Consider the following 72089-nt stretch of genomic DNA (forward strand, 5'->3'; position numbering starts at 1 on the left):
TTTTCTGCAGTTTTGATTATCCTCTGAAGTTTGTGTCTGTCTTGTTGGGTTGCAGAACATATTTATAGAGTCATAGTGGTCCAGATGACAATGATTCCTCTGTAGAATTGTATCAGCAGCTTCTTGGGCAGTTTGAGCTTCCTAAATTGGTGCAAAAAGAACATTCTTTGTTGTGCTTTTTTGATTAGCATTTTGATGTTAGGTGACCATTTTAGGTCTTGAGATATGATAGAGCCTAGAAATTTGAAGGTTTCTACTGTTCTACTGTTCCTACTGTGTTGTTTAGTATTGTAAATGTTGTATAGGTTAATATTGAATGGGTTCTGTAGTGCATTCGTTTAGGGTGCAGTTAAGTTGAGGTCACCAAGGAAGATAAGAGGCTATGGGCAGGAGGCTGCCCACATTAGTAGTGAGGTTAATTTGTTTGCATGAGTGATGTCATAGTCAGGGGCTCTGTAACAAAGTAGGGAGGGAAGTGTGGCATTTAGGGATAGATCACAGATTATGGTTTCAGGCAGTGAAGAGCTACCAAAATTTTTACTACCACACCATGGGTGTGGCTTGTGCATTTTATTTCAACATCTTTCAGTGCAAATTGGGTGCTCTGGAGTGGAGCTCCAAATTTTGCAACCGGAAATGCGTTCCTGACCGTTCCCGTAGGAGCCCATCACTGGTTTCAGGGAGGGTAACATCATGTGCAACTTGGATGTTTTTAGGTTTAGTGACTTTTTGTAGAATATAACTACTCCACCTCCTCTGTGGAATTCACAATTGGATAAGAAGACAAGATCGTTTTTTGATGTGATGATGGAGTCAGGATAGGATACATTTCGCCATGTTTCTCAGACAAAAATAATGTTGAAGGTGTCAGTGTTTAGTAGTAGTAGGAATTCAGACATCTTGTTAACTATGCTTCTTGCATTGATTAGTTTGTATTTGAGATTGGATTTGTATTCGAGATTGGTTTTGGATTGAATTGAGGAAGTAAGGGGCTTCACTGCATATTTCCCTCCATGTAGCTGCAGTTCCATTAAGGACTACATGTTGTGTACAGCCACATTCCGATAACTTCTGTGGCATAGTTGGAACCAATTGTATTGTCTTTGCCATTCCTTTAGATTATTTCAATGATATGAAGAGGAGGGATCTGCTGCTTGGGTAACAGTCTTTCCTCCACAGTAACCTACTTAACCTACTTAACCTACTTAAACTCGTGCTCTGTAGAGTAACCTACTTAACCTACAGTAACCTACTTAAACTCGTGCTCTGTAGAGGATACTCCAGCTTTGCATACAGCATTTTAGGAACTCTTTCCAGAGCACGATACCATAGTCTTTTGAGACTGAAGGATGCCAATGATACCATGATGCCTCAGAATGCCTGTTATGTATTTTTAAAATTCCAAATACCCAGATGGAAAATTCAAATTGGGTCCAAAATGTTTGAAACCTTTGGCCTAGCTTTGTAGTCTAATCATGAAGAATTTTTGGACATCAGGTGGGGCAATTTGCAAGCACAAAAGGTGGCCCCTGATGCCATGATAACAGCAAAAAATTCCAGCTGGTGGAAAACTTTTAAAAAAAATTAAGCATGCTAAAACCCAATAGAATTGCAGTGCAATAAGTGCCATTGGGGTGAATATCTATTATTTCTATTATATCCTTTAAAAAGTAGGAAATGGGAATGGAATCCTAACTCTTCCTGAAATCTTTATGTTACTTTCCTTTGCCTTGTGACCCACAGTTGCCCTCCTCCAGGCGGGGGTTCCACTTACCAGTCACTACCAGTATGCTGTCTGGGATAGCTGTGGGGATGCACAATCTGGTGGATGCATCCACACCCATCAGCTCAAGATTTGGCTTCTGCACATGCACAGCAAGTGAAATCTCATCCGAGGACACTCTCATGCACGAGATTGTGCAGAGGCAAAAAAAAAAAAACCCTGCTGAAAATCAGCAAAATCTCATTTGCTCACCTCATCCTTGCATGATATTTCACTAGCTGTGCATGTACAGAAGCCAAATCCCATGTGTACATGCATGTGCATGCATCGGGGGCATAGAGATGCGTGTGTATCTCAATTTCCGCTACTGGAACCCTGATCCCAGCCATACCAGCTGCAACACATTACTGCCCTTCTCCCCTCCGAAAAGGAAAAAGAAAACTTGATCCTTTGACCAAATATATACAACTTAAAGTTAATGCCAATGAGTTTGCAGGTGTTAGTCCCTTCATTTCTGCCCATATACAAAACGTTCAGAGTTCAGGTGTCAGAGAGACCTAAACAGTGTTCTGTATAATAGATAATGTTTTAATGCATGACTTCTTATCTGCAGCTGCTTTCATTTCTGTTGGCTTTATCTCTTTTCGTGATATCATTTTACAAAAAATTATTTTTGGAAAAAGGAGTTTGGATATTGACTTACGCTGTCATTTCAGGAGTCTGATTCATTTCAAGAGGCAGCTGTAAATCTCTCCAAAGACCAGCAGGCCGTGTCAGGTGCCAAACAAAGGCTCCCTGCCAAGGAAGTCAAGAAATATGATAATAGGAAAACAAGCTTGTTAGGTAAGCCTTTAATTTGCAAGTGGTGATAGTCTTATTCTATTCAGCTCAGTGTAAGTCATATCATCAGGCCCTTATTCTAGATTGCAATATTCTGAAAAGGGGCTATGAAAATGATGGAAGTCAGGCCAGCTTCACTCTTGAGGTGTCTCTTTCATACTTTGGATAGGCCTTTTCATAAAATTTCACTCTCAAAACATTTTGAAATTACATTTTGAAAATTCCTAGCTGTATTTCAAAAGAAAAGGAGGAGAAGGAGCCATTCAGAATCAAATGATCAAAGATGAGGAGACACATAGTACTCTCAAAAAGGAGAAACCCTACCATTGTATGATTGTGATAAATGTTTTGTGATGCTATCAAACTTAACATATCATGGCAAATTACTTCCAAAAACTAAATCTTATGGCATCTCTAGTCCCCTTCATGCCTGGATAACTGCATTCTTGTCAAACAGACAACAAATGGTTAAAATAGGGAGTGCCCTACCAAATTTTATTTAATTAATTAATTAATTAATTAATTCAATTTCTATGCTGCACAATCCTGAAGGACTCAGGGCAACCTACAATAACAATATAAATACAGAAACAGCTAAAGGAAATCAAATATAATATCTAAAACTATAAAACCCTCATTTTTTAAAAACAACAACACCATAATTGAACAATCATGATCACATGCATGCCATACCATTCATACAATTTGGTCATGTCAGTTGTTAGTTCATGGCCCCCATGCCTGCCGGCATAATTAGGTCTTCATGGCCTTAGGGAAGGCCAGTAAGGTTGGAGCAGTAGCAACATGGGGGGGGGGGTTGATTCCATAGAGCTGAGGTGACAAAAGAGAAGGCCCTGCCCATGGCCCTGCCAACCTGCATTGCTTAGTCGATGGGACCTGGAGGAGGCCAACTCTGTGTGCTGTTATTGGTTTCTGTGAGGTATGCAGCAGAAGGGGGTCCCATAAATTGTTGCATATATTCTTGTTCAGCCTGCAGATTTTTCAGATTCCGAAGTGGAAAGCAATTATGAATTGATAGGAGGGCCTGATTTGCAGACAGAAAGGGAGGAGGCAGGTGACGTGCAGATGCATTCCAATTCTAGCGAAGAAGATGTCAGGTTGGTTAACCCTTTGGTGGGACCCATGGGAAGAGCCTTCTCTGTGGCGGCCCCGACCCTTTGGACCCAACTCCCCGCAGATATCAGAGTTGCCCCCACCCTCCTTGCCTTTCGTAAGCTCTTTAAAACCCATCTCTATCATCAGGCATGGGGGAATTGAGACTTTCCCTCCCCCTAGGCTTATAAAATTTATGCATGGTATGTCAGTATGTATGATTGGTTCTAAATTGGGGTTTTAAATTAACTTAAATATTAGATTTGTTTACATTGTATTATTATTGCTGTGAGCCGCCCCGAGTCTGCGGAGAGGGGCGGCATACAAATCTGATTAATAAATAAATAAATAAATAAATAAATAATAAACCCTTACTTCAGACGCTTGCAGAGAAGAGAACAAGTGCTAGGGAAAAATATTAGAAGGGGGGGAAACTGTTAATTAATTTCCTTATATCTGGTTGTGAGCAGAAGAGAAAGCTGAGTTGTCAATCTTGCCGTTTCAAAATGGGGGCTTCTCTAACCAGCTCCGAGTATAAGCTATACATTGTGTGAATTTATTCCCTGCTTTTATGACTCTGGATTAATACTGATTAGCCCATAAATTTTAGAATGGCGTGGGGTTTTTTATATGAATTTCAAGTTACTTTACTTTAATGCTAAAACTAGAGATGAGAAAAGAAGGTGTTGCGTGTGCAAAAATGATTGAGAGGAAGAAGAGGAAAGAATAAAGTTGTTGTTGTGTTTTATAAATATATGCATTTAGCAATCCTTTATTTCAACTATTAGTTGCTTTAGCCTGAAACCAGAACAATAAATAGTCTGACCTTCAGCTATGTAGGGCTTTATAGGTAATAACCAACACCTTGAATTGTGTCCAGAGACTAATAGGAAGCCAGTGCAGCTCGCGGAGCGCAGGTGTTATATGGGTGTACTGAGGTACACCCATGACAGCTCTCACGGCTACATTCTGGACTATTTGCAGTCTCCGCACACTCTTCAAAGGTAGCCCCATGTAGAACATGTTGCAATAATCAAGATGGGAGGTGATGAGGGCCTGAGTGACTATGCATAAAGCCTCCTGGTCCAGATAGGGCCGCAATTGGTAAACTGGGTGAACCTAGGCAAAGGTCCCCCTGTTCACAGCTGAGAGATGGTGGTCAAGGCTCAGCTGTGGGTCCAGGAGGAACACCCAAGTTGCAGACCCTATTTGAGGGAGTCAGTGATTTCATCCCAGTACAATGAATGGACAGATAGAGAATACTTTGGGAGGAAATGCCCACACCTTGGTCTTGTCTGGGTTGAGCTTGAGCTTGTTGCCCCCCATCCAGAACCTTACAGCTTCCAGGCACTGGCACATCACATCCACCGCTTCACTGAATTGGCATGGGATGGAGATATATAACTGGGTATCATCAGCGTACTGATGATACCTCACCCCATGCCATCAGATGATCTTACCCAGCAGCTTCGTGTAAATGTTAAATAGTAGGGGGGAGAGGACAGATGCCTGTGGCACCCCACAAAAGAGAGGCCAAGGGATGGACACCTGTGGCGCGGAGAGAACAGAACAAGCTATGTGGTTAGAGTTCAGGGCCGCATAGCCTCCTCCCCATGCTGAATGCCATCTTCCTCCCCGCGCCGCATGCAAGCACTGGAGAGAAAGATAAGGCAGGCAGCCTGCAGGGAAGTGTTTGGGACGCTCATGGCAGACCTGCTGCACATGGCAGGGGAGGCGGCTAGCAGAAAAGTGCTCAGGCCACGAGCAGCAGACCAGCCACTCGCAGCAAGGGAGGCAATCGGCAGGCAAATGGGCAGGGCAGCAGCAAGGGATTACTTAACTGCTTTTCCCTTTTTTTGGCTTTTTGGCTTTTGCGCATACATGGAAGCAAAAAGCCAGAAACTGCGTGTCCTCATGTAAGATTCTGCTTCTATGTATGCACAGAAGCTGAATCCTGTGCCACCAGTGTGCGTGCTCCTGGCCCCATTCCAGTAGCGCCGGGAATTGTGACCCGTCACTGAGTCTGAGATTTAACAGGTTTAAAATTCATTAGATTTGGTAGTGAATACATAATTTCCTAATTTATATATACATAGATGATAAATTTGAAAAACTTTCTAGACCTATTGTGAAAATAATCTACTTTCTTTTCCATATCTGAGTCACAAAGTTTTTTCCAAAATAGATGAAAATGTTATTTTTGTAAAATGAAGAACTCCTTTCCTCGTTTCTGGCTCCGGTGGTTGCATCTGTTCCCTCCTGGTATTCACCCCTCCCAAATTCAGTTCTTTTATAGATAGTATGCAAGCCATTAATTTATCACCAACTTCTGTAGCAGCTTGACAATAGTTGGAATTCATGCATTTGTATTTGACTTGGCTTGACTAAAAACAGAGATGGGATTCAGCTGGTTCAGACTAGTGCTAATTCCACAAATTTCTGGCCCAGCCTCATCCATTTTTCAGCCTGAAGTCCACAAATCTTAAAAGTTTCCAAGGTTAATACCCCTGAGCTAGATGTTCTGATAAATCAAATGTTTTTCAAATTTGGCAACTTTTAATACATGGAGACTTCAACTTCTAAAATACTGTCTGTGCAATTCTGGAACTCCACACATATTTTAGGATCACAAGTTTGAAAAACCTTGTCAAAAATGGGCAAATTAAGATTTTAAAAAATTATAGATTATCCTGTGCTGCATATCTGTGAAGGAAGATTATAATAGAAACATGCTATATTCATAAAAAGTCATAGAAAGACTTTAAGAATCAATAATCTCCCCACCTTCATGGACCATAATTTATGAGAAATTCGCAATAATCTCAACAGAAGTTTTCCATACTCTGCTTTGGCTGAATATGTAATATCTATGCTCTGTCGTTGAGCTGTGATCATTCTGGCTCTAAAAATTGACACAAAGTTCTCTCAATCACAAAAATTGTCTTCCATTCTCTTTATTTGTCTGTCTGTCTGTCTGTCTGTCTGTCTGTCTGTCTGTCTGTCTGTCTGTCTGTCTGTCTGTCTATCTATCTATCTATCTATCTATCTATCTATCTATCTATCTATCTATCTATCTATGCCACTCCTCTCCAATGATTTGGAGTATGGACTCTAAAATAAACACAATCATCAAACGGTCCTCTGTCTTTATTTTTATATTCTCGAATAATCAGATAATGAGGAAAAGCTGAGCAGGAGAGATACATGGATAGACATTATTATTAATCTGATTTAACCTAGAACTGTTATTACTGGAAAAGGGGACTTTTACAATGATACTTAAGATTCTTTCCCTACCCCATCTCATTACTTTTCAGGGGAGAATTGGTTTTCCTCCCTTCTTTCCTTGATTAGTTTCCAAATAGTCTGCTTGTTGCTCAACTAAATGTGCCAGGGACAAATGTGTATTTTACAGCACAACCTGTTTTGCAAAGAGATGTGCTGATATGAGGAAAAGGTCCAAGTGGGTGGAAGGATTTTTGACCCCCTTTCAAGCTTATTTTCTCAGAATTGGTTCTAAAACTGGACATAAAGTTTATTAGTACAGAAATTGTAATTGGAGTAAAGAAGGAAGCAGGGGTCCTTAGGAAGACAACATTATAGCAATTCAAGTTTTTGATGATTTTTCGTATTTTGGCTTGAAGTCAATCCAAATACCTTACATTTGTTCAACATAATCTATATATAGAATATGGGAACTTAAATCAATCTTTTTTCACAAAGGTTTTCTATATTCCAGGTTTTACTGTGCTTAGTAGTGCGATTTTATACTATCTTATTGATTATGTAATAATCCAAATTTGGAAGGGGGAATATGTGATGAAGGCTCACTTTGCGTTTGCCAGCATATGTTTTTAAAAATTGTGCAGTAGGGCAGAAAAAAGCACAATGGATATGAGATATTTAGAGTCTAAAATGTGTGCCCACACAAGTTATGAATTCCCCTTCCCCTTTTAATTCCAGGTTGTTGTAAAGCTTCAAGAGAATTGAATATTTGAAACCTTCATTTTGGGGCTGTTTTAGGGCATTTTCAGGCCAGTTTTCAGGCTGTTTTCTGGGCCATTTTCAGCCATTTTGTGGCCCATTTGTTTGGCTGTTTTCAGGCCATTTGGGGGCTAGTTTTGGGGAATAATAATAATAATAATAATAATAATAGTTTGTTGATCAAACAAGCGACTTGAATTGGCAGAACAATGACAGATAATTTTAGAGGCTTATGAATGCTTGTAGCAAGACATAGAAATTATTCTAAGGGAAGTCTGCTGCCCTGCAAGGAAGATTTATAATATGGAAAGGTATCAGGCACTTTGGTACCAAGAGACTAAGAACCAGATATATAAACTGATCTTATAGTAATTCTTAACCACTTTCAGAAAGCTGGTCCATAGAAGAGAGTTTCCTGCTATGTCTGAAAGAAGGCAAGAGACCACAGCATATTTATGCCAGTTTGCCACAATTCTGAAAATTTCAGCAGCAAAGGAACATGGTAATGAGAAGTGATGCCTTCTCGTTAGAAATTCCATGCTCTTACATACCAGCAAGCCTCACTCAATGTTTATCTTAAGCCTGATATGTAAATTTTGGAGGACAGAGCATCAGGGGAATACTCTAGTGAAGAGAGTGGAAATGGAAAATCCTGGCTGCCTCTTATGCACTTCAATTCAGACAGAATTTTCTTAAGCCATTTTAGAACCAGTCAGCATTAAGTTAGGACAGAAACTTTTATCTATCGTTTTGACTATGGTCACTAAATGAAACAAACCAATATGATATAGATGCTACAAGTAATAAACCCTACAGGAAGTTACATGGATGCCTCTAATCTTTTTTTTTTTTAGCAAGCTTGTTTGCTAGCTACAAAGATAATAATTAACAGCTCTAAAAGATTTTCAGTGAACAATACTGTTGAACTTTTCTGTATTGATCCTAGATTCGTAATCTTATTTTTTCTGTGTTTTGAAATGCATTCTCTGAAATGTTTTGAAATGCGCTCTCTAAAATGAGTATAGCAATCAGCATCATCCTTACCCTCACTCATTTGGGGTATTTTTGAAGCAAATGAAATCCTAATGTTTTAAAACTATTTGATGTTTGGAATCTACACTTCCGTGATGTCTTAAATATAATCTGTTAAAAATTAAATAAATTTAGAAGCCATAGAAGTGGGGCTTTGTTATATCAAAGTTGCCATCTTGAATTTTGTACTCTGCCTCTCAATCCTTTGATACTTTAAGAATCAAATGATTAAGAGAAAAAGATGGAGGTTGGAGAAATACTCAGGAATTTAGTTTGAATGGGTTACATTTTACAAATTGGAACAGCACTTTATCCATAGTAGGTGGAGCTAGCCTCCAAGGATGGGAATGACACCGACCATAGCCAATCAGGACTAAGTTTGAAAACTATAAATTTGGCCCCCATGCCAGATCCTCCTCTTTTGACTCAGATCTTAGCTTTAGAATGTGTGCATTACACCCATTCTTCCAGGCTAGCCAGTTCTGAGGTGATTTTTCCTTCAAACATACCATTTGTGAGTACCAGTAAAATCAGTAACATCTGCCTCCCCACTGCTGTTCAACACACCAGGGTTGAGGCTGGCAGGGAGCCTGCGGCCCATGAATGTGCAGCATAAGTGGTGATTGGCAGCAGTCTGATCACGGGGCAGTCACTATTTGGTCCATCTCTTGATCCTATCATCATTGAAACCAAGGACAAATGCAAGGTCCTCCCTTCTTTCTTTCTTTCTTTCTTTCTTTCTTTCTTTCTTTCTTTCTTTCTTTCTTTCTTTCTAACTTATTTGACTTCTATGCCGCTCAATCCCAAAGAACGCACCTTACAATAATAATACAAATACAAATACAAATAGATACAGAGCAATAAAACTCTTGCACTTGCAAGGCAGTAACCAGGACCACTTCCTTCCCTAGAAGGGGTACGTCAACAGGCAGGGGGGTTACCATCTCTAAATGACTTGTGTCTGTGGCCAAAACTTTGGACTCTGGGCAGAGAAACATCTGCTTTCCATCTCTGCAGAACAGGGTAGCCAACATGACGTTGGACTGGTTGAGCCATTATGATGTGGATCAGGTGGAGTGGTGTCTCCATCCTTACTTTTTCCAACAATTAGTGGACCAGTATGGCCAGCCAGTCATGGACCTTTTTGCTACACCAGAGAATGCCCAACTTCCTAGATTTCTGTCCTGTTACTGGACCTCTGGGGCAGAAGGAATGGACACTCTCTGTTACGTATGGCCTCACAGTCTTCTTTACCCATTCCCCTCCCTTCCTCTCCTGCCCAGAGAATTCCTGACCTGAAGACAGAGGTGATTCTGCTGGTCCCCCCAATGGCTGAGGAGAGTCTGGGTTCTGGACCTCAAGTCCCTGATGGTCTCTCCATCCTGGAGGATCCTGCCAACAGATTGGTCGCTTGCCCATGGGTCAGTGCAGCATCATGACCCACATTGGCTTCAGCTGACCACCTGGTGCTTGAGTGGCTCACTCTAAAGCATTGCCAGGTTCTAGATGACATCATCAAGGTCATGTTGGCTTCTTGTTGCCCTTTCACAGAGCATATCTAGTCGGCGACATGGCATATTTTCCAGTCATGGTGTCTCAAAGAGGGCTGCTCCCCTGTTGATCTGTCTGTTATTCAGGTTCTCAGATTCCTGCAACAGGGTTTAGCTAAAGGGCTTTCACCAACACCCTCCATCACCAGGTGGCAGCCCTTTCCATGGTTCTTCCATGTCACTTGAGGGGTTCAGTGTCTCACCATCCACTTGTCAGTAGATTCCTCAAGGGAGTGATCAACCTCTGTCCTGCTGTGATGCTCAGGTACCTCTCTTGGGACTTGGCCACTGTACTTAATGCTCTCACACTGTCTCCATTTGAGCAGCTGGAAGAGGTTTCTCTTTATACCATCTAACTGTAAAAGTGGTCTTCCTGGTGGCAATTATTTCTGCCAGATGCATATCTGAGCTGGCAGCTCTTTCTGTACATGGAGACTTGTGCAGGTTCTATGATGATAGGGTTGTTCTAAGGTTAAAGACTTCCCTTACCACCAAGGTAAATACTCCCTTTCACAAGGTGCAGAAGCTTGTTCTCTCAGACTTCTGTGCCCACCCCACTAATGACCAGGAGACTCTGTGGAGTACTATTGATGTTTGACACACCTTAGATACTTACTACTTGTAGCACTACCACTACTACTGCAGCCTGGTCAGTGCATGCTTCAATTGCCGAGATGTGCAGGGCGACGACTTGGGTGTCTCCCACTCTGTTTATATGGCATTATAAAGTGGACCAATTTGCTTCTGCCGAGGAATTATTTGGTCAGAAGGTGCTTCAACAGGTGGTGTATGCCTCAGACTTTCTCTGCCTTTATAAGTGCCCTCCCTAGGGACAAGGGCTTTGGTATGTCCCATCTTTGGAAGCTACCTCCACCTACTATGGAGAAAGGATGTTGAACCTACCTGATACACCCTTTATCGTAGGGTGGAACTAACCCCCGAGTCCCTCCCTTATATTGTATTATTTTTTCCCTGGCTGTCTGTTCTTCCATTTATCTTGTAAATTGTTTTTTTTCTTGAGGGCTTTTTGTCCTTTGCACAAAAGAGGGGGATCTAGGCCTGGGGCCCAAATGTATAGTTTTCAGACTCAGACCTGATTGGCTATGGCCGCTGTCATTTCCATCCTTGGAGACTGGCTCCACCCCATGAGAAAGGTTGTATCAGGTAGGTCCAATGCCCCTTTCAGTACATTAAAGAGTAATTCAGTTGCATATTTGGAGAGGCCACAGTCAAATTTTTGGGACCATTAGCTGTACACCATTTTTTAAAGACAAACTTTTTGATTGTTGAAGGGATTTCATCAGCTACATTGCATCTTAATTATAGCTTTTTCATATTATAAAAGTAATTACAAGTTAGCCAGTTAATTTTAAATTAAAATTCCTATTTTTCATGATTGTGTTGTGTTCTTTAAATAGACAGAAGGAACGTGTCCACTTCTTCCCTTCAAACCTGCACCCCATGGTTTTTTTGTGGATTGAAATCTTTCTATTCACACACCTGCCTTCTTAACCAGGATATCAATGGCTTATTGATGGAGAGCTCTACCTTTTAATTTGATTTGATGTTTATTAATTTCCTCCAATAGTGTATTTTTAATACAACAAAAATTCTTGGTTATACAGATTGCTCCTAATTAAAAATGCTCAGAATGAAATTACATAACAAATATCTATGTAGTTTAGCTTTAAATGTAAAATTCAATCTATCTATATTACCATAAGCATCTACACCATTTCCTCCATTAGACCAAAGGTTAAAATAGGCAAAATTACAAATGGGAGTGAAGTTTCAGATAGACATACAGGGGTCGGAAAATAAATTCTGTACAGATTTTAAAGGGTATAAAGGGTATATTATTTGTAAAAATGGCCTCTGGTGAAGCCTGAAAATATTTGTCTTTTTCTGTCTTATCCCTTGAAAATGCACAAAAAGGAGAGTATTTGGAAATAGCATATTCAAAAAGGCCCATTTTGAGAGAACAAAAATACAGTCTCCCTGAAAATGAGCTTGGCTTCTGATGAAAACATGGACATGTCCATGCTGGTTTTTTTAAATAGTAATACTGAGATGGTTTCTTATTGATGTCTTCAGGGATTAGCTTACATAATTAAGATTCCCTGGTAGATTTTCATGACTGATATTAACCTTAGATTTTTGAGATCAAATAAGGTTAGTAGATTCTATCACTAAGATAGCTGATGTACTTGGAGCAGATGTATATAAAAAAATTGCAGATGCTATAATTTAGACAAAATGTACCCAAATAAAAACTAAAAAAGGGATTTTTAAAAAAAATTTAAATATTAAATGTGTCTTGTACAGCATTAAAAAATACAAAGAAAAATTTGATGAAAAGTAAATAAGTCTTGCACACCTCTGACTCCAAGATGGATCCATTTCAGTTTGACCTGTTTATCCTAATATGCTTTAAGGACTGTCTAAACCTTAAAGCTCAGTTAGTTCAACTCTGCTTACATTTTGATGTGCATTTGCAGGAAAGTTGATTCAAATGTGTGATATAGGATTTGTTTACACCTTGTACAAAATCTGTACTGTCTAATAGTTTTCACACTGAGAGGTACTTCATCCTGTTTGTATATTGGCTTTTTATTATTGCATTAGGGATTGGAAGTATAATTTCCGGATCTAACTTTTTAATATGTACCAAGTGTGATCTGTAATGGTTCTAGTGGGGATAAATCAAATGTTTTTGCTTATAATGAACAATAATGAAAATGAAGAGTTTGAGAACAATTTCCCAAAGCCTCATCTTGTAAGAATGCTAATAACACAGATATCTCTAAGTACATCAGTGTTGTCTTCAATCCTTATCTAATTACTTCAATTTCTGGGATAGTGAGGATAATTGTATGATCAATCCAACGGATGCCAGCAAAAGTCTCTAAACATTCATGCTAATAACATGAGAACTGGTGACAGGTTATGACATCCTGTGGGTGGATCACAGAATGATCTATTTCTTTCTGTTGCTTCTGTTTTTCTAGCACTTAAGCTTTTGTCCCTTTCCAGTCTATCAGTCAGTGCTGCTTGCTGAAGGATCAGATGGGTCTTTCACAAGACAGATGGTATCACCTTCAGGGTCTCCTTCAGAGGTGATTTGTTCTCTTCCCCGACTATACATTTCTCGAAGGCCATTGACCATATTTGACCCAACACTGATGTTTTCCATGAAGGGCTCTGCAAGAACAACAACAACAAAATGTTACACCCAGCTTCTATTTCAATTGGATCTTCTTTTCTTCTATTTGTTTCTTCACACCTTTTAATACTGAACCATTTGAAGCATCCCCTGGTCATGTGGCCATAATTTACAACATTTCTGTTGGAAACTGGTGTTTACTTCCAGTTTCAGCAAAAAAAAACCCAAAACCACAAAACCCCAACACAATAACCCATAGAAATTAGTGGTTTTCTTTATTGACCACAACATTAATAACCATGGCATTTGTTTCATGGCAACTGCAAAAAAAGTTATACAATGTGATGTAGTCACATGGTGACCTAGAATCAAGTTCAGACATACTAGAGAAAAGAAACAGATACCATCTTCTGAAACTGTGAATGTTAGAGCAGTTTGTCACATAGGGAAAGATGGATGCTCTTGGAATGAGCTTTTTTCTAATCCAGATGATTCAGCAATCCAAGATGTTGGAAAACATGTAGTCCCTAGCTCATGTTTACAAAGCCTTTTACCCTAGAATTTCTTTGATCACATTGTAGAGTTCAGAAATAAAGAAGAATGGGGAAATTCTAAGATGTTGGGTTCAAATGGGAAGTAAATAACCATCAGAAGATAATGGCCACTTGCTTCTATATTGCTTCAAAGAAAACCTAATGTAATCACCAGATATATGTGTGTAAATAAAGTAGATAGGTAAGGATCCAATTAACTATTTTTATAGAGAAAATATATGCTTGTGGTAGTTAATAATAATGTGGATTACAATTTGGATTTAAGGCCATGTAGAATTTTTGTGCCAATAATTATTTGAAGTATTATGGAGACAACACAAGAATGCTAGTGAATGTTTTATCAGATAGCAATTTGAATCTAAAATATTGTGTTCAAATCAAGAGGAAATGAATCAATTGAAATAGCACATTATTATTTTGAATTAGAAATTATTATTATTAGAAACTATGCATATATGCTTCCATTTCCCACCCCTTTACATTTTCATATTAGAGAGTTTTGTGATTGTTATTGGCCTGGGCTGCATCCTATGTGCCATCGGATTGCCTTTCCTTACAGACCCTGGGATGGGGTTTGTATAGCTTTAGATGTTATATTAACTAGTGAATAGGAGACTCTAAGTGACCAGATTCATTCTTACTGAGACTCTTCAGTCATGTATTCTCCAAATCCTGTGGGTTCAAATCTCATTAAAGGGTTGAATAAAAAACATCTACTTTGCAGGATACCAACACCAGAAGATTTCCAAGAATGACAAAACATATAGTGCTGGGCTGTCAAACTCTTGGCCCATGAGCCAGATGCATCATGTACTGGTCACGTCCATATCCAGTTTAGCAAAGTGGGGGGAGTCCTGATATGTCATATGATGCCACTGTGATGATGTGATTCTGACACCCCTGATACTATGCCTTCTACTGGTCACTAGCTAATATAACATCTAAAGGAGCAGATTTTGTCAGCTATTCTGCAAATAGTGAATTTGTGCACATTAGCAAATAAAATCTGGGGTACACTACCAAGTGGTCAAGTATTGAAAACCTATTTTCTTACCTCGTCTCTGAGTGAAAGGATTCAGCGCAGATAATTTCACTCCCTTTTTCCACAGATAAAACAATAAACCCCCAATGAGTACAATAATAGCTAGCAAGCTTAAAATGACTGCAGCAGTTCTGCCTGAGCCTGGAAAGTGGAGAAGAAAAGTCAAGAGTAAGAGAGCTATATTATTGTTTCCTTCCTGATCATAATTCCTAAAATTTGGACAGGATATATATACCTGACTCTCCTTCACATACAGCTCCAGCGTAAGAGCCACAGATGCACTTCTTGGAACCTGTGGTTGCGGCTTGGCAATCAGTAAGGGATGATTCTGTTCCTTTACATTTCATATTATCCAGAAAAGCAGGGCCAGAACGCAGGCCATATTCATTGCCCTTGGGCACAGATAATGCTGAACCACAGCCCAATTGTCGACATACCACTGTGGCTTCATTAATACTCCAATCTGTATCCCCAATAAAGTGCCAGGAGCCATTATACTTCACCTCTACTTGTCCAGTACAGGCATTGGGACCATTTACTAATCGTACATCCAGGGGACCTAGAAAACAAAATAGAGTTAACTTGATCTTCCCAACAGATATGGTGCTCAATTTGAGATCATTTCAGCTACAGTTAAGAATTTGGAAATACTTGTTATCTCCTCTAGCATTCTAAGTGTGGATTTAACAGAATAATACAGTTGGAAGGGGCCTTGGAGATCTTTTAGTCCAAAACCCTGCTCATTCAGAAAAACATACCATTTGAAATTCAAAATTTTCTCCTACTGGTTCTTCTATTGGTGGGCATAGCAGGGAAAGGATACTGCAAAATCTCCATTCCCACTCCACTTCAGAAGGATACTGCAAAATCTCTATTCCTTCCCTACTCCTGGGGAAGGATATTGCAAAATCTCTATTCCCTTCTAACTCTGGGGCCAGCCAGAGGCGGTGTTTGCCGGTTCTCTGAACTACTTAACATTTCTGCTACCAGTTCTCCAGAACCTGTCAGAACCTGCTGAGTTTCATCCCATTTGATTCTTCTTCAATTAACTCCTTCAATTAACAACCCTATAGGAGGCATAGGGAATTGTTTTAAAGTAAAGAAGAAAAAGCTGCTACCAACATGATAAGCAGGAAAATAGGACTTAACCGTGGGCCAAGAAAATAACTTGAGAAAATGTCTCAGATAATCCACTCCCTAGTTCATCCAAAGAAGGAGGGGAGAAGCAGATCCAGACTTACAGATTCTGCTACAAAAGCTTTACTATAAATATTTTTGTATTGAATTAAGAACTAAAGGGAGACTAGTATAGAGCTATTTCAAGCTGTTTAGCTCTCATCAGCTAGCCATACCCATCTAGGATTCAAACCCAGGTTACTTGCATATTAGGTAGATGTATTAACCTCTAAATCACATGTTCACCTCACTATGTGAGCTATACTAGGGGGAAAATTACATTTTAAAAACAATCTGGCAACCTGGTCTACCCAATTATGGGACATATATAGTTCTGATTTATATGACATTGTTTCTTAGTCTGATCTACTTTGTATAGATGATAAACTTTGCCACTCAAGGGCTGTTGAATTTTTAAATTTTATTATATAATATAAACAAAAATGCTTCTTCCATGATTGGAACAGTTGTGTAAGGAAAGGCTTTCATATAAATTCACTTGATTTATTATTCAATTCCAAATTCCAAATTAATATTAAAAACATTTAATCAAGCAACAAAACATATCAGGCAGCATATACACTTTCTTAGAGTTCATTTAAAATCTAAGTTGGAAGATGTTAGTAAAATAATTTATGTTTTTGCACTATGTTTAGAGCAAGTTATTAAGTGACAAATTGGAGAAAGGGAAGAAAACTTTATATAATGTTTCAGAACGTTAGTGCAAAACGTTTTGGGCAAATAATCAGATTGGAATAGAACAAAACTCATTAAATTGCATTTTAATTAACTTGAACTACATGATGACTAGGATAGTAGTAATTTACACAATCCATTTAATTAGGCCCTTCAATCACACAAATAATTACAGTTCAGTAATAACTTTAGAGAGATGCAACTAAGGCATAAAGATTTCACTTTGGGCAAGACTTTGTATCCATTCTAATGTATTTAATAGGAAAGTATAGATTTTTGATTTATGCTTGGTTCAGACCAAAAGAGGGAAATCGGGAGCTTTAAAGTAATCACAGTTCCCTGCTAATCTAAACTTGGAAAGTATGATTTGTTGAAATTGACCAAAACCCAAAACTGCAGTTTGCTCCAGCTTACTTTTTTGCAAACTAGTTTAAAGGTGAGAGGAAGGGGAGATCTGTTAGGCTATGTCTAGCGCACTGATCAAAAGGAATAAAATGAATTGTCTTTGGTACGTTTGCTTTTCTGAACATACCTACTAAGTCTTTAAGAGAAGACTAAAGGATGAGGGCACCTATCTCAGATTTGCTTTAAGTTTAAGTTTAAGTTTAATCAGATTTGTATGCCGCCCCTCTCCGCAGACTCGGGGCAGCTCAGAGTGCTCCATTTATGTCCTTGTGGGGAAATTTATAACTGCACAGACTTTTGTACATAATGGAAAATCTGTAGTTACATTTAAATTGGTTTAAATTTCTGGACAGGCATATTAATGCAGAAAAAATTCTGCCTTCTTTCATGAAGGATATGCAAAAACAAACAGAAAAGCTGTTGGAAACAAAGATGTGTATGTTGTTTTGCCTCTAATTCATCTGCCTTCCATATTGTTTTGCATTCTCCATATTTTCAATTTTGCGCATTTGAGGATAAATACAATCGTGGAATATTTAAAGGATTTTGAGCCTTCCTTTATTCCAAACTAAAGTTATGCTTGCATGCGTGCATACACCCAAAAACACACCCAAAAACACACACACACACACACACACACACACACACACACACACACACACTATTAAACTTTAAGCTACAAGCATTTGTATTTAATTTGCAGTTTCTTCCACTTGTAAGTTACCTGAGCAAATTACACCAGCATCTTCTGAATGATCACAGTCATGCTCTCCTACGGAACGTCCTCGGCAATCTTTAATTGACATTTCTGTCCCAGTGCAGTTGACATCATCCAGAAAAATAGGGCCAGAACCTCTTCCAAAGTGTGCCCCAGACAGGGATTCCAAAGCAATGCCACACTTTAACTGCCTACACACCACAGCTATATCTTGAGAGCCCCATCCATCATCACACACAGTTCCCCATTGCTGTTGGTGATAGACTTCAACCCGGCCTGCACAAGAGTGTGGACCATCTTCCAGTCTTATCTTTGCAACATTGAGGGTGAACGTGTCTACAAAATAAACAGATTTCATATAATTTAAACAATGTGTCAAGCAGAGATAGAATTCACATAATTTACCTATCGGTTCACCCAGTCCTGAAAATTTAAGCACACAAAGAAATGGCCTGAAAATCCCAAATAAAACTATGCCATCCGGACTGGATATCATGTCCCTCCAAAGCAAGTAGTCTGGTATTTTCAAGTTGTATCCACTCTTTAACCCATGTTAGCGCTGCTGCTCGGTAGTAAAGTTTGAAGTCGGGTAGGCCAAGTCCCCCTTGCTTTGGATTATCTTGTGTCCATTTAAGTCTGATTCTTGGTCTTTTCTTTTGCCATATAAACTTAGATATTAATTTGTCTAGTTTTTTAAAAAAGGTGCCTTCTAATTTTATTGGGATTGTTTGGAAGTAATATAAGAATTTGTGTAATATTGTCATTTTTATTGTGGCGATTCTTCCTAATAATGAGATTGGTAATTTAGTCCATGTATCCAATTGTGATTCTGTTTTTTTTAGTAGTGTATCATAGTTATCTTTTTTTAGTGTTATACATCTAGCTGATAGATTTATTCCTAGATATTTAATTCTTTCTGTAATCTCCAGTTTTAATTTATTAGTCAAAGTTTGTTTGTCTTTTGCTGTTATGTTTTTAACTATAATTTTAGTTTTGGTTTTATTGATTTTTAGTCCTGCTACTTGTCCATAATTTGGCTAAATAAAAGAACTCACCTTTATAGTGCTGCGTGACAAGGAAGTAATTTAAATACATAAAAACCCAACTAAAACAAACATATAACTTAAATCGCTGGGTTAAACATCGCCGGAAACTTAAGAACAAAACGAAGATAGGACGCTGTCAACAGTCTCTATTAAATATATCTCTTGCCTTGTTTTTTCTGTATTTTTTTTCTTTTTTTTAATGTAAATGTATTGTCTGTTGTTGTTGTCTTATATATATGTAAATAAAAATTATTTAAAAAAAAAAGAAGAAATGGCCTGAAAAGCAGCCAAAAAACAGGCATACATGAACCGGCCAACTGGTCTTGTGTTTCCAGTGCTCTGGCGCACGCACACGCATGTACATTCTGGTTTGGGCATTCAGTGCCAAAAAGGTTTGCCACTCCAGGAAATGGCAGGAAATGGCTGGGAGGCTAAGCTCAGGGTTTTTTTCCTCCCTTTTCCTGCTTGAGTTTTGGGACTCTTTTGTGGAAACCCTGTCCCTGGTTATGGATAAAGTAACCAGGAAGATGCAGGAAGTGAGAGGAAACACAGGTGGTGCTCAGCAGCCCAAATTTGGCTTTGCTACCAATTCAGGAGCTCTTCTCCTTCTTGTCACTTGGAGGTCTGGCAGAAAGGGAAGGGGAGGCAGCAGTCAGCCTGAAAATGGAGCCAGAGCCATGCCACCATCACCTCCCTCCAGAGCTGCCTCTGCCCAGTAGGAGGGAGCCTTAAAGCTGAGTCACTAGCCAGGCTCCCTCCCAAGGTGAGGAGATATGCTGTTGAAGACCATCATGGCTACCAAGGTGAGGAGATCACCGTGGCTGGCCTCTTCATTCGCCGTCCCAGGTTATGGGGATGCTGGCTTGATTGCTCCTGCCCACTTGTGTTTTGTTTGTGTTTTGAAATGAGTCGGGCTCATGCACGTGTCGAAGCAGCAGCAGCAGCAAAGATGGATAAGAAGAAGATGGGAAGCATGGGAGCAGGGTAAGGTGCATCTCAGCTGTCTGGTAGCTCTTGCTTCCCTCCTGTAGCTTCTGCTGCTTTTCTGGAGTGGCAGGGCTGCATAGGAGCCAGCTCAGGTGCACAGCCAGCTCAGGTGCAGAGGGCAGCATTTGCTGGCTGGGTGGCCACCAGCCCTGCCCTCTGCTCTTTCCCCAGCATGGCTCGGCTAGTGACTGGCGGCAGGCATGGCGAGGGTCAGGTGGGCTATGTGTGGTTGACTTTGCACCTCCACAATTTTTGTCAAGCAAATTCTGAATGGTGTGCATGCACATTGCGTGCATAAGCAAGGGGTTGTGCACCCATGTGGGGGCATGTTGCATTATGGATGCTAGCATGTGCACATATGATAGTGCACGCATATTGCCATTTTTGTTATTCAACAACAAAAAGGTTAGCCATCACTGTGCCAGTATCTGCTGATTGGACACTATAAAGGAGTACACTATACAGTGTTCCCTTGATTTTCGCAGGTCTGAACTTCAGAAAAGTCTATACCATGGTTTTTCAAAAATATTAATTAAAAAATACTTCACAGTTTTTTTCCCTATACCATGGTTTTTCTTGCCTGCTGACATCATATGTCATCGCCAAACTTTTGTCCACCTTTAATAAATATGTTTTTAATAAACTTTAATAAATAAACATGGTGAGTAATAATCTAAATGGTTGCTAATGGAATGGGAAATTGTAATTTAGGGTTTAAAGTGTTAAGGGAAGGCTTGTGATACTGTTCATAGCTAAAAATAATATTTACTTCCGCATCTCTACTTCATGGAAATTTGACTTTCGCGGACAGTCTTGCAACGCATCCCCTGCAAAAGTCAAGGGAACACTGTAAAGGATGACTATAGTGGACCTATAAGACAGAGGGGCATGAAGAAAACTAATCCATAGAGTAACCAAAGGTCAGACATGACTGAATTGCTCACAACAATGACAGTCAGATTTTTTTCTGAATTATGCTGTAAATAATATTTCTAAAACAATGCCACAATTAAGCTGCTTATATATACAGCAGTTAGGGTGTATCTGGAAATTCCTATTTGTCATCTCACACAATCTCCATTGCTATTGGTTTATCTCTTTTTAATACATTTAATAAAACTATGTGTTATGAAGACTTAGTCACTAATGCAAAAATATCACAAGTCACAACTTTGCTATCATGAATTACCTGAACAAATGACACTTGCATCCTGATCATGAACACAGTTGTTTGTCCCTTGGGTATTTGCTTGGCATTCTTGAAGAGAATTTTCTGTGCCTTCACAATTGACATTATCCATCCAGATGCGGCCTGATCCACGCCCAAAATGAGCTCCTTTTGGAGCCGATCCAGCAGCTCCACAGCCCAATTGCCTGCACACAACGTCTACCTCTTTTAAGTCCCAAGTCCGGTCACAAACTGTCCCCCACTCATCACTCCCGGGTGTTCGAATCTCCACTCTTCCACTGCAACGAGTTGTGCCATTGACTAGCCTGAGATTCTCTGAAGATAAAGCAATCAAAGGGGTAAATGGATTAGCCTCCTATAGAATGTGTTTGGAAAGATCAGAATGTGAATAAATGTTTTCCAAAGAGACAAGAAGCATGTTTCAAACTCAGCTGTTCTTCAGAGAAACCAGCAAGAACAGAACAATTGAGAGAGAAGATTTGCTTTATAAGCATATGGTTTGGTTCAGATTATAGAGATGAACCAGTATTATTTTTACTAAATTCCCTCTATCTTTGACCAATTGTAATTATGACAGAATATATTAATATGTTTCCAGTGTGTACCTGACTCTCCTTTAGTTCTCTTGTTGGAATTGATTATATTTGCAATGCAGCACATGATCAAATACCACTCTTTCTAGAAATTAGAATTACCCTTAGGTCGATGGCCAATAAATTTTATGAATAAATAAACAAAATAAATAATATATTTTTCCTGAAAAAGGAATCATTATCAGCTGGCAAAATATGAGAAGAAACTGGACTGGATAAAATCAAATACCAATATCTAGTCAATATCCCATTTTACACGATAGTGAAACAGATGCACCCATGAAATCCACAAGTAGAACATCAACGCAATACTCCTTTTGGGCCTTAGTCAGAAGACTTTGGTGGAAAGAACATGAGACAATTTACAAAGTAGTTCAAACTAAAAACTTCTCTGAAGATCAAGAAGCAGCCTGATTATCTGTCCTTGTGTTGCTTTCTCCTAACATAGAATATATGTTCAATTACCTGAACATACAACACCAGCATCCTCCCCGTGGTTACAGTCATTTGTTCCCCAAGGCTTGGCCTTGCAAGAACTGAGGGAAGGTTCCGTTCCTGTGCATTCAAGTTCATCCAGCCAGATAGCATCATTTCCTCGACCAAAACGAGCTGAACGAGGGGCAGAAATTGCTGATCCACAGTCAAGGTATCGACACACAACAACAGCTTCATTCAAGTCCCAGTTGTCATCACAAACAGTCCCATACCGCTGGAGATGAAATACTTCTACCCTCCCAGTACATCGGTGTGAGCCATTGACTAGTTTGAGCTCCACTGGATCTGAAAAGTTAGAATATATTATCAGGAGACCATTGACATTGAGGAAATTCCCTCCAAATTGATGTGAACATTTTTACAACTTTTATAAGTTTTGACAACGTTTCCCCAACAATCCTTGTTTCCATTAATATTTTTTTGGGGGGTGGGGGTGGAGAAATGTGTGAAGGAAGTCTGCTATAGGTTGGGGATAAGCACAATTTATTCTGACAAACTTTCATTTTTCAAATCTTGCTTACCTGCAAGCACACAAGGTAGAAATTCTCATTATTAAAAAAATCAGCAGATATGTTTGGAGGTGCTCATTCTATTTTGAACCTGGTAATTATCTCTCCAAATATATCCTGGATTGCTTTAAATTATATTTTCCTAATCTAATTAGATAATAATTAATTATATTTTCTACTCATCTTTGGAATGTATTGCATCATGAAATATGCTTGGCATAATTCTTGTTTGTTTTTAATGAAAAGACGGACTAGGGATGGCTTGATAGCAGTGTTTTAATATCTAAAGAGATGCCACAAGGAATAGGATCAACCTATTCTTCAAAGCACCTGAAGGCAGGACAAGAAACAATGGATATAATCTAATAAAGGAAAGAAACAACCTAGAAACAAGGGGAAATTTCCCGACATTTAGAACAATTAATCAATAGAACCGGTTGCCTCCAGAAGTTGTGAGTGCTCCAACAATGAAGGCCTTTAAGAAGAGATTGGACAACCATTTGTCTGAAGTGGTATAGGCCGGTGATGGTGAACTTTTTCAGCACCAAGTGCTGAAAAGGTCATGTGGAAATGCCATATGTGTGCGCTTGTCAGTGCTACATTACAAAAAAGCCAAACTTCCAGGTTCTAGCATTCATGTACCCCCAACAAACAGCTGACCAGTGCATATGGGCACACTGATTTTCAGCACTGCCATGCACACGAAGAGATCGCACTCCGTAAAAGCCAAACTTCTGGGTTCTATTGCACCACCTGTTTGTTGGACCTTTCTCCCTCCTGGCTGGTCTCAGCCAGCAGGGAGGTGACACGGAGCTGGTCATTGTCAGCACTTCCTTGAGGGAGGGGTCCTTTCTGGCTCACTACAAGGAGGCAGTTGTGTGCCCCCTCCTCAAGAAGCCTTCCCTGGATGCAGCTGTACTTAACAACTATCATCCTGCCTCCAACTTTCCCGTTCTAGGGAAGGTTGTTGAGAAGGTGATGTCGCTTCAGCTCCAATGGTCTTTGGATGAAGCCAATTATCTGGGCCCTCAACAGTCAGGATTCAGACCTGGCTACAGTATGGAAACTGCTTTGGTCACACTGACAGATGATCTCTGGCATGCTCTATCCTGGTGCTTCTTGACCTCTCAGCAGCTTTTGATACAATTGACCATAGTATCCTTCTGTGCTGGCTAAGGGGTTAGGAGTGGAAGGCACCATTTACGGTGGTTCACCTCCTACCTCTCTGGTCAGTTGTAGTCGGTGTTAATGGGGGATAAGAGGTCGACTTCTATCTCCCTCCCATGTGGAATTCCTCAAGGGTCGGTCATCTCCACCCTGCTGTTTAATATTTACTAGAAACCACTGGATGCGATCATCCGTAAGCATCAGATGAGTTATTATCAGTATGCTGATGACACTCAGCTGTACATCTCCACCCCATGTCCACTCATAGAAACAAAGAAACATAGAAGTCTGACGGCAGAAAAAGACCTCATGGTCCATCTAGTTTGCCCTTATACTATTTTCTGTATTTTATCTTAGGATGGATATATGTGTATCCCAGGCATGTTTAAATTCAGTTACTGTGGATTTATCTACCACGTCTGCTGGAACTTTGTTCCAAGGATCTACTACTCTTTCAGTAAAATAATATTTTCTCATGTTGCTTTTGATCTTTCCCCCAACAGTGAAGAAATGGAAGTAATGTGCTGGTGTCTGGAGACTGTTAGGGTTTGAATGGGTGTTAACAAGCTCAGACTCAACCCCAACAAGACAGGGTGGCTGGGGGTTCTACCTCCCAAGGACACTTCCATCCATCACTCGGGTGGACTTTTGACCCCCTCAGAGAAGGTCCCCAATTTGGGCATCCTCCTCGACCCACAGCTGACATTGCGACATCATCTTTTAGCTGTGGTGAGGGGGGATTTGCTCAGGTTTACCTTGTACACCAGTTGTGGCCCTATTTGGACAGGGAATCTCTACTCACAGTCACTCAGGCCCTTATCACCTCAAGGTTCGACTATTGCAATGCTCTCTACATGAGACTACCTTTGAAGAGTGTTTGGAAAATGTAAATCATGCAAAATGCAGCCGCATGAGAGGTCATGGGCCTTTCTAGGCATGGCCATGTTTTTCCAGCACTCCGTGGACTGCATTGGCTGCTGATTGGTTTCCAAATGCAATTCAAAGTGTTAGTCATGACCTATAAAGCCCTATATGGCATCGGACCAGATTACTTATGGGACCGCCTCCTGCCACATGAGTCCCAGTGACTGATTTGGTCAGCCTTCTCCAGATCCAGTCAACTAGGCAATATTGTTTGGCAGGGCCCTCTGGAATCTATTGTCTGTAGAGGCTCTGGGCCTCTGGAATCAGCTTTTCCAAGAGATCAGTACTGCCCTCACCCTCCTTGCCTTCCGTAAGAGCTCGAAGACTTTTCTATGTCACCAGGCTTGGGGTTATTAAAATCTAGCCCCCTGACCGATGAATGCTATGTATGTTTGTGGTCTGAATGGGAATGCCTGACTTTTAATAATGGTTTTTTTTTTTGGTGAATTGGAATTAGGACATTGTATTATATTGTTTTCTTTTATATGCTGTAAGCTACCCCGAGTCCTCGAAGAGGGGTGGCCTATAAATCAATCAATCAAACAAACAAACAAATGAATGTCTTTTCATTATAGATCTATAAAGATTAGAATTTATATCCCAATATTCAGCCATAATAAATATCCCCAAAGCAATTGGAATGAATAAAATAAAAATCCCAGTTCCTAAAACTAACCTGCACACTCCACCCCAGCATCTTCTCCGTGGTGGCAGTTATTTGTTCCCCAAGGGCTTGCTGTGCATTGACTGAGGTTGTTTTCTGTTCCTTGGCAGTTCACATCATCTAGCCAAATTGGCCCTGTTCCCTTTCCAAAATATGCCTTTCTTCGGGCTCTCAAAGCAACACCACAGCCCATTTCCCTGCAGATCACCTCAGCATGCTTGATATCCCAGCGGTCATCACACACAGTCCCCCACTGCTGGTCATGGAAGATCTCCACTCTTCCTGAACAGCGGCTTGAGCCGTTCGTCAGTCGGAGTTCTGATGGAAATAAAAGGTTGAAAAACCATAACATCATAAAACAAACTGTTGGCAAGGTTCTTGAATATCTAACCATTTCACCCAAAGGGAAGGAATCTATATACTGTATTTTTTTTTAAAAAACAGCTGCTTCATCATCATCATTTTTAATTTTCTCTATAAGGATAAGTTTTTGACCCCTTTTGCTTCCAGAAATCTTGGTTCCTGATATTTACAGAAGATCAATTTTTAATAAGCAAATTACTTACTGAAAAAACAACTTTTTAACCTCCTTATAGAAGAAAGAGAAGTAGCAGGAGATGAGAAGGAATGAATAGTAATTGAATAGGCACTTAAAACATCTTCAACTAAACAGGTACACCCATATATAGGGCTATTGTATGTAGGCAGCCAAAATTTAAATGAGCAGTAGATGCAGAGCAAAGAAAAACAATGCTTATTACTTGGGTCGATGTCCAAAACCACTATATATTACCCCTCCTTAAGTGCACACCTGAACATACGGCACCAGCATCCTCTCCATGGTTGCAGTTGTGTTCTCCCCAAGATTTCAGACGACAGTCACGGAGAGCAGCTTCTGTTCCTTTACATTTGACATCATCCAGCCAAATGGGATCATTTCCTCTTCCAAACTTTGCTCCTCGTGGGGCTGCTAAAGCTACTCCACAGCCCAGTTCTCTGCATACAACTTGTGCATTGGTGAGCTCCCAGCCATCATCACAGACTGTTCCCCACTGTTGGTTGTGCAGCACTTCAACTCTCCCAGAGCAACGACTTGTACCATTCACCAATCTGACTTCATTGGGGTCTGAAATGGTTAGAATCACTGTTATTTTCCTACTTCTCACAACAGCCTACATGAAAACTAGATAGAGTCAACACAGGAGTTTGAACCTTTATCTGTCTTCGTGTGTCACACTAAGTCATAACATGCCTTGATTGATTGTGGTTTGTAAATGGTCAAGAATTAAACCATGATTTATTCTAACATAGTAACTCATGATTTGGCATTGTTGATTTCAACTGTTGCTTAGCATCAGTTTCAACAGAAATATGTAGTTTGTTTATCATTTCTTGATTTATTCCTGTTCAGTTTTATATCCCACTCAATATTTTAATGAAGCCTAAAGGACAAGACAACAAGACTGCTAAAATGGAAGGAATTAGTAACTGGCCAAGCAAAATATTACTTTCTTGATCTACAAGATCATTTTCTTTTGTCTGGGTGTGATCTTGAAAAAAGCAATTTTTTTAAAAGGGATGCTTGAAAGCATATGTTTTAAAACAATTTCCAAGCTCATAATTAGTGGCATCCATGGTGTGGAGTGGGCAGATTATTGAAAGAGAGGGGAAATGGCGCACCAATCCAAGACTGCTCATTAGGTATAGTATGTGTGTTGATATGCACAGAGGACACAGGTTGTACAGTAATGCTGCAACTGTAGCTTTGGTTGTTGTGGCAACTTTTATGTTTTCCCCTCATTTTGCAGCTGATTATAAGATTTTCTACTCTTTTTTTCCACCAGGATTAAACAGCTCAAGCAATCTTTGATTGATTATGTGATATGTAGTCATTGTTGACTTTAAATGGCAGATGGTTGTTAGATAATTGCTTGTTCACATACCATTTTGGATCCCACCCACCCACCCTCCCTCTCTTTTCTTTCTTTCTTTCTTTCTTTTTTCTTCCTTCCTTCCTTTCTTTCTTTCTTCCTTTCTTTCTTTCTTTCCAGAGGAGTCTAACAAGAAACCAGTTAGCTATAGTACTGTTAGTACTACTGACCCAACTTTAAATGCTGCTATAATCTACCTGCATGTCTAGCAAATGTTTCTAACTAATTTCAAGAAATCATTCCTTACATTCAGCTAAGCTAAGCCATGTCAATTTTATCCTGAAACCATACCATGGCTGAACAACTGTAAACTAACCAGGAGTCTGATTTTTATCTGGGTTACTGATCCAACATAACTGATCAAATTACCTGAGCATTCCACACTGGCATCACTGCTGTGGTCACAGCTATGCTCTCCCCAAGGTCGTTTTGGGCATTCTTTCAGAAAAGATTCTTTCCCTGTACAGTTCACTCTGTCTAGCCAAATGGTTCCAGATCCTTGGCCAAACCCTGCTGCCTTAATGGCCTTTACAGCAGTTCCACATTCCAGTTCTCTGCACACCACGTTCGCATCATTTAAATCCCAGTCTGCATCACACACAGTCCCCCATTGCTTGTTGTGGTACACCTCAAGCCTTCCTGAACAACGAGTAGGTCCATCTACTAGTCGAAGTTCTGATGGGACAAAAGAAATAAGCAAAGTGGTATATCTTCCAAATACAATTTCCACAAATTTGAGGGGAAACATATTTACCAGGGGAAAGCAAAAATATGATGCAAACTTCATACATATTAAAAATATAATCAGAAGTCAGATAGCAGAAAGGACCCTGTGAGCAAAATCACATCTGATTGTTTCTGATATGTCCAAGCGAGCCCATTCAAAGTCCCCCAGGGTTTTTGCCATTACCAATATCAGCACTCTATGTGACAATCTGAAAGGCTTCAATCTACAGTCTTTTGGACCAGTCTTTGCTACATCACTTAATCTGAAGTTTTTATTTTCTGTCTAAGAGAAGCTCCACTAGGTAGCAAGACCTTGGTTGATCTTAAAAAGTCAAGCAGCCTGGATCTATTTAGTGCTTGAATGGGAGAACACCTGGATATAGTTTGAACTGGTGTGTTAACAGAACAAATAACATGCCGAAAATAAATTCCCTTCTGAAAGAAAGCGATGGCTAGCAAGTCCTATATTGCTTCAAAAAAGCAATGATACATACATGCAATCAGTTGGAATTGAGGCTTATTGCACATTTCTTCATCTTTCTACCCTGACAGGAAAACAAAAGTGTTATTTTGCCATGATTCCACCCCCCCTTCTCTTGACAAAAGTATTTATCAAGAGACGGGAAATACTGCCGTAATTTATTATATCCTTTTCTCACAAGCTTTCCTGAAAGCTTCTCTGAAATAAGAGGTGACTTGTTTATGTGCAAGTTATGTTTCAGAAATGTTTGTATTTGGTATATCACAACAAGCCTCTGATAGCTGGGTCTATTTTATTGCACTGGAATACAATATTTATTATTTATTTTGGCATGTGCTTCCAGGCTTTCTTTCCTCTAAATAAGGAAACAACTTGAAGGGCTTCTCAAAACTACACACCAGTTTTAGCCACTTCTGTTTTCCTATTATTTTTTTCACTTATTTCTTTAGCATTCTTTTCCTACATTAAAACCATTTTGGGCTTACCTTTAAAGGAAAAATGTTAAAATAGATGCAAATGTAAAACAAAGAAATGTATAAATAGAAACAACAAAAGAATGAACAAATAAATGTGTAATTATTAAATAGTCTATGTAAACTGAATTTATGAGATGTTTTCAGAAAAACTGATCCAACACCCCCCTACACACACACACACACACACACACACACACACAGCTTCACCCTGAGTTTTCAGAAGTACTTCTTACCTGCACATACCACACCAGCGTCTTCTGAATGAGTGCAATCATGTTCCCCCCATGCTTTTGCTGGACATTTGCTGATAGCTGTCTCGGACCCTGTGCAGTTCACACCATCCAGCCATATAGGACCAGCTCCAGCTCCATAACGAGAACCACGTGGGGCTGACAGTGGATTCCCACAGCCTAAATACTGGCATACAACCTTGGCATCATCAATATCCCAGTCGTCATCACAAATAGTTCCCCAGAGTTTTTCATGCAAGATTTCAACTCTCCCTGAACAATGGTTGGGACCATTTGATAATCTTATCTCAGGTGGTTCTGAAGAGAGAAATGTTGATAAGGGATGAATATTTCTGGAGATAGTTTATTGCACAATTGGTTTTCTACAATTTACTAAGACCTTTTTTTAACACTGCAGCCCTCATTGTAACTAAGCCCTTATTTAACACTGCAGTCTTGCAAATAAATATATTTTAATATCACATTCTAAGATCGCTCCATTCTTATTGTTAAGATTTACTTTCTCCTATGCCTTTTTATATTAAATAATAATTGTTTTCTAATTTCATTAATGACTGTTTTTATTTTATTGATTTATTACTTGTATACTACCCTGAATATGTTTTTGTGAGATGGATAACTATTTAAATCTGATAAATAAATAAAGTTTGCATTGTGATTTTGGAAAAGGGCTCTAGCCTATGTTTGATTCAAAAAGAGGAACTTTTCCTTCTAATGGTCTAAACCAGTGGCATTATCCCTCTCTCATGAACTATTCTGATAGTTTTGCAACCATTGTAAAGTTTCGTAACAACGCTAATATATTATTTTAAAGTATTAGACAAATTGCATCATGCTTCATGCTTTTCTTTGCCAGTCCAAATGATCATTTATATATCATTGATCATTTGTTTATCATTATAAGATCAATTGCTTATAATTCCATAATTCTGTAGTAATTATGACCATAAAGTACAAATATTTCTTCTTTTTATTTCCAGGTACAGATGCCCAGATATATGAAGGCAGACATATATGTATAAAAATAAAAGGACTGATTGAGTGGTATTTCTTGCAAAATGCAGCTGCGAGAGCAGTCATGGGCCTACCTAGGTATGCCCATGTTTCACCATCACTCCGCAGTCTGCATTGGTTGCCGATCAATTTCCGGTCACAATTCAAAGTGTTGGTTATGACCTTTAAAGCCCTTCATGGCATCGGACCAGAATATCTCCGAGACCGCCTCCTGCCGCACGAATCCCAGCGACCGATTAGGTCCCACAGAGTGGGCCTTCTCCGGGTCCCGTCAACTAAACAATGTCGGTTGGTGGGCCCCAGGGGAAGAGCCTTCTCTGTGGCGGCCCCGGCCCTCTGGAACCAACTCCCCCCGGAGATTAGAACTGCCCCTACTCTTCCTGCCTTCCGTAAACTCCTTAAAACCCACCTTTGCCGTCAGGCATGGGGGAACTGAAACATCTCCCCCTGGGCACGTTTAATTTATGCATGGTATGTCTGTGTGTGTGACTGTTAGCATATGGGGTTTTTTAAATATTTAAATATTTTAAATTTGTCTGATTGCTTATGATTTGTTTTTTACATGTTGTGAGCCGCCCCGAGTCTTCAGAGAGGGGCGGCATACAAATCTAAGTAATAAATAAATAAATAAAATAAATTTCTGAAAAAAAGGACCTCTATGTTGCTATGTGTCAGAAAAAGTAAATTAAATTTTATTTTTCATTAAAAGATAAGTTTTAGACTTTTCCTTCTCTGCCAATCAAATATTCTCTTCCTCCTATAGGATCTTAGGGTATCACAGAACTTTGCTTCAAAGGTATAGTAGGGAATAAATAATGAATTTTCATAAGAAGATTTAGAGAATCTTAACCTAGGCAACATTGAGGTAAACTATAGAGAAATGAAGAGATAACAGTTAAACAGTACATCTGCCCTATCTTAATTTCTAGAAGACAGCAGCTCCTCACAGAGGATTTTTTAATTTCATCCTTGTGATTGATTGATGACATTTTCAGAAAAAAAGAAATTTAGTGGATAATTTCTCTGTTTCAAGGAAACTTGGATAAATTTCCTATTAGTTCTCTTCTCCATGACAATAATTGTGATTTCTTTCTTTTTGGATTTTTTGTTGTTGTTTGTGTAAGATCCTTCACTATAACTGCCTTACCACTTTGAAGTACAAAAACTGAATGGGGAATACTCTTCAAAAGTGACTTTCATTATCAATATGCCAAACTAATACAATTTGGTGCTGCAATTGATTTTACATATCTAGAATTAATCGCCACCCCGTTGCAGATCAACAGAGTAGCCCACAAATAAGGACATCATATACAATATTTCCTCTAATATTTTATGATTATTACCTGCACACTCCACTCCAGCATCCTTACTGTGGCTACAACTGTGTTCTTTCATGCTTTTTGGTGGACATTTTCTTAGACTGTCTTCCTCCCCTGTGCAGTTTACCTGATCCATCCAGATCGGACCAGTTCCTTGTCCAAATTTAGCTGCACCTGCTGCAGCCAATGCACTTCCGCAGCCTACTTCCCGGCACACCACATTGGCATCAGCTAAATCCCAGCCATTGTCACATATTGTTCCCCATCTTTGGTTAAACAACAGCTCAACCCTACCAGTGCAAAGGGTAGAACCACCTGCCAGTCTCATCTCTGTGTAGAAAGAAAAAGAGAGATTGGAAAACTAATTTAGTGCAGGGGATTCTAATGTGGCAGCCTTCCAGAGCAGCCATTCCTAGATTAAAAAACGAACAAAGAACATGTTTATAACCTTCAGACAAAAGCTTTCATAACCCCAGCATCCTCTGTTTTTGGCAGTAGTGTGTGGGATCACCATCAACATACACTAACAAAATGAATCATTTATTCCAAGCTCATAGATATTTACCAGATTTATTTTATTTTTAATAGCTGTAAATTGCTCTACCTTCTGGGAATCAGCTGGATTTTTAAAGAAACATATACATGGCAAAATGATAAATAAGTTGATGGTGGAAGGAATTGTTTTGTTATGAGCAGATACTGGGAGATTTTAAGTTAGTTATGAAAATTTCCCTTTTCCCATCTTTTATCTGCTATCTTTCCAGAACCTGATTCCATCTGAGGCTAGATCTTTTGGGTTTTGTTACTGAGTATCATTCCATTTCCTTCCTCATGGAAGAATATCCTTTGTGAAAAATTAATATATTCTTCTTGAAGATAGTTTCACTGTTTGTAATTTCTGATAGGGACCTGACAAAGAAGATTGGAGTTCCTGCTGCACAGAAAGTAGCCATATTTTCTTTTATCAATGCTCCCCTTCTTAAATACTCAAGTTTGGCCAGTCTCAGAAGCTAAGTAGAATTAGACCCAGTTAGTATTTGGGCAGGGGACCGACCGTATGGCAATCCAAAACTGTTAGATGGATTGAAATAACAAAAAACCCATCTCAGATTTAAAAAAACCCACACCAATGATCAATTATCTCTATAATAATGTCAGACAAACTACAAACACTAGAATCAAACTTAATTAGAGGATATCTTTACAATTTTAAACTCTCATATTGGTGTATAAGTTTTTCTGGTACAGAAAGAGTTTAATGAGGTTAATTCCAATGGATAGTTAAACTGTCTTCTTATAATCTTCTGGAGCTATTCTATGTACATGCCTCTCCTTTGTTATGGTAATTATTCCATTATTATTATCATCCTAAGGTTACCATTCCAAAGATGCTGTCCATCTACCTATTTTGTTATGCATGTGGAGATTTAACAGTTGGTTGGTGCTCAAATATTAATGGGTTACATTAATTCCATGCTGTGAAACTCTTCATTTGTTGAAACCTTCATATCAATTAGCCATGCCAAATATAACACAATTCTTAGGTGATAAACTTACCTGAACACACAACACCAGCATCTTCTCCATGATGGCAATCATTGTCTCCCAAAGGTCTTGATGGACATTGACTGAGGTTACTTTCTGTTCCTATACATCGAACTTCATCCATCCAGATGCGACCAGTTCCTCGGCCAAAATGGGATTCCCTTGGTGCTGATATTGCACTTGCACAGCCCAGCTGCCGGCAGACAACACGGGCATCTTCTAGGCCCCAGTTATCATCACAAATAGTACCCCACAAACCATTGTGGAGTACTTCCACTCTCCCTACACAGCGACTTGAACCATTCATCAAGCGAATATCTATTGATTGTGTAGCAGTTGGTTGGATAGTCATAGTTAAACCTATAAAAGTCAAATTCACAGATTGGATTAATAAGGACAGGAGAGCATGGATAAAAGAAAAGTTTCCTTTATATAACTGCTTTGAAAACATAGCAACAGGATAGAAAGAAGAACACATGGCAAAGATTTGAGAAGCATTTGCTGAATTAGAAGAATATTGTTCTTTTCTTTCCTTCAGTTAAGTCCAATTCTCAAAGAGTACCTGGACAACTCTCAATAGTTCTCTGGGCAATGTTTTTCCCACAGGTCGCTTGCAATTGTCTTTTCCATAAGGGCAACAGAAAGTGACTGGCCCAGGGGTATCCAGATGACTTTGTGCCTAAGGTGACACCAAAACCTCTTCTACCAACTTTGGTTGAATACAAATCTTACTACTTATGCTCTCAATCTCTCAATCACCCAATTTAGCAAATGAGAAAAAAGTCCCAATATATCATGTGCTCAAACCCATAGAAAACTGTTGTCCTGCAGTCTCCTCCTGAGCTTCAGAGGTCTTAAGCACATCTGGGTTATTTCTTGCCCTATGCAGAGAAGTAGCAAAGATTTGGTTTATTCCTTGGTTTCTCAGCTTTTGCGGCAATCCAAGGCCTCTAACTCCACATTTATTTCTCAGATGCTATTTGGAGTGTTACACTTTGCTTCTGTCGTGTTTGCTTTCATAGAACCATAGTTCTATTTTTAATTTTATTTTAATCTTTTATGGAGCCTTCCATATTATAATAGGTTCTGGGCAGTATATTAAATCCAATATAATAAATACAAAATCATCCTGCTCTGATTAAACAATAATTACCAAAAATAAACCATATCATTAATGATGCTTACCTAACTGGCCCAAAAGCTTGGGAGAAATGTGTTACAGAATATTCCTTTGATTAGTTTGGTTCAGTTAAATAATCTGTTATATCTGCCTGACGACCGGCAGCAGGCAAAGCCGCGGGGATTGGCGCCTTCTCCAAGGTGCTGATTGGCCGCGCTTACTAAGTAACAATGCAGGCGGGAGATTCTGCTGTTCTGTATTGGTTGGCTCCTCAGCCTGTCTGCTGTATAAAATGTTATGCTTGTGCTGAAACCTTTCATGTGTGTATCTGCCTGCTCTGGCATGAGTTGTTAAAATAAACGGCCTGAATTATACGTGAGTTCCAGTCATTACATTTGGCGACGAGGATTCCTACTATTGTGGGTAAATATACTTACCACAATGTCTACCCACGTATCTTTTCCCCCCTTTGATCCACAAGGGGAGACCTGGGACTCATACGTGGCCAGGTTTGACTGTTTTCTAATTGCGAATGGATTTTCAGAGATTTCTGGTGACCGCAAAAGGGCTTATTTCCTCGGATTTTGCGGCACGGAAATGTTCGAGACAGCTCGAGCGTTGTTTGCCCCGGTTTCCATAAACAATGTGCCCTGGGACGAGTTTCTAAAAACTCTTCAAGATCATTATGCCCCGGCTCCCTCCCGTTGTGCTCGACGGTATAAATTCTATCAGAGGAATCAAGGTGAGGGGGAATCGATAAATGACTATGTAGCTGCCTTACGCAGAGCAGCTCTTTATTGTGAGTTTTTGGATTTGAACGATTACCTCCTTGATAGACTGGTATTTGGCATAAGAGATGGTCGCCTCAAACGGCGTTTATTGGCCATCCAGGATTTGTCATTTCACACGGCTTTGTCAGAGGCCAGGGCATTTGAATTGTCCACTCAATCTGTGGCTGCCATGGACTCTTCAGTCAATGTCACCTTGCCAAGTAGCCCTTCCCCAGATAAGCCAGGGGTTCCTGCAGATGCGGACGGGGCAGCGGCGCCTACTGAGGAGGAAGTTTGTCGGTTGACTGCGAGTCGTGGACGGGAGCAGCCACCCAACCGGCCCCGGGCTCCACTGTCTCCTTGCCGAGGGTGCGGAGGGGGACACCTCAGAGTAAATTGCTCTTTCCGTGGTGCTTCTTGCTGGCGCTGTGGTGCAAAAGGGCACATTGCTAAGGTTTGCCGGTCCCGTAGATCTCCTCCGCCGGCTCAAAGGGATCAAAAAGACTATTCTAACTCAGGCTCTCGGTGGCAGAGACGGTCCTCGTATTCTCGCCGGGAAGACTGCAATGCTATTTTCACTTCTCCGCGTTCAACTACAGCGTACGTGCGAAAGACGTCCTCCGCGGTAGACAAGATTTCTGTGTGTGTGCGCCTGGGCCACACTGTTTGCCCGATGCAAGTCGACACTGGATCCGCCCGGTCCCTGGTGTCCTGGTCAACGGCAAAACGATGTTTTCCTGCGCTACGGAAGTCTCAGCTTCGGCCGTGTCAGCTCAACCTCAAGGACTATCAGGGAACTCTCATTCCTCTTGTGGGGGAGGGTACCTTTACAGTTCAATTTAAGGCTTTTTCTGGCAAACTACCTTTAATTATTGTGAATGGGCCTTTTGCCAATTTGTTGGGGCTGGACTGGTTTACTGCTTTGGGGTTATCTGTGACGGGAGTGAATACTGTAAGGGAGGAGACGGGTTTTGACAGGTGGGCCAAAGAATTTCCCTCAGTGTTTGACTCCAGCCTGGGCTGTTACAAGGGCTCTTTGATTTCTTTTAGCTTAGACCCTAGTGTCCCAGCTGTCCGACTTAAACCCCGCCGTGTACCCATTCCTCTGAGGCCCAAAGTGGACGAAGAATTAGATAGATTAATTAGCCAAGGGGTTTTGGAGCCTATTGACCAGGCAAAATGGGAAACCCCAGTAGTAATCGCGGTCAAGGGGGATGGGGGAATTCGCTTGTGTGGCGATTATAAATGTTCTATCAACCGGGCGCTTGCACATCATTCCTACCCCCTGCCAGTGGTGCAGCAGCTGCTCCACTCACTTGGGAAGGGCAGGTTGTTCGCGAGGCTGGATTTAACGCAAGCGTACCAGCAGTTACCTGTAGACCCCCAAACTGCTGAGGCGCAATCGATAATTACTCACCGGGGGGTGTTTAAGTGCAACCGACTTCAATTCGGGGTGTCTATTGCCCCTGGAATTTTCCAGGGGCTCATGGAGCGGTTGCTCTACGGAATTGGGGGAACCGTCCCCTATTTCGATGATGTATTGGTTTCTGGGGGGACGGTGGAGGAGTTGGAAATGAGAACGAGACAGGTACTGTCCAAGTTTAGAGACGCTGGCCTTAAGTTAAAGGCAAAAAAGTGTGTTTATGGGGTCCCGAGTGTGGAATTTTTAGGTTTCACAGTAGATGCTGAGGGAATCCACCCCACAGGGGACAAGACGAGAGCAATTAAGGAGGCGCCGAGGCCACAGTCAAAGCAAGAGCTGCAAGCTTTTTTAGGTTTATTAAATTTTTATGCCGTATTTTTGCCTCACAAGGCATCGGTCGCTGAGCCGCTCCATAGGCTGCTCGATAAGGAAGCTGTTTGGCATTGGGGGCGGCGGGAAGAGTCCGCATTTTTGGCGGTAAAAGAAATTCTGACTTCCAACAGTGTACTTGCCCAGTACTCCCCAACGTTGCCTTTAATTCTTACATGCGACGCTTCACAGTTCGGCGTGGGGGCGGTGCTGAGCCATAAGTTGCCAGATGGGAAGGAGGCTCCATTGGCATTCTTCTCCCGCACTCTAGCTAAGGCAGAACGGAATTATGGGCATATCGATAAAGAGGCTTTGGCTCTGATTGCGGGGGTGCGAAAATTCCACAACTATCTGTATGGCCGGCATTTCGAGCTCGTCACGGACCATCAGCCTCTGTTAGGGTTACTAGCTGGGAACAGGCAGAGTCCGATTGTGTTGTCTCCGCGCATGTCGCGCTGGATAATATTTTTAGCCAATTATTGTTATACGTTGACTTACCGGCCTGGCCGTCACATTGCTCACGCAGATGCCCTGAGTAGATGTCCCCTTACTGAGCTCCTGTCAGATCCTGCTCCAGCCAGCACGGTTTTGGCCATTGGGGATGAGCCTGTTTTATTGGCAGCTCCGGAGGTAGCCAGGGAGACGGGGAATGATTTAATTTTGTCCAGGGTTAAGCAGTGGATTCTCCGAGGCTGGCCTGCCTCTTCTCCTGGGGAAGAATTTGCCCTATATTTCCGTAGCAAGATAGAGCTGTCAGTGGAAAGGGGTTGTGTGCTCCGTGGGAGTAGAGTAGTAATTCCCCCCAAGCAACGTGCACATGTTCTGTCTGTATTACACAAAGGACATCCCGGCATTGTCCGTATGAAAGGGCTAGCTAGGGACTATGTGTGGTGGCCTGGCATGGATAAGGAGATAGAACAGCGGGTGGCAGCTTGCCAGGTGTGCCAAGAGAGTAGGTCTCTTCCCCCCCGAGCAGAAGCGTTGAGTTGGGAGCCACCTGCGGGGCCATGGGCAAGGCTACACATTGATCTGGCCGGTCCTTTTTTGGGCGAGAATTTTTTAATAGTGGTGGATGCCCACTCTAAGTGGCTGGAGGTGGCCCGCTTGAGGTCTACTCAGTCTATGGCTATTGTGGCAGTTTTGGAAACGCTGTTCGCGTCTCATGGGTTCCCTGACATACTTGTCTCGGACAATGGCCCTCAATTCACTTCTGTGGCTTTTGAGTCGTTTTTAGCAGCTGTGGGCATCAGACATGCCCTGGCATCTCCTTGGCATCCCGCCGGAAATGGGCAGGCGGAACGCATGGTACGCTCTGCCAAGGATGCCCTCAAACGGATGCCACATGGGTCGTGGCACCAGAGAGTCACGGAGTTGCTAATGGCCCAGCACTCCACGCCATGTGTGGCAACGGGTAAGACTCCGGCCGAATTGTTAATGGGCAGGAAGCTGAGGATTACCCTGGACAGGTTACATCCCTTATATGCCCCTGCTGCACAGTGGCCAGAGCCAGCGGGAAGGAGAATAGAGGTAGGTGACAGGGTGTATGTGCGGGCATACGCAGGGGGGCAGAACTGGAAGCGGGCAACCATAAGTAGAGCATTAGGGCCTCGTTCCTTTGAAGCAATATTAAGGGATGGCCGGGTTTGGAAAAGGCATTTAGACCAAATCAGGGTGGACCGGGCAAGAGATCAGGAGGGCACAGAGAGAGGGGAAGGCTTGCTGGAAAGAGAGGTGTTTCCATTACCACCCCAAGTTAGGGACTTAGGAAGTCCTGCCCCTGACATCTGTACAGGAGTGGCTTCTCCGCACAGGGAAAGAGTGACAGAGGGGGAGGCCCAGCCGGCGTGTCAGGAAGGACTCAGACGCTCCAGCAGGATTTCAAAAAGACCCGCCTATTTGAAGGATTACGTTTGCTCCATCCAAGAAGAAAGGAGTGTTATATCTGCCTGACGACCGGCAGCAGGCAAAGCCGCGGGGATTGGCGCCTTCTCCAAGGTGCTGATTGGCCGCGCTTACTAAGTAACAATGCAGGCGGGAGATTCTGCTGTTCTGTATTGGTTGGCTCCTCAGCCTGTCTGCTGTATAAAATGTTATGCTTGTGCTGAAACCTTTCATGTGTGTATCTGCCTGCTCTGGCATGAGTTGTTAAAATAAACGGCCTGAATTATACGTGAGTTCCAGTCATTACATAATCCATGGAATATAAATATCTTAAATAATCATAAAGCATAGGGTGTACTAAATGTGTTAGAGCAGTGGTTCCCAATTTTTTTAGTCCACCGCCCCCTTGGTGCTACAACTCACCCTCAATGCCCCCTCAGGAGGGCATAGTTTGGTGGTCAGGTGATCAGGTGGGCATGGCCAACTTGTAACATGTGCTGAAACTCACTTAACAATGGTCTTGCTTGGCAACCAAAATGTTAGGCTTCTTTGTGGTCATAAGCAGTGTTCCCTCTAATTTTTTGGGGGGGTGGGCGGAAAAGTATAGTGTCTGAGCGGCAGTCCCTTCGGGACTGGGTGGCACAGAAATAATTAATAAACAAACAAACAAACAAACAAACAAACAAACAAATAAAAAACCCACCCTGTTTTGCCTCAGATAATTTCAAAATAAAATACTGTACTGTGTGTCTATAACAGTGAGCTCATAATAGGGCAACTCCATCAATATCAAAATGCCACTTAAATAGTTGAGCTAGTTTCAAACTAGATTTTGATTTTCTTTCTCTCTTCCTTACTCCCATTCTTTTTCTTTCTCTTTTTCTTCCTCTCTTTTTTCTATCTGTTTCTCTCTCTTCCTCTCTTCCTCTCTCTCTCCTTCCCTCTCACTCTTTCCCTCTCGGCTTCTGGGCAGGTTTGGAAAACTCTGAGTTGATGATGATTTTTAAGTGAGCGATTGCTCACTGCTCAGCTTAGAGGGAACTATGGTCATAAGTCTTTCTTTCATTCTTTCTTTTTTCCCTTCCTCTTTCTTTTTCTTTTTTTCTGTCCTTTTTCCTACCATCTTCCTTTTTCTTTCTTTCTGTTTTCCTTCCTTCCTACCATCTTTCTTTCCTTTCTTTCTTTCTTTCTTTCTTTCTTCTTCCCTTCCCTCCCTCCCTTCTTTTGCTGTCCATCTTCCTTCCTACCTACTATCTTTCTTCCTTCCTTCCTTCCTTCCTTCCTTCCTTCTTTCTTTCTTTTTCTTTCCTTCTTCCCTCTCTCCTTTCTTTTTCTGTCTGTCTTCCTTCCTACCATCTTTCTTTCTGTCTGTCTGCTTTTCTTCCTTCCTAACTGCTGAGAGAAGTAGAAGATTGCTTCATTGGCCAAAGAAGAGGAGCATGTTTGAAAACATTGCTAAAGGCAGCCCAGGGCAGCTGAGCTAGTCCTGCAGGGTGATTGCTCTCTCTCTCTCTCTCTCTCTCTCTCTCTCTCTCTCTCTCCCCTGGCCAAAAGAGTACCCGCCACAGAAAAAGTAGCTCCAAACTGCAAGAGCGAGAGTGATAGCAAGCAAGTGGTGAGTGTGCATACACCCTGTGGGACTAGATTGGCTCCCCTAGGCTCTGCGCAATCTAAAACTTTGCTTATTCTCTGAGGCAGAGGAACATCTTTGAAAATGCTGATGAAGGCAGCCCAGAGCAGCCGAGCCAGTCCTGTGAGGTGTGCGCATAGCCACCTCTCAATTGATCTAGCTCTGTCTCTCTCATGCGACAAGGGGAAGAATATGGACAGGCAGAAGCCACTGGGTAAAGAACAAACAGAATTAAGGGAAACCTCTTCTACAACAGCCAAAGAGCAGGAACTTCACTGTGAGAAGTTATTAATTTCTTGCCCTTGTGAGAAGAGTTTCTGTATTTTGCAAGCTTTTTTCCCCTAAAGAGACCAGCTGACAGATACATGGAGATGTTAAACTTCAGTAAGGTGCCTATCTCGCAGTCTGCCCAGCCCCCACCAGGAAAAGAGTGGTGAGAAAAGCAGCGAGCGGGTGATTGGGTAGACATGGGTGGCTGCATGGGAACAGGACCAATTTGGGTGTGTGGCCAGCCAGCTGTCACTACTGGTATTGTGAACTACCTGCCACACCCTGGCCTCTCTTAGCATCCCTCTGCCCCCCCTTAGTTATCCCACTGCCCACTTCGGGAATCACTAGAGGGCATGAACTGTTTCATAAAAATAATGTCATAAGTTTCATCTTACATGTGAATCCATCGTTGAACTACTTAGTCCATATAGCATGAAAAATTACAAAATTATGATACAACTTATCAAATTTCCATTGCTGAATATTACGCTGCAAAATACATGTTTCCCACATATCACTTTAGAAATAAGTGTTTTAGTAGAACAACCCATTCCATTCCTAATCTCATTGTCATATCATGTAAATTCTACAAATCTAATTTGCATCCTTGAGTCCTATAGGAATCTGAAAAATCTCAGCTTTTGTATGTAAACATTTTGTTTTATTCAATGGTAGTTTTAAAAAAATATGTATTTCTAATAAATTATTAAATTTGGTTAAAATAATATGAGCCACTCTTGCCTATCATTAATTTTTCCCTTTTCAGAAACTTATCCTGTTGACTACACTTTTTACCTACATAATAGGTTTATATGTTCCAGCATCAGAATATACACGAACTGGTAGTAAAGGGTTTTAGAACCCACTAATGGTATAGATAATGATGACATATGGTCTCTCAGTCCCTGCACCCAATGAGTAGAGTGAAGAGCATAGCAAAGATATTCTGTGAGGCTTCTTGCCAAATAAGGACATACATCTCTTGGATAAAGGCAGCTGGATACAGCCTGATTTAAGAGGCAATCCTGACCAATGATCACTTATTGAAATCAATAAGTACAGTCTCCAATTCTTATGTGAGATTTGTTTGCAATCTACCCACTTCTGGGCTGATTAATAACTTTGTCATGATTCTTGGAACTCTGGACTGGATTTTGTTCCTCTATATATGCTTGTTAAAAGCAAAATCACTCAGTAAGCTTCTTTCAGAGACTCCTGTTATTTCCTGATTTTGAGTAATCTGCTAATATGTAAATGTATAATTGAAACCAGAAACAGGACATGAGCAAAAATTGTGGAAATGAATGTAGATAATATATTGTCATCAGGCACATTTCTTGTCAGCCCTATGAGACAGACTAGACTAAGAAATAGACTCCATAGAAGATCCTAATGATGGGAAAGATTGAGGGCAAAAGAAGAAGGGGACAACAGATAATGTGCTGACTAGATGGAGTCACTGAAGCAGTAGGTCCCGATGGGTCAGACATGACTCTGAGACTAACAACAACAAAAAATCTAATAAACTACAGTACTTTCATTTAGATTGTAAATATGATTGTTGTCTTTCTTCTTTTATATACATGTGAATTAGGGAGATGACTGAGATTTTTTTTATAATCCTCCCTCATTATTTGGATTTAAGCACTGTTTCCCTTTTTGCTGCTTTGGTAATGAATCTTTCCTCTCTTATTTATTTGTTTGTTTGTTTGTTTGTTTGTTTGTTTATTTATTTATTTAATTTGTATGCTGCCCCTCTCCGTAGACTCGGGGCGACTCACAACAGTAATAGAAAACAATATATAATACAAATCTAATAATTAAAACTAAAAACCCATAATTTAAAAAACATGCACACAACATACCATACATAAACACTATAGGCCTAGGGAAGTTATCTCAGTTCCCCCATGCCTGATGGCAGAGGTGGGTTTTAAGGAGTTTACGGAAGGCAAGGAGGGTGGGGGCAGTTCTAATTTCAGGGGGGAGCTGGTTCCAGAGGATCAGGGCCGCCACAGAGAAGGCTCTTCCCCTGGGACCCGCCAAACGACATTGTTTAGTCGATGGGACCCGGAGAAGGCCAATTCGGTGGGACCTAATCGGTCGCTGGGACTGCAGAAGGTAGTCCCGGAGATATTCTGCTCCAATGCCATGAAGGGCTTTATAGTTCAAAGCCAACACTTTGAATTTGTGACCAGAAATTGATCGGCAACCAATGCAGACTGTGGAGTGTTGGTGTAACATGAGCATACTTTGGGAAGCCCATGATTGCTCTCGCAGCTGCATTCTGCACGATCTGAAGTTTCTGAACACTTTTCAAAGGTAGCCCCATGTAGAGAGCATTACAGTAGTCGAATCTCGAGGTGATGAGGGCATGAGTGACTGTGAATAGTGAGTCTTGATCCAGAAAGGGCCGCAACTCTTTACTATCTGCACTATTATACCAAGTCTCATATCCTGCAATGAATTGAACCATTCAGCTTCCCACTTAATCTGTCTCTTCCCCTTTCCTCCAACAATTCATCCCTTGAACCACTGGGGGAAAAAAGAAAAATGATAATTCAACCCCATGGAGTAATCTTTCAGAAGTACTGCAATCTGCAACTATTTTCAGGTTGAAAGAATGTATATGTATTGCTATGTTATACTGGCAGCATCTCCCAATAGCACAATCACTATTGCTTACACAGGTTTCTTGTTTCTAGAAATTCTAGTTATAGCAAAGCATAATGAACCTCTGCCGGTGGCCATGAGTGATGAGATTGTCTTCGGCTGAACTTATGAATGATTGAATTGGAAGAATGTGGATGACTGCGCATGGTTTTTTTTTTAGAATTTTAGTAATTTTGTATAATTCTTTTTAAAAAATAATTAGATTTCTTTACATATATTGCCTGCATTTATAGTGTTGTACAGCATCCTGACTTGCTTCGAGAAGGGCGGCATAAAAATCAAATCAAATCAATCAATCAATCAAGTGTGGATTTTACTATTTTCTAAATCCTGGACTGACTACATGTGAGCAGATGTAGATAGATGTAGATGTAATGTGACCTTGGATTTCCACCTCCCCTTCAAACCTACTGCAGGTTATTGCCATTCTAATTTCAAGAAGTACAACAAAGGGATGATTACATAAGGATCACTGTTTGTACTGGAGTTAACCATGGGTTTGTATCCACAGGTTTCCTAATCCTCTGATAATTTCAGTAGAAATGTGTGTGTATGTAACAAAGTCTATATGTTTAAATGGTCAGTTAACAAATAACATTCTGCCTTCTTTTCCATTCCACCCAGAGTCTGGTAATAGCTTTGAATTTGTTAAAGGATTTGCCATTAAAACTCTAGAGAGGACTGCGGTGCAAAAGACAGATAGCATACATATTTAGAAGAGTTAATTTCTGGGGGGGGGGGTTCCCTCTGTGTTCAAAACTTGAGACTGCAAAGCTCTTTAAGAACTAAGAAGTGTTATAAAGGACAGAAAGAAACACGCATTGGAGAAATTTGCAATTAGTCTTAGCTCAAGAATATTCCCTTTGAAACAACCTTGTGAAGGTAATAGGCTTCTTTCTGGGAAAATCAAAACAGTACACAGTGATGAGTTAAGTGGCAGTTATTGAACTTTGGAAGAATGACTCAATATATCAAGATTGAACTGCAATATCTATTGCAGTAGAGTGATGAAGCAAGCAGAACTCTGTGACAGTCCAAATCAGTTTTACTGGAAATCCAAACTTGGGGTTTTTCACAAAATGAGTTCTTCTGTAGATCTTTTTGTGCATTTATTGAAATTGACTAATTAACATCATAGAAGTCCTGTTGCTTTAATCACAATCCAGATAAAAATTACCTGCCTACTTATTTAAAAATTCCAGTTTGCGTTGGTCAGTGAGCCTTGGAGATTTTTTCCCCACCCATGCCTTGCTTTTAATAATTTGGAGAAAAAAGACACAGAAGGGTGACTATCTTCAAGTTTAGCATGAAGTTGGTTTTGCAAGGCACACATTTCATAATTTCTAAGAAAGGGGTTGTTGCTTGGAAAATTTAATCCTGAAATAGAAAATGGAGAACATTGCTCAATAATCCTAACTGGTTGGCTCTATGAGGGAGAAGTTGCTTGAAAGCTCAACTATAAATGCTAATTTTGCTTGCTGCAGAGCCAGAAAATTTCCATGTAAGATTGATCACCATTTATACTTTTTCCTATTTATTTCAAATCTTCACACACACACACACACACACACACACCCTTTCAAGCAACAGCTACTCATAATTACAGTCAAGAGTGGTGCTTGGAAATAGTTTTTTGGATGATTTCTTCTACAGCTTCTTTAGCTGAATTGCATATTTAAAGTATGTCTGCATGTCTTCTAGTGAGCTGTCTGTAGTAACAGTTTTGCTGTTTCCATGTTTCCAGACTCTTAGGGAATACTGAAAGGGGCCTTAGAAAACCACTCTGTATATTACTTGTATGCAGTCTGATTTTTAAATTCCCTCAAATATGCATAAAGAGATTGCAGTTTGATGGTTGTTCATATCCAGACTGAAAGCCTGAAAATTTTCTGGCATGAGCATTACCTTGACCCAGTCCTTTCTGTTCTTACATAAAAGGGTAGAGTCTCCTCTTGAACTACTCTAGTTTTTTACCCCTTCTATTAGACCATAATTCATGGTTTACAGATTACAAGGAATGCCTGCATTCATGAATGGGATTAGAAAGTAAGAAAAGCCAACATTATTATGCTTAGAATGATGTATGAACTACTATGAAACTAGTAGTATGAACTAGGAAAACTGTGATTAGAAACAGCTCGCTTGCACCAATTGTTCTGATTTAATACTTTTTTTTGCAACAATATAGCATAAAGGACCCCTGATTTGACTTAGTTAGCTAAATTGGTGGCAAAGACAAAGGTTGATTTAAAGCAAAACCAAATACAATAACAATGAAAACTAAAAAATATCATTAATAGATTTGAAAGCCAATGTAATATAGTGAAGTATCAGAGCTTGGGGTAGGAGTATAAAGTCCCAGGTTCAATTCACCTTCAGCTATCAAAATTACTGAATGAATGGAAAAAAACCCTAGATGATAACATAGGATATTGAAGAGTATGGCATGCACTAACTTACTTTTCTGAATAAAATATAAGAAATACTTAATTGAGAAATAACAGAAGGGGCAAGGCACTTGGTTCATTCAAAAAGAGTTAATAGGTTTGCCTATTTTAGTCTATTTTGGCAATGGCACTTAGAGGAAAAATCTGATAATGTGTTCTTGTTTGTATAGTTGAGAAATTTTTGTTGATACCTTAAGTTGCCAATTGTTTTCAGTTGATACACATCTTCAGTTGTCTATCACTCTCTAACACATACACACATACACTTCCTGTTTTGAATGCAGCCATTGAATGAACATTGTATCAACATATTGAAATTAGAAAGGGAAGTGCCTTTGGAGAGAAGAATTGTCCTTTCTGTTCATATATTTGTTTTATTTGTGATACTCATGCTCATGTTTAAAAATCTTTATTGATTTTTTTCCCTGTCTGGAAAAGTACCAGGTTAGAAAAAAATAGCATATCTTTTGCTAAAATGCTAAATCTGTTTGTACAAAATGTGAAAGAAAATAAAATTACTGTCAGGAAAAAATTGAAAGACAAAAACTGTAAGCGGTACAATGCAGTAAGTTTGCTTTGAGTCAAAGAAAAGTACAAAGCCAGAACCAATGAAGAAGTATTTTGAAGAATGTAAACTTATATCTAGTAGAACTCTTGTCTTACATCTTTGATAAGATGGTGGGAAGAAACTTCATTGGCCAGCTTTTCTAAAACATATGAAAGAAGATGGAGGTATAATTCTTTGCTTCTATGCACTCTTAATAATCTGGACTATGAAAGGAACACCATCCTACAATGAATTGATTTAGACTGATAAAGGAGAGAAAGATATAGACTGAGCTAGAGAAATAACAAAAGAGAGAGAGATTACATCTGGCAGCCTGAAAAAAGAGGCATGAGCATTAATGCAAACAAGTTTTTTTTTCCTTTTAAACTTTCAATTATTTTCCCACTCTTAGGAATGGAAGTTACTGATGCCCGTAGCAGATTTGGGGAAGTGGATTTTTCTTGGGCTAATTTGGAGTTCAAAATTGTCCTATTGGTCATCATCCCACTTTTAGTTCCATTCCTGGTAGCCACTATTCAGAAATTATTTGGAAAAAAGTAAAATAATAACATACAGGTCCAACCTTTGGGTAGTTTGGCTTGAATATACTTTGTTTGTGAGTCTGTTCTAATTTTGCAACTTTGTAGTCAATGATCAAAGTCTATGTTTTCTTTATCTCCGAGTCTACGGAGAGGGGCAGCATACAAATCTAATAAATAAATAAATATATTTTATTTTATTTTATTTTATTTGTCTTATGTCTGGATCTTGGTGGTCCAAGAAATCCCTCCCCCCACACCCACCACAATTGTTGAAGTTTTACAAGCTCCTATGCAGGAATATAGCCATGTATTGATCATGATCACTAGACTTCTCAAAGAGTAACATGTACTCAAATAATTGTAAACTCCATCTTCATAACCTACAGTTGCTTGCATTGCCAGTGGTATGTGCACTTACAAACTGAAGATTAAAACTTGACAATAGATACCCATATACACACATACTAGGGGGTTCTTGGTGCTGAGCTTGGTTGTTTTCTTCCATACACTTCATTATTTCACTAGATAACTTCTTCAGTGTTAAAAGGGTGTGGAGTTTCTTCTCTTTTTACATACAGTGACTTGGCCTATCAGTTAGATCAAATAGACAGGAATCTCCACCCACTTCTAGCACTAACAATGTTAGAGAGATTAAGAAAATTTAGCCATGTAGCAAAATTTGCCTCCATTTTTGGAGAGAACAATCAATGGTTGTTTCTTTCAAACTAGCAGATGACACAAGGAAATCTACCAATCACTTTATTTAGAATTCCTGCATGAAATCAGTTGCTGTCCTCAATTCAGGGACCCAATGAGATTAACAACTGATAAAGTGAAAAGTCTACTGACATACTTCCCATTGTCTGAGAAATTAGATGAAAACTTATTAAGTTGAAAAAGATCCCTTAGAACTTTAGAAATCATGGCTAATAATAAATGACAATATTTGGAAAGTCCTATTTCCTAAAATCAGGCCTCAGAATCCAACTTGTATTTATGTTTATTTACATAAACATACACAAAAGCACAATGAGAGTTTAAAATCAGCTTGAGGGAAGGAGGCAAACTTCATTCATTGTCTCCATTACAAGAACTTTGACTAGGTTCCAAAATTCCAGTCAACCATTATTATGCAGCAAAGCTTATATCACTTTCTTATCATCAAATTTCATCTGGAGTTGTACAGCCTCAATATATATTTCACCTACCATATACAATGTATATTGTATATTTCTCTCTTGTATATTTATGACCCCATTCATAAATCCTCCATGCTAAAGTGGAGAAGAACTTCCCCATGGTAAAGCCCACCAATATTATTTGTCATTTATCTAGCTGAAAAGTTGGTTATATGCCTTTGTTTGTCCTCCTATTTTCCTAGTATAAAATTTAGAAAATACAAAGAGGATTTGGATTCTATATGCTAATCACTTGTATGCCAGCATGATGTTCCCTAAGCTAATAAAACCCATATAAACACTAGAATTGTCAGATAATTAGAAACTACGTAGTTCAAAATGGAAAATATAATCCAAGACTGAGAGTTTAAGACCACCTCTCACATTTAGGACAAAATGCTATTCTACAAAAAATGGATGAGAAAGAAAAGCAAAAGCAGGCCATGATATATGGTATTGGAATACTTCCGATCCATCTGATCCACATTTTATTCACTCAGGAGTTGTAGGGGCTTTTCATGTGCTTCTTGACTGTAATTCTAATTTTTAGTGGCCAGGCTCAATAAAAACTTAGTCAGGTTTCTAAAAAAAGATATATATCATCTAATGGTTAGAACAACTTTATAAATACTGAAAGCAATCTTTATTTATTAGTGAATTTATAAGCCGCTCAGCTCCTTCCAGCGTACAACAATTTAAAAAAATACAAAAGCAATTAAAACCCTTAAAAATAAACTCATTCATCTTCATTTTAGAATATATTTATTCCAGAGCTGAGATTTAATAGCCTAATCTGAAAATGTTTATTTAGTGTATTGTGTGAGTAATGCTATCACTATTAATATCATAATCATCTTTATTATCATCTTTATCATCATCCTCATTGGAAGGCACAGATAGTCCTTGATTTACAACCATAACTGAGCACAAAATTTCTGTTGTTAAGTACAATATTTGTTAAATGAGTTTTACCCACTTTACCCACTGACAACCTTTCTTGTCAAAATTATTAAATGAATCACTGCAGTTGATTAGTAACTTCGTTGTCACTAAATGAACTGTTGTAAGTCAAGGACTATCTGTAGTTAAGGTATAAGAAACTAGTAGAAAGCATTTCTAAGCATGTACTTTTTAAAAAGAACATTGAGAAAACCTACTGGATCAAACCAGCCTTTATTTAGTAAACATTTCTTTGTAAGAACTTTGGCAATCATCAAATAATAGATATGCCATAAATAACTCTTCATCCATTTTCTGTCTCCTTTGGTTTTATTTATTTTATATTCTGTTAAGTTCTTTTGATTAAAAATATAACAGAAAAGCTAGCAAGCACGAAACAATCCATTAGAAATTAGCTAGTGAGACCATCAGTCACCATAAATTACAATCATTGACTAACTGGCATCAAGAGGTCCATCAAAAAGCAGTTAGGAAGTTACCAATAATCAATAATTAGTTTATTTTAACAACTGGTTTAGATTGATTTCTAGTAATTAAGTATTTTACAGACAAACACACAATAGGTGCATATTGGCAGATGGGGAAAGAACTTGCTCTGTTACCACCTGTAACTGAAGAAGGAGCTGGGGTAAATGAAACAGCCATCTATTAGCTTAAAGTCTGTAGAGATTCTCAGTCATCCAGGTCATGATTGTCCCAAAGCTGCTTTTTTTTCCAGGAGGCAATTGGACTTCCTTGTATTTTCTTTTGAAGACATTTCACTTCTCATCCACAAAACTTCTTCAGCTCTGACAGGATAGTGTGGAATGAAAGGATTTATACTCCTTGCCAACAGCTAGTAGTTTGCATCCTTTTTGCAGATGGCTGGTAATCTTCAACAACCCTCCAAAAGGATAGAGTTTATCAGTTGTCTGCAAGGAATATAAATCCCTCCATTCCCCACTATCATGTTAGAGCTGAAGAAACTTCTTGGATGAGAAGCAAAACATCTTCACAAGAAAAAACAAAGTTCAGTTGCCTCTTCAGGTGGGGAAAAAAGCACCTTTGAGACATATATTAGCTTGTTGCAGCATAAACACACACAAAAAAGGATTACTCACCCCAAAAACAGGTAAAGAATAAAAGGGTCAAAGTAACCTTTTTGATTCTCTCTCCTGGGTATTTCTCCCCAAAGGGGAGAGAATAGGAAGCCATAGATCCCAATTAGGTAGAAGCAGATTAGTCACTTGTTGTAATGAGCGAAAGCTTGGACTTAAACTGCAGCTTGTCCTGATGGGACACTCTCATAGGTCAATGCCATGGGCAAAGATTGGGAAGCAAAATACCTAGAGGGGGTTGGGTAAAACTGAAGGGAGGAGTCTAATCCCTTCACTTGGTGAAATATACTATTTGCCTGTACTGCAGATATTTTCTGCGTATCGGACATTGAGAAACAACTTTCAGTTCCCCACAAATACAAGGGATGAATCACAGGCGTAGATGAGCATCGTGTTTCAATTCCAGGATTAGTTTTTGCTGTCGAATATAAATTTTAGAACATGGTAGAAAATGGCAAATTTCTGGGCATATGTGGGTATTCTAGGTATTCGTCATTAGTGATTATTACACATATATACCCAACATCTTGGTGTAGGTTTGAGTTCCTAAGTAAAGTTTATTTTCAAAACAGCCTGTCTTTTCTTCTTCCTCTCCTTCTCTCCAAATAAATTAATGAATTAATGCCAAATGGTAACAATGTGAAGAGTAAAATATAAACTGTGGCAAGTAGATTACTGACTGGAACTGATCATAATAATTGCATAATGTCCCTCTTGTGGCATTCATTGACAGGTCCAATTCAAAGAATAGGCAGGCTATTTATATGCAAAATTGTGACCAGGGCTTCTGTTGATCAGCAAGCTGATCATTAAGACATGCCCAATTTTATGATCTTTTTCTGTCACAGTCATTAAATGACCCATATCAGTCATTAAGTGAATCTGACTTCCTCTCATTGACTCTGCTTGTTGAAAGCTAGCTGGGAAGGTCACAAATGGTGAATGCATAAACCAAAGATGTTGCAGTTATTGTAATATATATTCTGATTGTCAAGTGTCCGGATGTTGATCATATGACTATGTGGTCACTGTGATGCTTGGCTGCATAGCTAGAGGTATAACAAGCAGGAAGAGGGAGATTGTGATCCCCTTATATAGAGCGCTGGTGAGACCACATTTGGAGTACTGTGTTCAGTTCTGGAGACCTCACCTACAAAAAGATATTGACAAAATTGAACGGGTCCAAAGACGGGCTACAAGAATGGTGGAAGGTCTGAAGTATAAAACGTATCAGGAAAGACTTAATGAACTCAATCTGTATAGTCTGGAAGACAGAAGGAAAAGGGGGGACATGATCGAAACATTTAAATATGTTAAAAGGTTAAATAGGGTTCAGGAGGGAAGTGTTTTTAACAGGAAAGTGAACACAAGAACAAGGGGACACAATCTGAAGTTAGTTGGGGGAAAGATCAAAGGCAACATGAGAAAGTATTATTTTACTGAAAGAGTAGTAGATCCTTGGAACAAACTTCCAGCAGACGTGGTTGGTAAATCCACAGTAACCGAATTTAAACATGCCTGGGATAAACATATATCCATTGTAAGATAAAATACAGGAAATAGTAAAAGGGCAGACTAGATGGACCATGGGGTCTTTTTCTGCCATCAGTCTTCTATGTTTCTATGTTTCTATGTGATGGCCATAAATGCAAAGACTGGTGCTAAGTCACTTTTAACACAGTTGTAACTTCCAACAGTTATTAAACAAATGGTTGTTTGAGGAGTATCTGTATCACTATTGGCTGGACTAACAGTATTTCTTCCATGTGTTTTATGGTAATAGTTTACACAGGCCCTAGTCAGTTTAGTAGTCTCTTGTTTTTAACTGCTGTCCCAGAAAGACACATAAAAAATATTTTAAGAAAATTGTTTTGTGCTGCCAAGTAGTCTTTGAATAAAATGGATTTTGATTTTTTCCAACGCTGTTTAATGTTATTCAGGAACAGATTAATGAAATACATTCTTTTAAATTTTTGTAAAGAGATTGAATGTTTACTATGCAGTTTATTTTGTGCTGCTGATTTTAATTTAGATGTTAATTTATTCTAATAATCACTCAGGTATACACATGCATATAAAAATAATACACATTTTCATATATTGAATATATTGTCATTGTTTTACTCTTCATGTTCATAACAAAAATCATCTTTCTATTAAGGGTTCAATAAGAATTTCTCAAATGTTGGTGCAATATTCTTGTAATTTGTATTCTGTTCATGAAGCAATTCATAAACTAGAATCTAAGGACCGCCTTTATGTTTGCTTATCATGTGATCATGATGAGGTGGGGTGCATGCTAATATGACATGGGATTGGATCTAAATTTTGTTTTCATTAATTTGCTTCATTTATTTTATTGGATCCAAGTAAGTTCTCAGAGTCCAGCTCAATCTCTGGTCTTCACAGAGACACTCATATAGATTTTTTTAAAGCAAACACAAGTAATCTGCTATTGCCTTTTTTCATATTTTTAAAAAACTTCTTATACTAGGATGTGCCTTCAAATTTCCTGTTGGTCTCGCATTCAAATATTAACTATCTCCCAATTCTTATTTCTTTTAAAATCAGTAGATACTGCCAGTTTCCACTGAGTTCACCTTATCAACATAAAAATTGATTCAATCCAATAGAAATGTTGTTTATGCCTAACTTGAATACTTGTACATTTCTCACCCACTCATAATTTTTTGATAAAGGATAACTTCTTTTTTGTATACTATATTGAGTTCTATCGAAGTGTTGGAAAATAATTTAAGCATGATGAAGTGATGCATTGTGATGCAAAAATAAACACATTAACTTTATGATGATATATATTTATAGCTTAACCATGTAATTATAAATAGGAAATTAAGAGAAAGTTTCAGGAAGATAAAAGAAAGAGATCAACTTTCCTGTTTTATTGCTTCCATTTGGAGGAAATAGCCCACACATACATTTGATTGTTGATTACCTTGCTCACAGTCTATCAGCAATATTTCATTTAGCCTCTATTACTTATTGAAGAAATGAATTGCTAACTACATTGCCTTTGACCTGGATGTGTTGACATTTGAAGCGGCATGATCAAACAGAAATTTCCCTTGAGCTAAAGGTATCTGTTTGCTGAAGCTAACTTTCAACTGTAAACAAACAAGAGAGAGAAAATTGCCCAACATGAGAAATATGGTTCTCCAGGTCATCACATGAAAGGCATTTGTGCAAAGGCTTGAGCACAACCAGGTTTTCATTAAAAACTTTTCCTCCATGTGTTCACTGTGTGGATGAAAGCAAAATTTAGATTCAACAGAGTTGCTTTTACTGGAGGAGTACTGAAAATGTATTTAGAATTTGGTGGGATTGCATTCTTACTGAACACAATTGAGTATGTGGACTAAAGTCCTATAAATTGTAACACATTTACTAAATTTGGTTGGAATATTAGTTGTACCTGGCATATACAACATAAAACCTGATTATATTTCAATGAAATTATAGTAGTGCATATACTTTAACGCAAGAGGGTCTCCATTCTGAGATTCACCAATTAGAGATGACATTTTCAATTCTATTTCCAGAATGTTTGGTTATGTGCTAATGTTGGCTAATAAATCATGGACTGGGCATGATGTTGGCTAATAAAACATGGACTGTATATGCCTGGTCATATCTTTAGAACACACTGTTCACATTTAAAGATTACCGTAAATAATTTCTGAGTACTAGCATATAGCATGTGTATTATAATATAACTAAAGAAGAAAAATCTTTGATCACAATATTCTTTTTTATGAGTAAAATAAAAATATTAATAATTCCAATTCCACAATGTACCCAAATAACTGGGCTTTTGTTATTAAGGAAACTAATGTCTGATGAAAAAGATGATAGTTTTCATTTACATCTAGAAAGGAAGAATATAGAAGAGGCGATGAACCAAGAAATGTGCAATATTTGCACTAGAAATAAAACATGTAAAATTTAGATGGACAAAAATGGGCCACAATAAATCATGACTATATTATTTAGAGTATTTAAAAAGAATAGAATATCAAATTATTCTAAAAGGGTATATCTACGAGCTTTCCTCAGTAACTCAGTTAGTGCTCTTCATCTGTCCTTGCACTAGCAAAAAACTAAACTAGTGTAATATTTGCTTTTCTCTTCTGTTAATCTCTACTTTGTCTCAATAGCCATTGTTCTATATAGCAACTAAATAGTAGTATCCAATTTTAGGATGGGCAAGGCATATAAATAAAAGCCACTGGCTTAACCTATTGACTACAACTCTCTCCCTTTCTCAATGTTACAGTCTGGCAATCGGAAATCACCCTATTGCAAGTGATGAATACTTTGACAGATTACTAGATCCATGGATTTAGCTTTCTATCAAAATCTAGAATCAAGATATTTATTTTAGGGCAGGGGTCTGCAACCTTAAACACTCAAAGAGCCATTTGGATCTGTTCCTACAGAAAAGAAAATACTGGGAGCCACAAAACCTGGAGAGGCATGGCCAACTTGGCATCACTCCCACCCAGTCACATGAACCTCCACCATGCCTATCTAGCATTTGTGGCTCCTGGTCCCCCTCCCCCCCGTGATTCTTGCAATGCCTTACACAGCACAGCACAGTACAGTTAAATTTAATGTGCTTCGCAATGGGGGGGTATTGCTTTCCCTCCTCCTCCTCCTGGAGCCCATTATGATGGAGAGCATCAGTTGCAGGTGGGTTGTGACAGTGTGTCTGGGTAGAGAACAAGTTGGATATCTCCCAAAACTGACCAAGATATGCACAGCACCATCAAGACCTGGAAGAAATGCCCATGAGATGAGGTACGTACAAGTGTACTTTGCTCCTGCTCTGGAATATGAAGAAAGTGTCCATACCTCGCCATTGCCATTACCTTCTCAGATCAGGTGAGGAGTGACTAGGAGAGAACATCAAGGGATAGGGCCAGCCATTGATGGGCTCACTGACAGAGAGCCACAGCAGGGGGATGAAAGAGCCATATATGGCTCTGAAGTTGTGAATTGTCGACATCCGCTTTAGGGGATGAGAAACTTTGGGGTTGTTTTTTTTTCTTTACAAAGCAGCATTTACCTCTCTGAAAAGCAGATGTTAAGTTTACATCTGAAAAGGCTGCAAACTGTAGTAAGTAGAAAATAGATAAAACTGTGGAACAGAGAAAACAGGTTAGGCTTGTAATTTAAGTGAGTAGATATGTCACAGAATTTGTCCTGGAAAATAATTGCAGTAGAAATTCAATGTAAGAAACCAGGTCCAATAGACTAAATTTATATGAAAATAAAGTTAAAGTACTTGAGGGGAGAAATAAAAGATACTGTATAACCTGAAGAGGAAAATAATATACATAAAATAAAATAAAAACATTCCAACCTATTAAAAGGTTTTTTTAAAAGACAGATTAGGAATACAAGTCCAAATAAACAAGAAAATGTTAACACAATATCTATCCACTCTAGATTAGTTCTAGATTAGTTCTCATTGAGACAACATCTCAATGAGCTGGCAGATGTAATGTCACAACTACTGTACCATATTTTTCAAAGATCATGAAATACAGTAGAAATACCAGAGGACTTGAAAGAGCTGGTGTTTGTTTGTTTGTTTGTTTGTTTGTTTGTTTGTTTGTTTGTTTGTTTATTTATTTATTTATTTATTTATTTATTATTAATAAATACATTTTATGCCGCCCCTCTCCAAGACTTGGGTGGCTCACAACATATAATAAAACAATGCACCCTAAACAATCCTAAATCCAATTAATTAAATATAAAGTCTAAAAAAATATAAAAAAACCACAAACCACAAAAAAACCCCAATCATTCCCCTTTGATCAACTCTCTCTCACACATTCATCAGCCAAGGGGCAAGGATCTAATGGCCCAAGCGGCATAAATGAGTCTTAAGACTCTTGCAGAAGGCAAAGAGGGTGGGGGCAGTATGAATCTCTGGGAGGGGCACTGATTCCAGAGGGCTGGGGCCCCAACAAAGGAGGCTCGTCCCCTAGGCCCTACCAATTGACATTGTCTGGTTGACAGGACCTGGAGAAAACCAACTCTGTGGGACCTGACTGGTCTCTGGGATTCGTGTAGCAGAAGGAGGTCCTGTAATTATTCTGGCCCAATGCCATGTAGGATATGGTTTCCATATTCAAAAAAGGGGAGGGGTGGATCCAAGAAACTACAGACCAATCAGCTTGATATCAAACCTGAGGATGATCCTAGAAAATATAATCAAGAAATAGATCTGTGAATATTTAGAAATAAAGCTATTACAAATAAAGCCAACATAGGTTTGTCAAAAATAAATAATTCCAGGCAAATCTGATCATGTTATTTGACAAAAAACTAAACTAATGGGTCAGCAAAATACTGTTTACATAGTATACTTGGACTTCAGTAAGGCATTTGATAAAGTTCGAAGCAACCTACTTTTTTGGAAGATAGAAAAATATGGAATAGACATTATCTGATAGGTTCCTAAGTAGCTGACCAACTGCACTCATGTAGTCTTCAGTGAATCCTCATCTATATGGAGAGAAAATGCAGTCAGGTACCCCAAAGCTATGTCTTAGGCCCAGTACATTTCAGCATCTTCATAAAAAATATAGATAAGAGGATAGAAGGGAAACTCATCAAATTTTCAGAAAATACCAAAGTGAGAGTAATAGACAACTCTTTAGAAGACAAGTTCAAGACCTAGAAAGACCTTGACATAGAGAAAAATAAAGTTTTATACCTATACTTAGGCAAAAACAAAACAAAACTCAGATGCACAATTATAGAATAGGTGATACGTGGCTAAGTACAGTGATACCTTGTCTTGCAAACCCCTTGTCATACAAACTTTTCGAGATACAAACCCGGGGTTTAAGATTTTTTTGCCTCTTCTTCCAAACTATTTTCACCTTACAAACCCAAGCCACTGCCACTGGGATGCTCCGCCTGTGGACTTCTGTTGCCAGCGAAGCACCCATTTTTGTGCTGCTGGGGTTTCCCTGAGGCTCCCCTCCATGGGAAACACTACCTCCGGACTTCCGTGTTTTTGCGATGCTGCAGGGGAATCCCAGCAGTGCAAAAATGGGCACTTTGCTGGCAACGTAAGTCCGGAGGTGGGGTTTCCCAGTGAGGGGAGCCTCAGCGAAATTGCAGCATCACAAAAACATGGAAGTCCGGAGGTGGGGTTTCGAGGACTTCCATGTTTTTGCAATGCTGCAATTTTGCTGAGGCTCCCCTCGCTGGAAAAGCCCACATCCGAAGCACCCATTTTTGCACTGCTGGGATTCCACTGCTGAGATTATTCTGCAGCATCACAAAAACATGGAAGTCCAGAGGTGGGGTTTCCCATGGAGGGGAGCCTCAGAGGAATCCCAGCAGCACAAAAACAGGCGCTTTGGCTGGCAAAAGGGGTGAGTTTTGGGCTTGCACGCATTAATCGCTTTTCCATTTATTCCTATGGGAAACTTTTCACCTTACAAACCTCGTCCCGGAACCAATTAAGTTCGTAAGACAAGGTATCACTATAACTATGAGAGGGATCTAAGACTCTTTTTTAAAAGTAAATTTTCATAATCTTTTATAGTTATTTAGATTTCTTATATAGTGTTGTATTCAATGTTGTATGCTGCCCTGATAAACAAACAAACAAACAAACAAATAAATAAAAATGCTCTTCGCACTCTATGGGTTTCTCTGGACACAACACAAAGGAACATGATGGAGCTACCAGTGCCAAATAAGACGCATGCCTCATGGTCCAACACATCCCACCTGCCAGAAATGAGTCTCCTTCAGATTCGTCATGCCACCACCGCTGCCTTGTGGAGCAGGACTTTGCAAGGCTTGTGTCATTGCGTGCTTGTGTCATTGCATGCATGAATGTCAGCAGGACCCCAGCTGTGATGTGTAATGAACCTCGTGGCTGCCCTTCAGTTTGTGCATGCAACAGCACAACAAGCCTTGGAGAGTCCTACTCCACGAGGTGATGGTGGTCACTGTTCCCTGTAAGCCTGCGTGCGCACGCCCCAAAACGCCCCCCGCGCACACTTTTCCAAGGGTGCGCACAGAGCCGCGGCTGCCCCCACCCCCCGCACCTCCCTGGCTTCTCGCCGCTGCCCCCCGCCCACCCGATCTGCCTCTCTTTCTCCTCCACTTCCCACCTTGGGGTGCAGCTCCTCCCACAGTGGGAATGCCCGCCCCACCGCTTTCGCAGTCCCTTCGCTGAGAGCGCTTTCATCCCGGGCTCTCAGCAAGGGGGCTGCAGGAGAGGCGGGGCAGGTGTTCTCACAGCGGAGACTGGTGAAGGTGATTTTCAATGTCAGGCGAAGGTTTTTCTTAGTTTGAATGTTCCAGGTGGGCTGGCAGAGGGATGGGGAGCACGCGCACCCACGCGCCCGACATTGAAAATCACTTTTGCCGGTCTCTGCTGTGAGAAGAACAGACAGAAAGCAAGAGAGAGAGAGAGAAAGAAAACAAGAGAGAAAGTGAGAAAGAGAGAGAGAGAAAGAGGGGGGAGAGAAAGAGATAGCAAGAGAGAGAGAGAACAAGAGAGAGAAAGAGTGAGTGTAAGAAAACAAGAGAGAGAGAGAGAGAGAAAGCAAGAGAGAGACAGAGAAAGAAAACAAGAGAGAGAAAGTGAGAAAAAGAGAGAGAGAGCAAGAGGGGGAGAGAGAGAGAGAGAAAGAAAGAAAGAGAGAGAGAGAGAGATGAGAGAGGAAGGAAGAGAGTGAGAGAGAGGAAGAAAGCAAGAGAGAGAGAGACAGAGAAAGCAAGATAGAGAGAGAAGAGTGGAAGGAAGAGAGAGAGAGAGAAATGATAGAAAAAAGGGGCAAAAAAAAGAGATATGAGAAAATGATTGAGGCAGAGAATGATAGGAAAGAGAGAAAAACAGAGAGAGAAGTGACTCTTGATTTAAAGCATATGGTAAAAGCACTTAAATAATAGAGAAAAAACCCCCCAGCCCTCACCTGTTTTTATTAATAGTTATGTTTTTGGTTTTGCTGGTTGTTTTAGTTTTAATAGTAATGGATTTTGGTTTTTTGAAATTATTAATTTCTTTTAATAAAAAAGACGGGATTTATTTATTTGTTTGTTTGTTTGTTTTTATGCCGCCCAGTCCCAAGGGGACTGCCGCTCAGACACTATACTTTTCCGCCCTCACCGAAAAAAAAATAGAGGGAACATTGATGGTGGTGGGTCAGATGCTCAGCTGACACCAAGAATAAAGAGGTGGCAGTAATGGAACATCCAGTCCCACATTTGCCACCTACTGCACCCCTAAAATAATAACCCCCCCTCCCGATAATGAGGTCAAGGCCATATTTCAAGATTCAAAAATATAAGGCATTGTCTTATTTTTGGGGAACCATGGTATTAATCTATTTGCATTTTCATCCTTTTGAACTGCTAGGTGTGCAGAAGCTGGGGGAAGTAATGGGACTCACTCTGTTGTGCAGTTCTTGGAATCTCAAACTCTGTTCTCAGCTAAGGCTGAAAGCTCAGTGTCTAACTGCTGAGCAATGGTACAGATGTGGGAAATGATAGGGCTGCTATGAAATAGAAAAGTAATGGACACAGATAGAACTTCCGTTAAACTTAAAATTCTGGGAGAAGATACGGATAGCATGCTAATTATGCTATTATTGAAACAACACTCTCTGGCTTAGAGTCTGGAAATTATTGATGTGTATATCCATGGCAAAGAAAGCAGAGGAAAATGTATCAACTCTTTCTATTAATTCCTTACAGAATCAAAGTTCTGATGAACTATTCTTATATAGAATAATAGAGTTATACATAGAAATAGAAGTAAGGAAGAAAAAAGAAAAATAAATAAATTAAAATTAGTGATACATTGTTGTATGTAGACCTAGGCTATTTTACTGAAAGTGAATACAAATGATCTAAATTAATATAAAATATGAAGAAAAAATGACTACCATGCTTAATGAATTCACCAATGATCCCAAAATAGGTAAAAGGATAGAATTTTTCTTTGCTTTTGCTCAAAATTAGAGATGGACTATGCTGGAGAAGTAAAGAAATTAATTCTAGGGAGAATCAAATGTAAATATAAATGTAGACAAATCATGAACGATATTTCTTTTTTCTAGATCAAATATTTTCTCTGGAAGTTGAATCTGATAGAATAGATGGAATTTTGTCACATCAATACCTATAGACATACAGACCATTCTTGTATTTTGATCATCACTTACTAGAAAAGTATCTTAGGGGGAAAAACTAGCTAAGAAAATAGAACACTCTTGAAGGAAGAAGAGTGGGGTAATCAAAAAAGACTGATGAATTCGCAGAAATAAAAGTTACACTAATAATAATAATAATAATAATAATAATAATAATTAGATTTGTATGCCGCCCCTGTCCAAGGACTTCCAGAACAAGATGTAGAAATCTTTCAGAGTTCACCAAAAGAGAAATTTATTGAATGATGTGCAAATGTGGTTGGAGGAAGGATTATTTATTTATCTACTCACCTTACCTTACCTTACCTTACCCTGTCTGTCTGTCTGTCTGTCTGTCTGTCTGTCTGTCTGTCTGTCTGTCTGTCTGTCTGTCTGTCTATCTATCTATCTATCTATCTATCTATCTATCTATCTATCTATCTATCTATCTATCTATCTATCTATCTATCTATCTATAGATATCTATCTATATATCTATAGATATCTATCCTATCTATCCAAACCAATTCTGGGCAGCTTATAAATTGAATAATTGAAGAAGACTACATCCTGCCATCCCAAGAGACCATCAGCAAAACATTTGCCTAATTCTAACAAACAGAATGGTTTTTAAACCCATGAGTATTGGCCTTCTACTGTGTTTCCCCCAAAATATGACACTGTTTTATATTTTTTTTGAACCATGAAATAAGCATTTGGCCTTATTGCCAAAAGCATGATTGGGCTTATTATCAGGGGATTTCTTATTTTGGGGAAAACAGAGTAGTTTTAGAAAAACTCTTGCTTTTCAGAGATAGTAAATAACTGAGAAAGGCTTGAACCAAAGCACCATAAATCAAACAATTTGTTTTTGTTGCATGTCTATACCTTTTCTTTATTTTTGTACTATTTTAGATAGGAGGGAATGATTTTATTATTACATGGATTAAATACTTATCAACTAAAATGCCTTAGTTCACTTCATTTGATTTCAAATCATCTAGAGATGTACGAACTGATCTAGAGATGACCTTTTCCTCGTGGTCTTTAATTTGCTGATCATGCCCATTCATGCAATAATATTTCCTTTACCAGTAGATTATTTTGAATCAGCAATTCTGATGTGCTTTACATGTTCTTGTTACTGACGAATATTGGAAAGAACTAGGATCTCTGCAGCATTCAGCAATTTTTAAAAGAAACAGGAAATCAACTATGAACATTGTGTAAATTTAAATGGATAATGCTGCTGTGTAGACAACTCCTGCAGAACTGTACACCAAGATAATGTAAAAAACAGGAAGAGAGGATCTTTCTGGTTATTCAGGATAAAATGTTTGTATTTTATTGCCATATTCTGTTTTGGTATATATATATATATATATATATATATACTCACACATCTGCTAGTCTTTCAATATTAACTCCTGGTGTCCTGATGCATAGGTCCCTGCAGTTTGCTTGACAACACTTTTCAAAAATGATTTGCTATTGATTACTAGGATGAGAAAGAATTTCATGAGAATATCACCTGGTTGGCTTCACGTCTACAAAATGAAAACTATCTTTTTAGCTCAGTGTCCTCAATCACTATATCAAACTGATTCTTTATGTGTTGATAGAGATATATTTATTAGTTTTGAGCAAAATAATAAAATGCATCTCATTCTCATGGAGAAATGCATGAATGTGAGAAAGAAACACACATGTATGTTTATTGATTTAGAGAAAGCATATGATAACATAAATAGCTTTGACTTGCAGATATGTTTGATAGATATGTAGTTGAAACTTTTACGCTGAACATCATAAAATCAGGGTCTGCTGAGAGTAAAGTTGGCATGAGTATGAATGACTCATTTAGATGGGAAAATGAGTGTATGCTAAGAGTAAAGCATTCATGAGAATAAACAGCTCATTTAGAAGGAAAAAGGAATAGCCTTGAGGGACAGAAGACAAGTTGCTGACAAGGCAACAGTCTTATCAAGAAAACTGAGGCTGGAATAGAACTGTAGCATACATGAATATCTCAGACAAACACCTCTCTACTTCAAATGAAGATAAAAGAAGAGCAGAGTTGCATTCAGGCTTGCAAAATTCTGTTACTATAACTTTACAAAGTAGTATTGATATAGATATAGATGCTTTTGATTTCCTAATCAAATCAAATCAAGCAATGGATGTGATGTGCCAGTGCCTGGAGGCTGTTGGGGTCTGGATGGGTGTCAACAGACTCAAACTCAACCCTGATAAGACGGAGTGGCTGTGGGTTTTGCCTCCCAGGGATAATTCCATCTGTCCATCCATCACCCGGGGGGGAGGAATCATTGACCCCCTCAAAGAGGGTCTGCAACTTGGGCGTCATCCTCGATCCACAGCTCACATTAGAGAAACATCTGTCAGCTGTGGCGAGGGGGGCGTTTGCCCAGGTTCACCTGGTGCACCAGTTGCGGCCCTATTTGGACCGGGAGTCACTGCTCACAGTCACTCATGCCCTCATCACCTGGAGGCTCAACTACTGTAATGCTCTCTACATGGGGCTACCTTTGAAAAGTGTTCAGAAACTTCAGATCGTGCAGAATGCAGCTGTGAGAACAATCATGGGCTTCTCAAGGTATGCCCATGTTACACCAACACTCCGCAGTCTGCATTGGATGCCGATCAGTTTCCAATCACAATTCAAAGTGTTGGCTATGACCTATAAAGCCCTTCATGGCATTGGACCAGAATATCTCCGGGACTGCCTTCTGCCGCACGAATCCCAGCGACCAGTTAGGTCCCACAGAGTTGGCCTTCTCCGGGTCCTGTCGACAAAACAATGTCGATTGGTGGGACCCAGGGGAAAAGCCTTCTCTGTGGCGGTCCCGGCCCTCTGGAACCAGCTCCCCCAAGAGATCAGAATTGCCCCCACCCTCCTTGCCTTTTGTAAGCTCCTTAAAACCCACCTCTGTCGTCAGGCATGGGGGAACTGAGATATTCTTTCACCTTAGGCCTATACAATTTATACATGGTATGTTTGTGCTTGTTTGGTTTTTAAGGTTTTTTTTAGTTATTTTAAATATTAGATTTGTTATATGCTGTTTTCATTATTGTTGTTAGCCACCCCGAGTCTACAGAGAGGTGTGGCATCAAAATAAATAAATAAATAAATAAATAAATAAAAAAAAAAAACTTGAAGGCATGGCACTGAAAAGCAAACACTTTTCAACACTGAGCATGAAGTTAGATGAGGTTATGTAAGGTCTCCTTGTTTTTTTAATATATTAAACATCTCTCTGAGGAAGATGAGCAGAACTGAGATGATAGATAGATAGATAGATAGATAGATAGATAGATAGATAGATGGATGGATGGATGGATGGATGGATGGATGGATGGATGGATGGATGGATAGATTCTTAGAATAACAGACGTGGAAGAGACCTCAGAGGTCTTCTACTTCAACACCCTGCTTAGGCAAAAATACTACACTGTTCCACTGATTAATTGTTCTGTCAGGAAATTTCTCCTTAGTTATAATTTGCTTCAAGGAAGGGGTTCCTTTAGATTGGTGCGACCAGAATGCTCCCAGCTCCCAGCATGAGGTTATGTGTGTCCTGCAGGAAGGCATGTGTGCATCGGCATATGTGTCCTGCAGGAAGGCATGTGTGCATCGGCATAAGATTTGGCTTCTGCATATGCGCTGTAAGTCAAATCTTGGGTGAGGATGTGTGTGCGAGCAAGATTTCAGTGATTTTCACTGATTTTTTGTTTCCGTGCATGGGCAAATTGTTGAAATCTCACTTTCACGCGCATCCTTATGCAAGATTTGACTTCTGGCACATGCACAGAAGCCAAATCTCACACTGATGCATGCACGTACCCAGTTCCATTTTTGTCACTGGGACATCTTATTGGCGCATACTGGCTGCAAATTGCTACTGGTTGCTTCTCTCCTTGATAAGTTTCCACCCATTGCTTCTTACTTCATCCCCCGGAGCTTTGGAGAATAGTTTGACTCCCTCTCCTTTGTGGCAACCTCTGAGATACCTGAACACTACTATCATGTCACCCCTAGTCCTTCTTTTCATAAGACTAGACCTATCAAGTTCCAGCATCCATTCTTTATATGTTTTATCCTAAAATAACTTTGTTGCTCTTCTCTGCACTCTTTTAGAGTCTCAACATCTTTTAAACTTTTTTTAAATCTGCAAACAAAACTGGATGCAACATTCCAAATGTGGCCATACCAAGACATTATAAAGTAATATTAACATTTTGCGTGATCTTGATTCTATCCTTTTGTTTATGCAGCCTAGAACAGTGTTGGCCTTTTTGGCAGCTGTAGCACATTACTGGCTCATATTTAAGTGAGTGTCCACTAGAACTCCAAGATCCTTTTCACAGTCATTAATGGGTTTAGGACATTTTGCCTCTGCCAGTTGGATGAAGCTCTTTCTTCTGCAGCAGCTGATAGGCAGCTGCATTATCTCCCTCGCCCAAAGGCCCCTAGCTCTTCGCCCCAGCCCTTTCTTCACAAAAATCCACATTCAGCCACAGCCTTTTGGCCGCATGGGACACCTTGCCACCATCCAATCAGAACGGTTCTAACAAAATGCTACTTTTGAAAGGAAAGAATGGGACAGTTTGCTCTTTCATACATACACACACCAGTTGAATGATAGAGATGGAAGAGACCTCAGCGGCCATCTAGTCTGACCACCTTCTCATTCAGGAGACTTACAGAATGATAGAGATGGAAGGGAACGAGAAGTGGGTCAGACTAGATGGCCACTGAGGTCCCTTCCCTCTCTATCATTCTGTAACATTCTCCTGAATGAGAAGGGGGGTCAGACTAGATAGCCACTTCCATCTCTATCAATCTGTAACAGTCTCCTGAATGAGAAGAGGTGTCAGACTAGATGGCCACTGAGGTCCCTTCCCTCTCTATCATTCTGTAACATTCTCCTGAATGAGAAGGGGGTCAGACTAGATAGCCACTTCCATCTCTATCAATCTGTAACAGTCTCCTGAATGAGAAGAGGTGTCAGACTAGATGGCCACTGAGGTCCCTTCCCTCTCTATCATTCTGTAACATTATCCTGAATGAGAAGGGGGTCAGACTAGATGGTCACTTCCATCTCTATCAATCTGTAACAGTCTCCTGAATGAGAAGAGGTGTCAGACTAGATGGCCACTGAGGTCCCTTCCCTCTCTATCATTCTGTAAGTCTCCTGAATGAGAATGGGGGTCAGACTAGATAAACTTCTAGCTAAAAGGAAAAGGAGTTAGTAGGATTGTATCACAGGGCATAGGCAGAAGAAGCCCCAAACCATGACTGCTCTAAAGCCTTGGATGAATCTGGATAATTACTCCCTGTCATCCAGAAAACAAGAGTAAAACAGCGAAAGGATAGCCCCGACTCTGCAAACACCCTGAAAGTGCAAGGAACTGGTAGGAGCAAAATACTCTAAAATACTCAAACAAAAGGATAAACCAACTTTATTAACAAAGAGTGACTTTCAACCCAACAGTTAATTCTCTGAATTTCCATCATTAATGATCCTCCAAACACCGCAGCAGATAGAGTGCTGTACTGTAGGCCACTGAAGCTGACTGTAGATCTGTAGGTCAGCGGTTCAAATCTCATCACCGGCTCAAGGTTGACTCAGCCTTCCATCCTTGCGAGGTAGGTAAAATGAAGACCGGATTGTGGGGGCAATATGCTGGCTCTGTTAAAAAGTGCTATTGCTAACATGGTGTGAGCCGCCCTGAGTCTGAGGAGAAGGGCGGCATAAAAATTGAATAAATAAATGAATGAATGAATGAATGAATGAATGAATAAATTTCAAAGCCTTCTCAAGCAGTAAACACCTATTTCCTGCTCTCCAACCCTCTCCAACCCTAAAAAATCCCATTGCCTCTCCCTCAACTCACTATACCTGCTGCTTAATTGAAGTTGTTAAGTATCACCATGACAACCAGGTTGTAAAGAGGCCTACTGAGCAGGAAGCCAGAAACCCAGGCAGGGTATTGTTTAAAAACCAAGATTTTTCCTTTGCTAAGTGCAAACTATGCTGGGATTCCCACAGTAATCCCCAAAGCCTTAATTAACCTGGATTCAACTGGTAACTGAAAGACTTTCCTGAAGCACTAACCCCCCCCCCTCTCACATCCTGGAGACAGCCGCTGTTACAGAACAACACAAAGCATCCCAACACCCTATCTTAAGATCTGCAAAGCCTTTCCCAACCCCCCCTTCTGTTTATATCAAAGAAGAAGCCTAAATTCTCAAGCATCCTCAAGCATCTGGAAAACATCACACTTCCTACTCCATTCCATCGCCATTCCCTTCATACGCTGAATCTCAAAGCAGAAATGCCAATCAAAAAGAATATACAACAACAAGCAACAATTGATCATCACAACTATCAATGCTTTAAATGCAATGACATTATCAATGATCATGATGGTTTCATAAAATGCCAGACTTGCAATCAGTCTGCTCACAACAACTGCCTCAATATTTCTAAACATATTGCCACCTTTCTAAAAGCAAACTCTTCATTTCTTTATATGTGCTCATCCTGCACCCCCAAGCTAAATATACTCAGCAGTTTGTCTAATGAGATTAACACCTTAAAAGAAGCCATCAAAACCCAACAAGCATTCATAGAAAGTATTGAACCAAGGAGACTTCTGGTGGCAGCCGAGCTGCGTCAGGAGGCTGGAGACAGAGCTCCGTCCCCAGACCTCTGTTTTCACCCTGGCGGTCGCACTGTAGCAATCCAATCGGACCCGGAGAGTCCGATCTAGAACAGGGGGTTTCTGAACATCAGGGGGTATTAGCCGCTGCCCCCAAGGTGTAGGATTGCCCCACAGCACCAGGAGCAAAGATCCGGGGGCTGGCAATGGCCGGCTCCCAGCCATAGCAGCACCTCCACATGAGAGGAAGAACAAAGGAATTTTTTTTTTGAGAAGTCTAATAGAGTGCTTGAGTCAACAGAGAAGAAGAAGAAAGAAGGTAAAATGATTATAAATCCTACAAATAAAATTGATACAGAAAGTTACAAATTGAATTAAGGTGAAGAAGAAGAAGAAAGCAAGAAATTTGCCGGTGTGAGTGGATTTGAACAAGCTGGAACAGCTTCAGCTCACACAACTATAGAGACTAAAACAGAGCATCAGCTCGAATTTACCTTAAACCTGTCTACAATTTCATTCCTGGAAGGTTTACTCAATATATCAAAACTGAGGGGATAAGAAATCTAATTAATTGAACTTTACTTTAGTAATTAAATTTAAAACGATTGGCTTTTTTACTTCTTGTGTGGAGTTTGCATGGTGTCTTTGTTCGCAGCAGGAGTAGCAGGAAATTAACACTCAAGATGGAGGATTAATATTTTATTAAGACTAAGGACTTGATTTTGGATTTGCTGAGATTTTTTCCCTCCTTTTTTTTGGATATACGAAAGTACCTGGATTAAAGCATTTTAAAGTATTTTAAGCTATTTTTAGTTTGGATTACAGTCTACACTTTTTTCTCTCCTTTTTTCTGGAAAAATCAAATTCTGTTTAGAACTTTCTTGGATTTTACCTCTTATATTTGGACTATAACCTAGGCTATTTTGACTTTAACTAATTGGATTAAATTTTCTTAATTGGACAATAAGGACTCTTTAGTTACCTTGATATTGGATTTGAAATATTATATGGAATTTGGACACTAATTCATCCTCAATTTGGACTTTGATTTATTTCAATTCTTTTTTCTTTAATTGGACAATAAGGACTCTTTAGCTATTTTGATATTGAATTTGAAATATTATATAGAACTTGGACATTGATTCATTTTTAATTTGGATTTTGATTTATTTTAAATAACAATAGGACCGTACTTAACAGAAATGAATTGCTAAATCCCATTTCTTCCTGCCCTTTGTTTGGTCGTCCCCTACACCCCCCCCCCCTTATCTCTTTCTATATTTAGTTTGATATTAAGTTTCCTTTTTTATTTTAGGATTGTTTGGATATGTTTAGAGTTACATAGAAATTGCAAATATCTTTTTAATCTCTTTTTAAATGATCTTTCTTTTCATGATCCTTTTTATTTTTATAGCATAAATAGATTTGGAGCCAAAACAGACTTATAAACGACTGTATGAATTTAACAATTTTTTTTCTCTGTTTTAAAATGAATTTTAAATGAACTAAGTAAATGTTTAAGTATTGAATCCTTTTAACAATTTGTATTTTATATTGTTCAATTAACCAATATTTAAAATATTTTATTAATAATTATTATATTAACTGATTTAAATATTTGATATTATATCTTTATATTTTTGCATTGAAAATTTAAATTGCATAGCTTTGGAAATACTCTTTTACATATACAAATCATTTAAGTATTAAGTATTCCTGTCCTTTTACAATCCTTTTATTTTTTATTATTATTATTTCTCTAATAATAATATTATCTTATAAAAAAAACCTTTCCCTCTCTACCTTTACTTTTGCCTTTTCTTTTTGCTTTTTTAATTTCTAGGCATTGTAAGTTTGTTAAATTGATGCCATTTTGGAAACAGTTAAACTTTACATGTCTTAGAAGACTCAGAAAAACATCTAAGATGTCTACTACATCTACCATTATAAAAACTTCAAAAAAACATACTACAACTACAACTGCTACTCCACAAGGGTCCCCCTCACCATTGCCATCTCCTTTACCACAAAGAACAATAACAAGTATGCTGGGCAAAGAGAAAGAAAACAAGAAAGAAAAGACCCCAACACAACCAACCTTGCAGACCATCCAGGATACCTTGGCCTTACTTCAGATCTCTATGAATGCTAACAGAGATGATGCATGCGAAGAAGCTCAAAAACACTATGAAGCCATAAAAGCAGACTTAAAAGCAGAAATGAGTGATCTGAAGGCCGAGTTAGGGAATGTGAAAGGAAGTGTACAAACACTAGATGGGAAAATTGATGTGATACAACAAACCTTAAAAGAAAATGAACAATGGAAGAAAAAGGTCTAAGATAAAATGGAAAAATCTGAACAGAGAATGGATGAATTTGAGGATCACAGTAATGTGATAAATAGAGGCATCGACAAAGCTATTACCAATATAGAATTACAACGAGCCTCACATGGTTTGAGGTTCCAAAACATCCATGAAGAAAAGGATGAAAACTTGGGCTCGAAAATGGCAGAAATAATAGGAGAGATCTTACAGATGGACCCACAGGAAGCAATTAGGGAGATTGATGAAATTTACAGAGTTCAAACCAGCTATGCTAGAAAACACAATTTACCAAGAGAGGTGCACATCAAATTCATTAGAAAGACTATAAGAAACGATATTTTGAAATGGTCAAGAGATGAAGATTTAAAATACAAAGAAAAAGACGTCATTATATTAGAACAAGTGCCAAGAACAGTACGAGAAAGCCAGAGGGAATATTACTTCTTAACAAGAATATTAATTAAAGAAAAAATAATTTTCCATTGGCTGATCCCAGAAGGCCTTTCTTTCTACTGGCAAAGATCTAGACTTTGAGAACCTTGAGAAACAAAAAAAATACTACAAGTAGAAATGTACTCTGATGTCAAAAAATTTTCAGTAAATGTAAATGGACTGAACCATCCAAGAAAAAGAAAACAGATATTCTCTAAACTTAAAAAACAAAGAGCGCAAATTATTATTCTACAAGAAGTCCATATTAAAAACTCAAAGAAAGAGCTATTACACAATTCAAAATTAGGTAACTTGTTCACTAGCCTAGCTGAAAAAAAGAGAAGAGGGATAGCTGTTTATATTAATGAAATGATTGAGGTTAAACAACTTTATAGTGATAATGATGGCAGAATTTTAATTCTGCAAGTAAATTTAGAAACAGGACCTCTTGTCATTATATCGATCTATTCCCCAAATGAAAACCAAAAAATATTCTACAAAGAATTACATGAAAAAATAGTACAGTTATCTATTGAAAATATTATCATAATTGGAGATTTTAACGCAATAGCTAATAGCCAAATGGATTATTCAGGTAAAAAGAAAGATAAGAAAAAGAAAACAATCTTACCAACAACATTTTGGAAATTGACTTCACAATTAACATTGCAAGATATATGGCGAGATTGCCACCCTACAAACAAGCAATATACTTTTTATTCAAACCCGCACAAAATTTGGACTAGAATAGATATGGTATGGATTTCAACTCAGATTTCTGACTATGTCTCAAATATTGAAATTGAAACAAACAATTGGGCAGACCATAATCCACTAACAATTACTTGGAAGGGAAACAAAAAATAGAGGCATTGGCGAATGAATAGAAATATTTTGCGAGATCCCCAATATAAAGATTGGATAGAAAAAAAATTAGAATTTTTTTTAACTTAAATAACAATATAGAAAAATCCCCACAAAATTTATGGGATACAACTAAAGCATACATTCACAGACTGACAATATCCTATACTGCAAAAAAGAACAAAGAGAAAAATACCAACTCCAAAAATTAGAGGCAGAATTAAAAGCTCTAGAAGTACCATCACAAAGTAGTCAGGGTGAAGACGAGAATAAAAAGAAAAGGAATTAGTTAAACATAAAATAAATTTAATAGAACAAGAACAGTTGGCAGAAAAAATTAAACAGGCCAAACAGGAATACCTTGAACATGCCAGCAAACCAGGTTGATGGCTAGCATATAAATTAGGGAACCAAAAAGAGGCTAGAAGAATAAAAAAAATTAGAAGAATAGTAAAGGTATATTCAGATATGGAACTGTTGAGAAAAAGGAGATAGCGTTAAAATTTTATAAAAACTTATACCAAAAAGAAGATATAAACGAAGATAAGGCCTTCAATTTTTTAAACTCTATTGACTTACCCTCTTTAACAGATGAACAACAATAGAAACTTAACGCTCCATTTATTATGATTGAGTTAGAGCAAGCACTTAAAAATCAAAAAAATAATAAAGCCACCAACCCCGATGCAATATCTGCTGAATTTTATAAGCTAAATACTAATATACTTTCAACAAATATGTTAGAGATTTTTAACAACATAATTTTAGATTGTAAAATCCCTAAAACATGGTCAGAAGCCCTAATAACCTTAATACACAAACCTGATACAGAAAAAGAAAAAATTCAAAACTATAGACCAATTTGATTACTGAATGTGGATTACAAAATTTTTGTTTCAATTTTTGCATATAGATTAAAAAACATCATGATTGGAAAATTACATGAAGACCAAAATGGTTTTTTTGCCAGATAGACAGATTAAAAATAATTTGAGGACAATTATAAACACATTAGAATATTATCAAAAACATCCAAAAAAAGAAATGGCATTAATATTTTTAGACACAAAAAAAGCATTCGATAATGTAGACTGGACTTTTATGAAAATGCAACTTAATAAAATGAATTTTGGAAATAATTTTTTTAATATAATTGATGCTATATATTCTACTCAAACAGCCAAAATTATTTTTAATAATGACTAAACAGAAAAGTTCGAGATACAAAGAGGAGTTAGACAAGGTTGCCCTATTTCTCCATTATTATTTATTTTAACACTAGAAACCTTATTGATAAAGGTAAGAAAAGAAAAATATATTAAAGGCTTAGAAATTAAAAAAGAAATACAGTGTTCCCTCAATTTTC

At 39.1% G+C, this 72089-nt stretch overlaps 1 protein-coding gene across 2 annotated transcripts; it reads right to left on the reverse strand.

Moving 5' to 3' along the window:
- Positions 1-11791: 11791 nt before the first annotated feature.
- SSC5D (scavenger receptor cysteine rich family member with 5 domains) lies at positions 11792-50448 on the reverse strand. Of its 2 annotated transcripts, XM_070729494.1 has the most exons (13): positions 50227-50448; positions 33329-33676; positions 31796-32101; positions 29418-29732; positions 27871-28176; positions 26382-26696; positions 25583-25888; positions 22277-22591; positions 21219-21533; positions 18003-18332; positions 15237-15560; positions 15014-15142; positions 11792-13443 (listed from the first exon to the last, which is right to left on the reverse strand). In XM_070729494.1, exons 1-13 carry the CDS (start codon positions 50318-50320, stop codon positions 13280-13282), a joined length of 3567 nt encoding a protein of 1188 aa, XP_070585595.1. In that variant the 5' UTR covers positions 50321-50448; the 3' UTR covers positions 11792-13279. The 2 variants fall into 2 exon arrangements, with proteins under 2 accessions (XP_070585595.1, XP_070585596.1); XM_070729495.1 differs by lacking the exon at positions 27871-28176 and having other exon boundaries at positions 50227-50402.
- Positions 50449-72089: the final 21641 nt, after the last annotated feature.

The sequence above is a fragment of the Erythrolamprus reginae genome, chromosome Z (assembly GCF_031021105.1).
Source record: "Erythrolamprus reginae isolate rEryReg1 chromosome Z, rEryReg1.hap1, whole genome shotgun sequence".
NCBI lineage: Eukaryota > Metazoa > Chordata > Lepidosauria > Squamata > Dipsadidae > Erythrolamprus > Erythrolamprus reginae.

Coding starts and splice junctions, on each gene's coding strand:
- SSC5D (XM_070729494.1), bottom strand. CDS start 50,320: ATGGCTTCCTATTCTCTCCCCTTTGGGGAGAAATACCCAGGAGAGAGA. Junction 33,677..50,226: donor ATTCTTTACCTGTTTTTGGG/GTGAGTAATCCT, acceptor TGACTTTTATAG/GTTTAACTATGACTATCCAA. Junction 25,889..26,381: donor TGCTGGTGCCGTATGTTCAG/GTGTGCACTTAA, acceptor TATTTCCATCAG/AACTCCGACTGACGAACGGC.